The 72,089-nt window shown below is 37.5% G+C and overlaps 1 pseudogene; it reads right to left on the reverse strand.

Annotated features, from left to right (window-relative positions):
* Window positions 1–21,676: 21,676 nt before the first annotated feature.
* Window positions 21,677–22,952, reverse strand: LOC100607475 (annotated as a pseudogene).
* Between the last annotated feature and the right edge of the window lie 49,137 nt (window positions 22,953–72,089).

The raw sequence follows: 72,089 nt of genomic DNA on the forward strand, positions 1-72,089 counted from the left end.
GAATGCCCAGGCAAAAGTGTGCTGCAGAGGTGGGGCCCTCATGGAGAATCTCTGCTAGGGCAGTGCAGAAGGGAAATGTGGGGCTGGTGCCCCCACACAGAGTCCATACTGGGGCACCTCCTAGTGGAGCTGTGAGAAGAGGGCCACCATCCTCCAGATCCCAGAGTGGTAGATCCACCTACCTACAGCTTGCACCATGCTACTGGAAAAGCCACAGATACTCAAAGCCAGCCCATGAAAGCAGCCAGGAGAGGGCTATACCCTGCAAAGCCATAGGGGCAGAGTTGCCCAAGACTATGGGAACCTACCTCTGCATCAGCATGACCTGAATGTGAGACATGGAGTCAAAGGAAATAATTTTGGAGCTTTAAAATTTGACTACCCCACTGGATTTCAGACTTGGATGGGCCCTGTAATCCCTTTGTTTTGGCCAATTTCCCCCATTTGGAATGGCTGTATTTACCCAATACCTGTATCCCCATTGTATCTAGGAAGTAACTAACTTGCTTTTGACTTTACAGGCTCATAGGCAGAAGGGACTTGCCTTGTCTCAGATGAGACTTTGGACTGTGGACTTTTGGGTTAATGCCAAAATGAGTTCAGCCTTTGGGGGACTGTTGGGAAGGCATGATTGGTTTTGAAATGTGAGGACATGAGATTTGGAGGGGCCAGGGGTGAAATGATATGGCTTGGCTCTGTGTCTCCACCGAAATCTCATCTTGAATTGTATTCCCATAATTCCCACATGTTGTGAGAGGGACCCAGTAGGAGATAATTTGAATCACGAGAGTGGTTTCCCCAGTACTGTTCCAGGGTAATGAATAAGTCTCATGAGATTTGATGGTTTTACTGGGGCTTCTGCTTTTGCATCTTCCTCATTTTCTCTTGCCACCACCATGTAAGAAGTGCCTTTCACCTCCCACCATGATTCTGAGGCCTCCCAGCCATATGGAACTGTAAGTCCAATAACACTTCTTCTTTCTCCCAGTCTTGAGTATGTCTTTATCAGCAGCATGAAAATGGACAAATACATTGTCATTTCAAGGTTGCCTTTTTACTTAGTGCCAAAACAGAATTCTAACCAGAATTACCAACATTTCTTTCAGTTCTAAATGATTTCAAGTACTATTCTTTACTGTATTTACTTCTCTCAAAACCATTTCTTCCACTTGCCCTTCAAAAAGACTACTGGGGCTACAGTTAGACAGAATTGATAATTCTGAAATTTTTGATTTCATTTACCCACGTAGTTTTTTCATACACAGTGAACCACATGAAATACAACGACAGATGGTAATGTATCAGTGTTACATTTATACCCTGCTTTAAAGTCAGGGTATAAACCCAAATGCTTAAAATAATTTTTTAACTCTTTCAATTATATCTCATAGACTTCCTAATAAGAGAAACAGCTAGTGTATTCCTGGCCTTTAGACAAGAAACCCCCCTACTCCTCCTCGCCTGACACACACACACACACACACCAAGTTACTGAGATTCTCCGCAGGCTTTAGGAGGAGACTAAATAACCCTTCCAATGGTTGACAGCCCTCTTCACCCAGCATTTCTCCTTTCAAGCCTAAATCCTTGGTGTTTCACTTTTAGCCTTTGGTAGTGGTAGATAAAAAATGCTTATCAATTGTTCTCTGAATAAGAAATTTAAAATACTCATAGATAATCTCATAATCGTTTCTCATCCAGAATAATCCCCAATCTTTGACCTTTCCTCAAAGGTCTTCTTTTCCAAAACTTATATAATCTTGGAGGCTGTCTTCTGAACGTTTTTGATGCTTTTCACACATATTTTTGGTTGTGGATCTCAGAAGTGGGCAGAGTAGTTTGCCTGGTGGGAAATATATTAAGAGCCATTGCTAATGAGGACCAGGATTTATATTGTTGCTGCTTTATATATATCAATATCATGCTTTTTTCTAATGAAAACTGCAACTTTACTAATTCATTGGCAGTTTGCATGGTTCCACTATAGACCATATGTATTTTCCTGCATGTAACTGGGGAATCCCCATGGTGTTTGTGTAGTTTGACTATCTCTGTTTTTGTCACAAGCAAACATGAATGTCCATATCTGTCATGCTGGAACTTGATCCAGCACAATTGTGAGTTATCTTCTACTTATACTAAAACTCTTTATAATTCTTAGTAAGTCCCCCAAATTGCTAAATATCATTACCTTTCCCAGGCCTGTTTTGCAAGCTCTCTCTTTTGTCAGCCAGCTGTGTATATTATGCATCGAGCCCACAGCTAACTCTCACGGAGGCCACTTGTTCATTGATGACCACCCTTTAGGTATAATTTTCAGTTTTGTGTCCTTTTGGATCCCACCCTAGGGTGAGCAATTGGTAAAACTGAAGAGTGGGCTAGTGGCTAGAAGCTAATAAGAGGAGGAGTTAATTAAGGCATTTGGGAGATTAAGTAAAAGATGAAAGCAGAATTTTTAAAATGCTGGATAATAAGAGAACCAGAAATCGTGCCTATAAGGGAGTCAAACCCTAAGGGGACCAGAGGCAGGCACTGCACTCAGTGTCATGAGCTGGGATCCAGGTTTTCAAAGTAAGGACAACAAAAATACATGAAGGTAAATGGAGTGAAGAGCAGCACCCAAGAACCATCTCTCCCACAAGTAGTTTAGACTTACCTTTCTGATCGGATTTGGTAGTGTTCAGGATATGGCAGCCTGGCTTACAAGGCCTGGGAGAATAGATCAATACTGGATGGTACAAATGCATTTCTCAATTGATTGCCTAGCTTGTTATTATAGGATCAAATAAAAAAGAACGTTCAGGTTGAGAATCATTATCATCTCCCATTGCTTCTACCAAACCTAGCACTATCTCACATTTTTTTAAAAAGGTTATTGTCTGGAAAAATAAAAACCCAAAGCCCATTTTATTGTCCTGCAAGTCTATTTCCGGGATTAAAAATTACAGATTATATATTATTAAATATGTCAAGATCATTTTCTAGCTCTTTAAATAGGCATCCTTATCCCTGCTACACACAATACATAAGGGAACATTTAGCCCCGTGTTTCATGTGCCATCCCTTACTATATGCAGCCCCCTAGAATACACAATAAAAAGATAAATGAAAAGTACATTAGAAATGCACCTAGTGGTGGGAATCCAGCCAGTGATGGCTGCAGATGTTTTGTTTGAATCAGTGCCTGTGCTGAGGAGGAAAGTGCCCATTATAGAAAAAATAGTATCGCCAAAGAATTTGGCGAGGAAAGATCATACTCTGACAAATATTTTTATCTCAAATGTGCATGTTGAATATACATGTTTCATAGTATTTTCCTCCAGATTACCTTATTTACTACATAAAGGTTATTGATTGTATTTATGTATCATGTATATTCTTTTGTCTTATTTTATAAATAATTTTTTATTGTTTGGAATAGTAAGCTAAATAGTGTCTAAATTTGAGTTGATATCCCACTGCCTTCAGTTAAAAGATTCTATAGTTTTCCAAATCCCAAAATAACATGCATGGCTTCATCTACCTTTCCAGACTCATCTTCCACCTCACCGTAATACACCATATGCTCCAGCCACACTGCATTTCCCCTCATCCCTGAATAGCCGTGTTCTATGATGCCTCCTGTTCTTACCTATGCTGTTCCCTCTGCCTGGAATATCCCAACTGTTTATTTTCTCTTCCTGGCAAACATTAACTCACCTTCCAGGTACCTTCTCTAAAGAAATTGCTGTGGGAAAGCGTCTCTAATCTGCAAATCTGAGTTAGATACACCCTTGTCAGTGTTCCTTTACCACCACATTCACGTTACTGTGAGTAATTGATCACAAACTTTTTTTTTTTTGCATCCCCCACTAGACTGTAAGTGCCTTAAAAGTCCTCTAGGATCTGTAACAATATCTGGCACATAATGGGTGCTTAACAAATGCTTCATTAATCAATCAGTTGGACAATGCAGTTTACCATCCTAGAATATTAACACAATCCTGGAATCTCCAGGTAAGTAGTTTATGACTGAACTATTCAGAAAGGTTCCAAAGAGCCTGATGAGCTTGAAGAAGAAAATGTAGGAAAAAATTAACGGAGAATAAAGCAAGGCTCAATTTACAGTATAACTCATAGAAAAGCAGATGTTCCTGTTTCCAGGAGAACCCAGAGAGACAAATGGTTGGCCGAGCCTCCCGGCTGCTTGGCCTAAATGATATGGCTACAGGCGATGCCAATTCCACAAATCAAGGTGTACAACCTCTCTTTAACACATCCAGAAGCTACTATGAGGTGTGTACAGCCTCACCTTTAACATTTTCCCCTGACACGTGAATATTAAAGTGGAATACCAGATTATCCATAATTCTAGTGAAATGAACAAAAATGAGGGTCCTCTGTCTTTTACATGCCAACTCTTTCTTCATTAAAACAAAACAAAATGAAGCAAAACCAGAAAATCAGACTTCTTTCAATACTAGTTAAGAAAGTATAATCAGCTCAACTCAACAGCTTTGGTTTAAAGTGGCAGGAGGAAGAGGGAGGTTCTGTGAAGGCGAAAGGTCCCAAGCTATGCTCACATGTTTTCCTTAGCTTCACCTGAGATTCAACAGAAAGGTATTTGTTATTAGCTTTGTTAATAATCTCTCCGGGGATTTGGAGCAGGTCCTAGGTGAGCCACATATTATTACATAACTTTGGTACAACAGTGACTCTGAATATTAAGACAAAGGAGACATGTTTTAGTTCTTTCAGTGTTGTTTTGTATGAGGAATGTAAAATTTAAAAAATGCATTACGTGAAACAGCAGATTTGTCAAAATGCTAAGGTAATATGCAATGGAGAGAAGGAAAATACGTTTACCCAATCTGCCTTCTGGAGATTGCAGAATTCCAGGTTGGGAATAAGAACCTGGGATAGAGACGAACGCTTTGTGAACCCCTGAACACTCCAACTCAGTGTAGTTAAAATGGCTATTGTCCCTAATGATAAAATCAACTGTTTATGATTCTGTTTTATAGCTTCCAGTTCCCTTTCCTCCTCTGTTGAAAAATCTCACATTAATAAACATAAATGAAAAATATTTCTGGTCTAAAATTAAACCCTATAGCTTTGCTGGATCATTAAGCCCCACTCACAGATTCTTTCTTTAGTCCAATCTGAAGTTTTTGTGGTGAGAATGTTAATTTTTTTAACTCCCAGCAACCATTTTAGTTCAATTTCTTTGACAGAGACTCAGAGGGAATGAAACAACTTAGCAGGACTGGCCTTGGCGCTTTTTATGCCCCAAGCAAGCAAACAAGAATAAGATTATAGTGGCCCTGAATGGAATCAGAAATGGGAGAGAGGTTTTCTCCCCCCACAAGAGGCTTCTTGAAGAAAAACAACTTTAACATGCAATCTGTAACATCTGGGAGAAAGACACTCGACACCTGCTAGAAGTTCCTGTGATTTTGCAGTCTGTCCTGAGCATCAACACCTGAAGATATAGCCCTTGAACTTCTGTTTCCTCCTGGACATGAGTAACTGCCTGGTTTTGAATTTGGGAAGCTAGAGGCACCCTAGACTCATTGACAGACACATACGAGATGCCAAGGGCTGCTTTCAATGTCAGCCTGAAGTTTTACATTTTAAGAAGACAAATGAACAGCATTACCTGTTTACTTCAATATTGACAAAGGGAAAGCCTGTGCCCCCACCCCCGCACCTGTTAATACTTGCTCCTTATACTGATGTGACCCATGCAGCTGCTCATTTCAATTAGCCCAGGGCCAGCCTTGGCATTTACCCACAGAAACAATACTGCACAAAGAAGCGCCTCTGCGCAATCCCGCTGGCATTCTTCCAAGTCACATTCAGCTTCAGCACATTTTACCAACCTGTTTCTCTGAGTGCAAGGTCTTGCTGGACATTTAAGTCCCTAAAAACTCAAGGAATCCATTTGTTTCATTTAGTAGTTCTTCTTGTAGAGATGGGTCTCACTCTGTCGTCCAGGCTGGAGTGCAGTGGCACAACCATAGCTCACTGCAGCCTCAAACTCCTAGGCTCAAGGGATCCTTCTGCCTCAGCCTCCTGAGTACTGGTTCTTTTTAATTTTCCTTCTGAAATTTCATTTCTTCTTTGCACCTCTATTTTTTTCTCAACCTTTATTTTTTCTTCTCTCTACCTCTGTATAGGAAAGGGCCTTTGTTTTGGTTTTTACTGTATAGCAACAACAAAAGAACAAAAAGATGAAAGAAAGCAAAACACTGATGTCAACTTTTCCTAGTTTGTCAAATAAAAGTAATCTCAATAAAAAAGGATTGTCTAGCCTGTGTCTCTTTTTTTCAGTGTTAAATTTGTTTTCAAAATTAGGCTCTTTGGTTAGAAGGGATCATAGACCCTCCTACTCCACTCACCATGATCATTACTTTTCTTTTTTTGTCAGGGGTAAGGTGAAGACAATTCCTTTGCTTCTATTCAGTGATGAACACATGTGCTGCAACTTACTTCTTGAATTACTACTAAAAGCACCACTGTTCTCTCCCTCTCTTTCCCAAGCACCATCAGACATTACTTTTTCATATGAGTTATATTGAATGTGCTCTTTCCTGACACGCCTAAGAGATGCTTCAAGACATTCTTTATTCACTTCCCAAGTCTTCACTGTTGCTAGCGCAGGAAATTTATTACCTCATGGACAAAGACCATGCTCTTACTTTTAGTGAAGTTCTAATCTTGCTGGGAAACATGTGATATATGCCCAGTGCTGGAAAATTCCTTCATTCAAATAATGAGGGGTGGGTACCTTCAAAACTACTTGCCTGTTATATTACACATGGACAGTGAAATATCCTGCCCTGGCCTATGATGGAGAGTTACTTTCTTTTGCTTCATGGTAGAAATGAACCAGCTCACTGAGTCTGTCTTGTGTCTATGCAACCATCTGGAACAACTTATCAAGGGGTAGGCAGACATGTTTACCATACCTTCACCACCTCCATAAACTGGCCTCAGTGGGTCACTTCTTTCCCATTTGCCAGCAGATACATCTGCAGACAATCTCGTTTTTCAGCCTGAGTGTTTACAGATTTAGTCAGAGGACAGGTTTTACAAAACTCCTATATCTGTATTTATTTCGCTGTCAAGTTCCCTGTAGTTTTTGTTTGTTCAGGGGCTGAGTTTGTAGCAGGTGTTTGGAACAATTAACAGAAGCAGAGATACCAGCAGTGGGCAAAGGTTGGAAGAATATAAAACAAAAGCATGACATTTTAAAAAAAACAAAGACCCTTAAATACTACACTTCAGAACTGCAGACTAGAACACACCAATAGCATTATGATAAAAACTTAATCTATTATAATTAAACTTTGAATATGTGCCTTGGCCATAAAATATTAGATGAAATATAAAAACATCATTTTTATTAACGTTTTGTATGATTTCTTTTTACTACTAAAATCATATTCAGTAGGATTTTTAAAGCTTGAAAAGTGAGACATAGATCAGATCTGTCTATACAAATGACAGAATCAGTCCATTCTATTTGCTCTGGGTTGTGAAAATTTCCATACAGAGAGAACAACCAGGAATGCTTTGAGTGTTTTTGCTATTTGCAGAAACTTATAATCAGATGGAAGGAGTCTTCTTGATTCTGTGTGGGTGACTAAGATAGTTAATTGGAGCTATGCCAAAGAGTCTTTTTCATATCAAAGCAGTTTGGAGAAAATTATATTTATTTGGATGGTTTCACACTTTGAGTTTTGATTTCATTAAAATCAGCATGAATTTACAATTATAGATTTCTAACTTATTCCATAAGCATAAATGCCAACTCATTTATGTTCTAACAAATAACACAAGCCCAAACAATTTGCCTAGAGAAGAATAACTAGGCCCAACTCTCCCTTTTTCATCATTTCACAAAAGAAGTTTAAACAATTCTTCAAACTAACATTCACTGACCATCTCTTAAGTGGAAGACACCAAGAGGTGATTGGGTTGTATCAGTAAGGAAGATGTGGCCCCTGCCTGAGGAAGTTCCCATTTCATTTGTAAATACAGGTATATTAAAAATTTTAAAAGACAATGAAATAGTTGATAGACTTGTGTGCCAGGTACTCCCAGATGAAGGTGTGGTATTTAATTCTGCTACTAGAGTCATGGACAGCCTTGTTGAAATGTAACATTTTCACTAAATCTTGACGTGTGATTAAAGAGAAGGCACAAAGTAAGTCAATAATTATTTTTGGCACTTAAATTTGCAGACTATCACTGGGTGGATAATGAATATACCAGGGAATTGTAAAGCATACTGGGTAATCTTGGAAATGAAACAAATCATCATAGTTACAATGGTCTGGGTATCCTAGGAAAGAAGAAAGTCATTTCCCAAGAATGAAAGAGTGAGCGAGAGAGAAACAAAATGAAAAACTAAGAAAGGAATTGTTTATATAAGAAGCAGTAAAGGAGAAAAGAGCTACAGAAAAGCCAAGAATGCCCTGAAATTAGTAGTCATATCTAAAATGAATGAGGTTAAGTGGATTAATGAATGGTTTAGGATTCAAATCAACTTAAGCCCCTTCTCCTCTCCCTGAATCATCAAGGCTAAGAGCTCTCACTGACTTTCATCTTCTAACAAAGTAAGTCTAATTATCCACAAGGACCTAGCCAAGTAGTTGATTAGTTCTCAAATTGGCCCATTGTCAGATAAATGTTAAAGTAAAATGGCATTCACCCTGCTAGCGAGGCTCACTGCATCCCCAATCCACATGGGCTCTTCTTGGGTGTTTCATACTGGTATATTTTATGGGAAACTACCGCATTTGTTCAAGCATAGACGTCTTCCCAGGCTAAGTGATGAGTAGATTCACATAATAGGCCTCACTATTATTGTCGACTAGAATGTAGTGCTAGCACTAAACTGTATACCTCCACCATCCGTTTACTTAGTACAGTTTGTATTAGGCTTTGCCACTTATCAAAGACAATATGATTATAAAGTAAAATTCATCATGTGTGACTATGACGCCACCATAAATTGATAATACTCCTGGGAGAACAGACATACATCAGACTGCCTAGATATATGGCATTAAGAAAAATAAAATAATGCTTCATAAATATTGGATATTTCTCTTGCTTGTATAATAATATCCTTAAGAGCACAGGTCTTGTTTTTAACTTATTTGAACCAATGTTTGCTTTTAGATTCATTCTTAATGTCCTTGCACTCTATAAAATAACTCTTTATATATGTTCCCCTCGCTGAATCCTCCCCAGAGTACCATATCTTCAGTTATGTTTAGCCTACTATGATATCTGTGTGTTTCACTATGGAAAGCAGGCACTGAACCGGGCAATGCAGTCAGTGAAAATGTATGGGTCATCCCCACAAAATGAAAAAGGCGGACATTGTTTTGCCTGGCAAAAACAAGCTAAAACGATTTGGAATTAATTATTTTGTTAATTCATCATCTGGCTAGGTCTACACCACCTGCCCATTCAAAAGTAATCGCCTCTTTCAACCCTCTTTCACAGACTCAGTAGCAGAATAGAGGAATTAGAATCAACAGATCTGGATTTAAACGTATTTTCACATATTGCCTGGCTCTGCAAACTTGGATAAATACCTCCTTGAGCCTTATATTCTTTTTTCTATAGGTTGATGATAATAGCACCCTCTCTGACTACCTTGTACAGTGCTTAGAAAAATTAAATAAGGGGACGTATGGACTGATTGTTCTGGGCCAGACAATAAAGGCTACTTCAGTTTCCAGGATTAGCAACCACAACAAAGACTCCATGCAAGGTGTATAAGTAAGATGAAAAATATCTGAAGATAGAATGGGATATGGCTTCCTGATGACTTGTTATTACTATTCCCCATGATGTACACTTGAAGTTTGGTAGTCTTAGCAACCTAATAGAGCAAAAGCACTGACCAAGCCAGAAGATTCCAGAACCTCAGACTCCTTTTATAAGACATAACTTTTATACCATTTTAGGCTAGGAAATTGAGTGATGGGAAACGGTTATGTATGGCCACATTACCCCAATTTAACAACTTGTTTTATAATCTTCTGCCTGCTCCATAATTCCATAACCTACTCATTCCGTGTGTGATTTATTAGCCTTATTCGAAATTTTAATGCAACGTACCTATATCCTATCAGAGTAGCAAAGATTTTTTGAAAATATGATGTTAATGTAAGACATAATGGCTATTAAGTTTATATGATTTGAAATTAATTACAGAATCCTAAATCACCTCTAAATAATTAAAGAGCTCATTGTGAAATTGTGGATTGTCCAGAGCTTTAGAATTTATTCTTTTTCTTTTCTGATGTACTTTTGAAAATATTATTATTTAATACATGCAGAGAAACCAGATATATGATAGTGGAAGAAATTCATGTTGCAGAATGGCTGAAACAAATAACACTAGGCATTTAAGATGGGTCAAAGTGGGTATTTGTATTGATGGGCAATTAACTAAAACATGAAGTGCCACCGTTTGTTTCCCCCATCTCTAACCTAGAGCTAATTGGTGCCACAGCCTAGGAATTCTTCTGCCCAGGATGGATGTAGATGATGATAGATACAGCAGAAATAGTTTATCGTAGATCATGATTCAGCTCTTTTGGTTCCTAAGTTCTTGTCCACAGGAGGAGGGGGAGTTTTGGAGCAACAGTAAAACATGATTTTATAATAATACACCAACTACTGCAGCCCTAACTCTGACCCAGGATTACAGCCATCATGACTCACTTTTTCCAGATTTTGGCATTCAAAACAGGGCTTCTCCCTTCCTGGCTCACTTTTCACAGCCTCTTTAAAACCAATTTTAGGATTTATCTCTTTCAGACTTACATCCCAAGACCTGGTTTTTATTGTAAATACCTTACCTAATTAATGGTGATAGAATGAATTCATACTTGTGACTCAAAATTCCTTTATGGCAAGACCTTGGTAACAAAAATAAAATCATGTTTGTACCTTCTGAACAAAAATATGCTTAGTATCAAAACCTTAACGTGTTTACATGAATTTTATTTTTTTTCCAAAAGAAAAAAATCTTAACAATATTCTGCAGGAAATTTCTCATGCCGTTTGATTTCTTTCAGTGAGATAATAAGATAGTCACAAATGAAAGTTTATATCTCCCCAGCAACATACCGCACTAGGAGTCTGGAAGGTGGAGTAGGAAGAACATTCCAGTGGGGTCAGGAGAGCTTTGTTTTTACCTGAGTTTTGACCACGTAACTTTATGTGGGCCACTTAGCTCTCTGGGACTTAGCTTTATTACTTAAAAAATGGGTTCCATGATTCTTAAGGTCCGTTCTTAATAAATTTTCTCATCCATAAGATAAAGGCAATAACAGTGGCCATCTGTAGGGTTGCAATGGGGATTAGATGATATTCAACACAGAGTGTATTGTAAGGCTGTTAACAGAAGCTCAATAAATTAATGACTTCTACAATAATTATTTCATTAGGGCCATTTATGTCAATCCTGGCCATTTATGTCAAGATTAATATATAATTATAGTATGAATATGCCACATAGTCATAGTCACCTTACCCAGCATAAATATGTAAGCTCTGTATACAATAGATGGGTTTGTACAATAGGTACAAAATATACTGAAAATGAAGACCAAAACATTGGAATTAAAGTACCTTTGAAGTTTAGGTTGAACAAACAAAGTGACCATTACTATTTTATGAATATGCAACAACAGCCAAACAAGTCTAACAGGTTTGGTGTTTCCTCTAATCTTGCTTGTGTGTGTGTGTGTGTGTGTGTGTGTGTGTGTGTCTGACTGGACTTGGACTTGATGAACTGATGTGGTCAGTACTACCAGGGAACTTCTCTTTATAGACATAATTGGTGGATATGGTTGCCTGGCCTCCAGCATCATTAAGCCCAATATTTTCCTTGAACCTCCACAATTTATTCAGATCTCAAGAAAGGTACACATTGGCTCTTTTTTTTCACAAACAGATTTGGAAGTATTTTTTTTTCCTGTTGATTAGTTAACAAAAAGTTCTGAACCAAAGTGTTTTAATGTGATTCATAAAGACATTAACCTACACTAATGTTTATAGATATGAATATTAATCAGTAATTTTTTATTTACATGTATAATTCATATATTCTCCAGTGGCACAGAAAGTTTACTTCCTTATTTTTTAAAATGCTAACTCATTCTCATCTCTGATACCAGCTAATAAAACACAAACACTCTGACAAATTTAGTTGATTGATTCTTTAACAGCAACTTGAAGTCTGAACTGAGGAAATAATTGAAACGTTTACAAGGCAAATGTATACAGATTAACACCATTTTCTTTCCTGGGAAGAAATTGTAACTTAGTAGGACAAGACATAAAATGTGTGGCTGTAAGGGTATGAAACTGATTAACAAAACTATTAAATTAAATTGCATCAAACTAAAAACTGTTTTTCCAAAGTAGTTACTTCGCCGGACAATATGTTAATTCTAACAATGCTGGCATAATGCAATGCATTCTGAGATCTCTTCTCTTGGAGTCGTGTTCATGGTCAGTTTCAATTAAGAAACTTGAACAATATAGAGACTCAGTTGAAAACTAAGTTTCCAGTCTTGATTACTCACCTTCTTTACAACAATGCCTACAGATAATTTTGGGCTTTTTCCAAAAATAAAATGCAACCTCAAAGAATGGATAGTCATTTTTTAGAGATATTGGAATAGCATGTAAAACAGAATCATAAGCCCTTCTTGTAACATACAGTGAAGCATTTTTTTTAAGTACCAGAAAGCATCAGCAGAATGAAGGTAAAAACAACAAGTGAATGGCTGTGAGTGTACATCAGTGATTGCACTGTGGGCAGAAACAGGCATGAAAGCTTCCTGGAAGAGGTAGGAGGAGAGTGAGGCCTTGGGTGACAGATGAATATGTGCATAACATTACAGAGTAAAATAATGTATTTTACCCCTAGAAAAGAACCTGTCTTTAAAACTCCCCAATTTTACTGATGAGAAAACTTGAGAGTCAAAGATATGTGACGACTTTCTCAAAAAAATCCAACTAGTTAGCAGAGCAAGGATCAGATTTACTAAGACTTGGTCCAGGGGTCTTTTTGTGATAGCAGGAATAACATTTCTCTATTCAATCAAACTCATAAGTTGTTTGGTGTATAAAATAGGATGGTTCTAATTTACTGAATTGATAGAACTGACAGATTGTTTTAATGTTAAATTCAAATCTAGAAGTACATTCTGTCAACATCTTTACTTTTATTTTGTTTTCAGGTCTATTTGCAAATATGTCATATGTCTTTCAAACTAAAAAAAAAGCCCTCTTCATATTTTATTAATTTCTAGATAATTATGACTACACTCATTAAAATTTATAGAATGACTAATATTTAATACAATATTGCCACTGTGGGGAATTTTCAGGTGTGTAGATGAGGCGTTGTCTTGAGATACAGCTTGATTACCTTTAAGGGAAACAAAAAGAAAGGTTACATAAGGCCAAGTTTCTCTAGGTAGAAAGCATTTTTCTTCTAGCCATCAGCACACTTACAAAATTCACATCTTACTGTGGAAACAGAGTTGAAATTGTTAAAGCTGCTGTGATTACTATAAAGAGTCCCAAATATTGAACTAGATGGAGTGTATCCCAGGAAAAATAATCTTCTCAGCCTGTGTTATGAAGGGGTTAATTATGAGACCTGAGATAAGGTGTTCGCACATCTAGGCACTTCATCAAGCCATGGAGTCAGGAAACAAGGAAGAATAGATGAAGGTGCTGGGGATAATAATGATGGCAAGTAATGATTTCCCTAGAGGTGAACTGATCTATGGCCACAAGCAAAGAAAAAAAAGCTAGAAAGTACCGTAACATTACCTTGGAGTACTTAACAGACTCAAAAGCAGTAACCCTGTGTCAAAAAAGCCCCATCATCCTGCTCATTTTAGGTAAAAGGGTTATGCCAAAGTACAAGAGGGGAATGCAAAATTCACATATGAAATTAAACAGCTGAAAGGTATGATTTAACAATGCTCAAAACTCAATAAGCCAAAGATAAACAGCAAATTAGACGACTCAATGTCAGGGGGAAAAAACATCTTCCATCGATCCCATCGTCAAAAATTAATCTGCCTGAGAATGCCCTCTGCTCCAATCCCCGAGCTGATGAAGAGTGGAGGAATAGAGTAAAACCTATGTACGAGCGCTTCACCTTCAGGCTAGACCCTGATTACAATCTCCTGTGAGACATTTCAGCATGAAGCGCCTCTCATGTTGGGACTGCAAAATTAAATTGCGATCAATACTTTACAAAAATAATTGGGGAAAAATGTTCAGAAGTCGGAGCTGCACTGTGTGGCCACAAACATATGAAAGTTATTTTTTTTTCTACCTTTCTGGGGGTTATTCTTCAGGATAGATCAGTTCAAAGGTGTCTCTTGACAATAGTGTTCTCGGAATGGTTTTCGCTCACCTTGTTAGGGAATTTTAAAAGCAGAGGAGCATTTACAGCCTACCAAGAGTGTTATCTTATTGCTGTATTTTCACTTTTCTTTCTTTGGAGTGCTAATCTCAGCTCATAAATTCTTCTTGTCTCTTCTCACTTTGATGTTAATTTAAATTTCTTTGCAAGTTAATTCTCATCGTCAAAAGGAAAAGACAAAAAATATGTTATATTACAACGAAATGAGAGAAAACCACACACACACAAAAGCTTTGGTAGATTTTTGAAAACTTTGCCTAAGATTTGATTCTGAATCTCTCAGTACATTTAAATGCTGAACTCTGTAGCTAAATTTAGGGTAAAATGTATTGAATTAAACTCTTTACTGCCTTAAATAATGCTTAGTATTCAGCTTTTCCTGCTTGTCTGCCTCTAAATAAGGTCTTATTTTTGGCAAAGATTTACTTTTTAATCCATAACATGAGGAGGAAGTGGAAAATGTAAATGCCTATGTGAAATTCTTGCTTTTTCAATAAATGGTCATTTTTGGTTTTGTTATGTAGAAAGTTCAAAACATTGTACTTTTATAATTGCATTTTTGGAATGGGCATAGGTCTTTCTGGACTTTTATTTGTGGTATGGCTATTCTGACAAGACAGTCTACTGATTTTCCTCACATGAATCATTTCTTAGAACCTCAGTCACTCATACAGGGAAAAATAAAGCAGCTGCATTAAGTATACACGATCAGAACCATACTGAAGTAGGTGGCCCATAACTAGCTAAAGGGGAGTACCCAAAGAGCGGTAATCAATTGCGTGCTGTCATCCTGGGGCAGGAGGATGTATTGGGTGGTGCACTATAGGGCATCATGCCTGGATGAAGGAATTGGAAGTGTGCTTATTAAGGGCAAAAATGACAACACCCACTGGATTGCAAACACCTGAAAAGAACTGAATACCATTTAAAGTGACCTTCACCAAGGAAATGACAGCCTCCTTAAGAAGATAGGGTAAGGAAGAAGTTTTATTGGGTACCTCAAATGAAACAGGCAACTTATAACTCGTGATTTAATTATGATAAATTTCAAATTCCAAATGGTTTCCTTCTACCACTCTAAATGTTCTTAAATAACCTTTTCACAGTGCTATTTGGATCAGAAGATAGAATGCCAATTTATTTTAAGATTTGCTGGAGGTGAACATAATAGAAATGAGGGAGAAGAGAAGGCAGAGGATAGGGAGGGAGAGGAGAGACAGACATGGACACTTCTCAGGGAAAACCTGTGGCCCAACCTCCCCATTGTTTCCCACACCACGTAACACACACTCACACATCTTCCCCGTTCTTACTCTGGAATGTGCTTCACAGTCATAGCCGCTTCCTAACACTGACTCAGCTCTTCAAGTCTGAGTCCAGACATCTGCTTTTCTTGAAAAATTGCCCTGAGTCTCCCCTAAACTCCATCATTAGGCTCCCTCACCCTGTGCATATAGTTATTATAACATTTATTATACTAAAATTAATCTTTCCTTCCTGATTAGATTGTGATATTTCTGATAGAATAGTCTTTTTTGTACACTCAGATTTTTTGGACATAAATAAACCAGTTTCTTTGTAACATTCTTTCACTAATTTAGTTTTCCAACTTTTAATTTCTTATATGTCACATGGGACTTATCTGTTTGAGGTCTGGTTTCCTTATTTCTAAAGTGAAAGGGTTATACTAAATAAAGGGTCTCTTTTAGGTCTAAAATTTCTGGGTCAAAAATTTCAAGCAATAAAAATGACTATACATTTTGCCAAAAAGCCAATCCAATGCCCACCCCAGCCACAACTGGTTCTAAATGGCATGAAATAGACCTCTTACTTTTATTGTTGTTTATTTATTAAATAGCACTACCTCACTCTTGGCTCTTGCAATGGTTCCTCACCAGAGGCAACATGTATCTGATTGTACCATATGAAATTGCTGTTTGTCCATTAAGACGTATACAGATGTTGATTTCAAGTGGGTCAAACTAATATCTGGCTACTTAAAGAATGATGCCATGGTTTGATCATAAAACTTGAATAAGACCAATATGAGACCCTCTTCAGAACGAAGTACTGAAACAAACCAAAAACCAGGCAGTTAGTAGAATTTGGAAGCTGAACATAAGACTTAAGAGGTATGAAGCAGAGGACGGGTCATAATGAGGAAGGTGGAATTATGAAGACAGTTATAGTCAGCTGAAACTGTAAAAAAAAAAAATGTAGTCTATTTGTTACCAGAAAGCATGAAGTAATAAAAAAGATATACACAATATGTAGAGAGACTAAGCAAGTAGTAAAAGGAGAAGAAAATGTCTGGTTGGAGAGCAGCTGGATAATGTGAAGTTGGAGTCCTCTAGTGCATATACTTGAATGCCAGCTACTACAGTTCCCACTGCTATCTTGGATCCACTGCCAGTTCAGATGGTACTTAACAATGGAATGAGTTTCATACTTTTCTCCTCTCAAGACAGCCATCTTTCTGTAACCCATAACTTGGTGTTCCCGGAAGTAGTCTCTATCACTTGCAGCCAGATAAAACATCAAATACGAAAACACAATACCAACATAGGCTGTGACATCTTCATAAAAATGGTAGTTATAAGTCAGTAAATGTCTATGATATGCCAGGTACTTTATGCATAATATTTACATGCTTCATGGCAGCTCTGGAAAATATTACCAGCTCCGCTTTACAGATGAGAAAACTGGGACTCACATGTTGAAAGGGCTTGTCCATGGGCAAAAGTCTAGTAAGCAATAAAGTGGAATGCAAACCCAGCTCTATTGGTTCCAGAGCCTGAGCTCTTTCCCCTGTGGCACACTGTGTTCTCAATTCCTGAAACACGGAGTGACATTATAATTAGAAAAGTTTACTTTGAATTACATTGTATAAATCATACACAACTTATCTACCCAATTAGAAGCATATGAAAGAATTCCCTATTTAGTTCTGGTTCTGATACTATCAGTATAGCTGATAATGTCCTCAGGCCTCCAAGTAGGAAATACATCTTCTGTAATGCTAAATGTCTATTTGCTTTGGACTAAGGCTCTGGAGAGAAGCACAACCTAAACTACTCAGTTTTCTTCTAAAAATCAGGGTCTTTTTGTGAGCCCCATGGGAATGCCACCATCTGACCAAAACAAAACCAGTAAATGTTCTCTAGTATGGGAAGCTTAAGCTGATCAGATAATGGCCAGAGTAAAAATCTGTTACGTTCATTTAAAGGACACTGATTGAGCTTTCTACATGTTTCAGATAGTCTCCTTGTTGCTAAGAATATAGCAATGGGTGTAATAGGAAAGGTCCTGCTGTCACCCAATAAATATTTTAGTGAGGAAAACTTTTTTTAAAAAAAGAGGGAACAAATAAGTGCAATCATTTTGACTAGTGTTAGCTATAATAAATAAAACTTTTCAAAAATAAATGAAATAGAATGAAGTAGAGATAGGAGAACTATATTAGATAGGATTGTCACAGAAGCCTTCTGTCATTATTTTTAGTTAAGGCCTGAATGCTGAACAGGAATAAGCCACATACATATCAGGAAAAGAAATTTCCAGGCAAAGAGAAGAACAAGTGGAGAGGCTCCAAGGCAGAGACAATCTTGATAAGTTAGCAGCACAGGAAGAGAGGAAGTGTGGCTTGAGTGATGTCACTGAAGAGCAGAGTTGGAGAAGATGAGGTAGCGGTGGATAAGGCCATGTCAGAAGTTGGGATTTTACCCTGAGGGCAAATGTGTAAATATTTTTTAAAAATTAAGCATAAGAATGACCTGAAGGCACATGGATGCGTTGTGGTCACCATGGGAAGACTGTCTGTATTTACTGACATTCTTCCATGTTAAAGACCTCAGTGTGAACACCATCACTTTGGTGAATGTATCACTGCCTAGGGTTTGGTCCTTGGGTTTGAAGAACAACATTTGATTGTTTTATCACATCAAATGAAAATGCATCTCTTTAAGGCTAAACGTACGTTAATCAAGGACTTAGGGATCTATGTATTAATATAACTAGAATGTCCATATACTAATCTCCAATAAGAAATTATCAGAATCCAAAAACCTCAAAGTCCACTTGCTACCACCACGGGCATTTATTACTACTTTGTTAATGAATCTGGAATAGCAGAAGACCATTGGCTAAAACTCTTTTCCCTGTGGACAGTGCTTAGATGAGCACAAGTCAAGTTGGCTTGCAACACTCTGTCATGGCCATTGTTCCTTGATTAGCTTACCTGCTGTCTTGGTTCATTTTGTGCCACTATAACAAAATATTACTGATACCTGCTGTCTCTGTTTTGTGCTGCTGTAGTAAAATAGCACAGACTGGGTAATTTACAAACAATAACATTTTATTTGGCTCATGATTTTGGAGGCTGGCAAGTCCAAGATCAAGGATCCTCATCTAGTAAGGGCCTTCTTGCTGTGTCAGAACATGGCAGGAGGCATCACATGGCAAAAGAAAGAACAAGAGGAAGCCAAAACTTTTATAACAAATTCACTCCTGTGATAATAATATTATTCTATTCATAAGAGAGGCCTTATGACTTAATCACCTTTTAAAGATTCCACGTCTTGACACTATTGCATTGGAAGTTAAGTTTTCAACACATGAACTTGGAGGGACACATTCAAATCATAGCACCTGCCTTCTAAGAGAGTCTTTCATTAGATCTCATAATTCAATTAGATGATTGTGAAGTTTGCTGGCCTGGGAGCCATTCAGCTTCCTTCCAATGACTTTGCATATCTCTTCTCAGGTTACATATTGATTTTTTTTAATGTAACTCCACTTTCATTCATGTCTAGATTCTTGGGGGTTCAGGTCACTGTAGCCACTGAAAACTGTCAGCCTCCGGGATAAGAAAAATGTAGAGCTAAATCAAATAATGTACTAAGTGTTAACATTCCTGACTATCAGAGAATAAGCACGCGCACTAATTGTAAGTTAAGTCGTGTCTGAAAGTATTTGACAGATTGACTTCCTTCCTTCCTCTAGAATCTATTTCTCTCAGACTTTGAGTGTCTCAGTCCTGCCCCAACTATTTTGTATGTGGACTATAGTCAGTAGGCTTGCCATAACCCATCCTAGGCCCGCAAGTACATATTAGCTCAGGGAAGTCATTTCTGATAGATAGTCTTCCTTAAAAAAAGCAATGCCCTCACTCTGATCTTTTATGGCCTAGAAGCTCCTGAGAGGGTCATTGCCTTCTTCATATTGTAGATATATTCTGACATCAAGACTCATGATGTGGGCCTACGGAATTTCAGACTGGGAACCACCTTATAAATTGTACAGCTTATCTCCCCAACTTTCAGATGTAGAATGGAAAGTCTGAAAGACTGAGCAACTTGCCTGATTTTGAGACCTAATTCATGGTGACAGAGAGCTAATATCCAGGTCTTCTGATGCCTAACTGAATTTCCATTCCATAAAATCTTGCCAACATTACCTATTGTCTCAGGTCCTTGCCAGATGACTGCATAATCAACATATTTGACAAAATCAATGTGTTTGAGTTGGGGCTGTGTGGCTAATAATGACTCCATATTACTTTCCTTAGATAACCTACTGGAAAGACTAATTCAGAAAACATGGTGGGTTAAAGTAACAATAACTTGAGGCAGGATGTACAAGACATGTCAGACTCTTGTGTGAAGCGCCCTGACCTACAGGCTCATGCTAAAGAGGTGGCACAATACAGACTTGTAAGCCAGAACTGATTGAGCCAGCATGGGCATACAACCCAAGTCTGGTTAGAAACTAATGCTAAGGCCTGACATTAAAAAATTGAGTAAATAAAATTCTCTTTTTTTGCAGGGCATGGGGCGGGGTGGAGGTGGGGGGCAGTTTACAGTAATTTCATTGTAATGGAGAAACCAGGCTGCAATAAGTCTACATAATTAGAGCAGATGGTCGTTCTTTCCAATGGGTGAAGCCTGAGCCCAGCTGGCAGCACACATAGCCTAGAATATCCTCTTTCCTGGTACTAGCCTGTGCGCCTGACTCATGATGTGAGATGAGCGAATGCACAACCACATTCAACAAAGGGAGGAGGTCCAAATGGGCAGAGACAACATCCCAACTGGAGGAATTTACACAATCATTGAAGAGGATGCTGAGATAAAGTGTGGTTACCTACTCTCCACTATTCTTTGCCAAGAAGGGTGAGGGTATGAGATCAGCAGAAAATTACGTTCTTTATTCTTTTTCTTTTCTTTTTCTTTTTTTTTCTGAGATGGAGTTTTGCTATTGTTGCCCAGACTGGAGTGCAATGGTGCAATGGCATGATCTTGGCTCACTGCACCCTTCACCTCCCCAGTTCAAGCGATTGTCCTGCCTCAGCCTCCCGAGTAGCTGGGATTACAGGCTCCCGCTACTATGCCTGACTGATTTTTAGTACAGACGGGGTTTCACCATGTTGGCCAGGCTGGTCTCAAACTTCTGACCTCAAGTGACCCACCCAAAGTGCTGGGATTACAGTCATAAGCCATTGCTCTCCGCGTCTTTATTTTTAAATAAATCCCGATAGGATGGGGTTGATGGTCAATCACGCAGTAGAATGGGATAAAAATTTACATTGGTTAAAATTCTTTGTGCCTAAGGAAAAGAACAGCAATGACAAAGAAGAAAAGAGAGTCTTCTCTTTTTCTTAAATAAGACAGGAATCTGCATATTTTCCTTGCTGTAGTGGCAGCAGACTCTTTGGTTTTCATAAACATAAATTTCTGCAATATGGTCTGTTGATAAGGTTGCTCCATGATGAGAGGACAGACCTGAGGCCAACTGTTCATGACAGAAGTAGGTCTTCTCTCAAAGCCTCTAATGTGTGCTATTTATCATGAGGACCCCGAACTGTATGACACTTCAGTTAAAGCTTCTAAAATATTCCAATGGCATAATTGACAGGTTTCCTTGTGTGATGACTTTCTTGCACATGTAAACTCTTTGAGAAAAGTTGGATTAAAAGGACAGGGAAGAGTTTGGTTTAGAGCCACAATGTTCCAGAGGCCAGCCACGGAAGCCTCTGCCCTATGTCGCTACATGTTCTTTTCTGAGAAACATTCAGTCACTGAGTGTTACACACTGTGGTTGAAGGAAATGATCCACTCACCACCATCCACCCTCTCTCATCCTCTGTGTGAAGCTCCCAGTAGCAGAGGCTGAAGACAGAAAGGTCGTCTCTGTTTCCTTGCATCAGGTACATTACTTGGTGACCTGGTGAATGGCATGGGCAAGGTAGCCCACATTGCTGGAGGTGACCTCTGCCTCAGAAAAGTGGCCGTCCTTTGTCATGTAGATGGAGGACTCCTTGCTCAGCCTTTCCACCTGTTCAGGCTTTAGCCCTGTGAAACAAAACATGTCAATCTGGGCAGTGATGTGTGGCCAGTCGTGAGTGGAACCCTCCTTCTTGAGGTTAGAGACCAGCTGACTCTGCATGCTAATGATGCGACGGGCCTTGCCTTTCACTTCTTGCAACCACTGTTTTCGCAAATCTGGAGCGTTCAGAATGGTAGAAGCAAATGGGTTCCACTGAGAGGAGGGTTGGAATACATGGGACGGATCAAGATCTTCAACTGTGACTCTACCCTCTTGGCTTCATCTGCATCTTTGCAAACCACGGTGAAGCCTGCTACACCCTCACTGTATAAGCCCATGTTTTGGTGTATCATTGGCAGAGACAATGGCGTATGATTGGCAGAGTGGCGCACAGCCCAGGCATCCTTGTTACCATCACCACTGGCAAAGCCTTGGTAGGCCATGTGGAAGAGCGCAAAGAGATTTTTTTTCTTCACCACTGTTGCTATTTCCTTCCACTGCTTGGGACCAGGGTCCACTCCCGTGGGATTATGGGCACAGGCATGCAGAAGAAGAAGACTTTGCTCTGGTATTTTTGAAATGCCCTCCATAGTGCCCGTGAAGTCAAAACCGCAAGTCTTGGGGTCATAATACCGATAACCTTGTAGCTGCATGCCAATATCCCTGAAGATGGGTGTGTGATTTCCCCAGGTTGGTTTGGGCAGAAAGACATCTTGGCTGAACTTAAGAAATCTTTGCAGAAAACTGGCTCTGATCCTTAGGGCACCAGTTCCAGAAATGGTCTGCACAGTGACAAGCTGTCCACGTTTCAAGACTTCGCTGTTCTCGCCCAAGGCTACTTCTGCAGATGCCTTGCAAAATTCAGCCAGCCCCCTAATGGAGAGGTATTCCTCATCCAAATTTTTGGCTGCAATCTGGGCCTCTGCCTTGTGGACGCTGTAAGGCTTTCCACTGTGGTCCCTGTAGGCACTAACTCCCAGATTCATCTTTTTGCTATTGGTGTCCCTCCTAAAGGCTTAGGTGACTCCCAGGATGGGATCTGATGGTCCCATCTCCACATGGTTCCACCAGGAGCTGGCTCTGGCAGGGGCATCAGAGGCGATCCCGGGTGGAAGGCGGTGGCGATCCCGGAGAGGAAGCAGCTGGAGCGCAGAGGGGCCATGATGGACGGTAGGAGGGCAGTGGGCAGCCGCAGGACTGAGCAGAGGGCAAGCATAAAATTCTCTTTTTTAAGGAATTTACAGTGGGAAATGTAGAGGGAACCAGAGTAAGCAGGGAGAGCTAAAACAGCAAATAAGTTATGGGAGAATTCCATAGAATTCATGAAAAGCTGAAGTTATGAAGAAGCAGAAACTGAGTAAGATGAAGAAATCGAAGCTATTAGTAGGCAGTGGATTAAGTTATATGTATGTTTACATATATGTATATCTGTATATATACACATGAAAGAATGATTTATTTGATAATGATAACTAGAGAAGCAAATATGCAGAATTTTAATCTTTCTTTGTACACTGGGAGGAAAAGTAGTTTAGTTACAAACACTTACTCTGAGGTCCCTAGAGACCGTTGGGGATATATCCAGTTACTAAACTCCATTCCCCTGTGAGTCCTGGCTGTCAGGCCACATGGCTGAACGGCTAGACCTTGATTCTCATAAGATTATCACAAGCATATTATTTTAATGTGTCATTATATACATAACTCAGATGAATTTCTACTCACTGCTTTGAAAACAGCCTAATGAAAAAATAGAGATACTATATCTCAGTGCTATATGCAAATTGCCCTCATTGGCAAGAAATTATTTTATTTACATAATAGACAAGCATTTTGAAAAAGCACACTGGTGATGGGCACGGCTTCTGTTTATCCCAGTCCATATTAAGGGACCTGATTTGAACAGATTTTATGTTTTGTCTGTTATGTCTATATAAAGATTTCATATTTTCAGGTATTTATTTTTAAGGATGAAAAGAAATCATTGGAAAGTGAAAAATAATGTAACATGATCAACATTTGTAATCATTTAAAATTATATTTGAAGTTTTTTTTACGTTGTTTTATTGGTAATAGGCATCACAGTGAGTAAAAAATTCGGTGGGAGTCCACACCATTAGTACCAAATGAGAACATTACTATATTTTCTAACTTGGCAACACGTCAGAATTGCGATTATCTAAAAATTTTGTAATTCAATCAATGGGTGTTTTTATTTTAATTAAATGCCTGTTGTTCTCCAGAGATGAGATTAGCCTATGAAAACAATGTTTATTGGAATTTTTTTTTACTGCTACCAAGTACAAATCTCTTACAAATCTTCCCCGCCATCCATACCCACATCCTTCACCCTGTGTGCTCTCAGTGTATATGTGCGTGCATACCTTGTGGCAGCAGGGGATAAATGCAGCCAGAGGAAAAAAGAACTAGCAATCTAAAAATATAGTTGTTATTTTAGCTGCATGCTGATAAAGTTGTAGATTATTCTCTCTTTTTTTAAAAATAAACTTTGACCTGAAACTCAAGAAAATTCTTGAAATCCAACTAGCTGTAATTGTTTCTAAATAAAAATATAGACTGACATAAACACTGAATGGCTCCTGGGCAATGTATTATTGCAGGTTAAATACATTTTGCCCTGAAGGCTGCAGTTCATAGGGTATAGATAACAAGAGAAATGAAATTGGTGATCTCAGCTAGTCCAGAGTGGATATTAGCATATATCACCAAACTGTCTCCAAATGTGACCCTATTTGCACTATCAGACTCTGTGTCCTCAGGAAATTGTTGCTAGTGAGAGAAGGGGGGAAAAAAGAAAAGAAGAGAGGGGCTGGTACTGGTGGGAAGGGCATATTAATAAGACTGAAAAAGTAGAACATTTTCCTGATCTAATATTCTTTGCATTCTCTCCCTTCTTTAAGAACAAGGAAGAAGAAATAGCATTCCCTTTCTTAGCCTAAAGGGAGCATAAAGAACAATGCCTTCTAGGAATGCTAGGACATTTCCATTTTTCTCTTTGGTGTTTTTAACACTTTGTGACTAGAGAGAAAAAAAATTGCCAATATGACTTTAAGTTTAAGAATCAGCACTCACCAATTATTGCCAAATTTAGATCCTTGAAAGCAAAAAAGAAAAAATTCAGCATAGGTATTGAAGAGGAGGCTAGATGGAGAAAGCTCTAATCCTTCAGGAGCCGAATGAATCTATGTTTCTGTACTATTAAGTACGGTAAAAAAGGCCAAAGTCATGGGCATTAGCCCCACAGGGACCAGTTAGCTAGACTCAAATTCAAGGCCATGGAATATATATATATAACTTTGCTGCTGGCAGTTAATTATATCAATGACTATCAGGAGGAATAAAAAAGTGTCTTCTCAGTGCCTACTTTAACGTTGCCTAACACTTTCAGCTCGGCTGTGATAATTGTCAAAAAAATTTTTAAAATGCAAACAATTTTAAAATTATATTAGCTTTGAATATAAACTTATATCCATGAGATGCTATACAAGCATGGCCTCTGTAAAATACAACGAGGCCTAACTTTTGTAGAACGAATTTTAGTATTTATTTATTCAAAGCTAAGACAAAAGAGTCTAATTTTTGCCTCACAGTTTATACTAGTTTTTCTTATTGCAGCATTCTCCATTACAAAAGAGCTTATAAATAGCATGTTAAATAATCATGAGAGTTTTTTAATTCATAAAAATTGATTTTGCCTTTCCCTTCTAAATTATCCCATAGCCAAATATCAGTCATTAACTTTCTTGACTAAGTCGTCCTTAGAACCAGGAAGAAGCACCCAACACTTACTTTATCTTCAGCTCTAGTGTAATTGTCATTGCTTGCGTGTAGTAAGACATAAAATGATTTTACAGTGTTAGAGAAAAACTACGGTTTCAGGATTAAGCAAAGTTATCATTAACCATCATATGAGAAATTTATACTATTCCCAGGGAAATGTTTATTGTAAGTTTTAAAAATACAAGTTCAAAATGGAAAACCAAGGTTTGCATACTGATAAGGTAATGGGTGGCAATACCAACTGTTGAATCAATGGAAATAAACAAATATGACTCAGTATTACAATGTGTTAAGGCATAGCTTTCTGTTTCATCCATAACTATTTTTGTACAAATTTTAAAACAGTTTGCTAATTAGCAAATGCTGTCTTCATAATAGACTGTCAAAGTTTGTGAGGAAAAGGTATTTCTTTCCTCCTTTCTTTTTCTCTCCTTTCATCTCTTCTTTCTCCCCTTCCCTTCTACGGTTCTCTCTCTTTCCCTTCTTCCTTTCCCTTCTTCCCCACCTCCTCCCTTTAATGTCTAAGTAAGATCATAACTTCTGTCATGCCTGCAGACTAAAGCAGGAAATTCTGGAAGACCAAGGGAGCCACTGCCATCTGACAGAGACTTCCAAACTGCATGACATACAAGTCAGCAAGAAGAAGCCTGGATTATCTGAGCTTCCTTTTAAGGTTTGTGTGAGAAAATAATAACTAAAATTTACTAAGGACTTACTCTATGCCAGCACTGTTTTAACTCTTTTACATAGAATACTCTATTTAATTCTTATAAAATTTCATCTGGTATAGTTGAGGAAATCAAGGATCAAGAGAGCTATATTAGCTTGTCTGAAGTCCAGGCAGATAATAATTAGAGTCAGGATGGATTTCATTATACTGTCTCCTTGTGACCAGGTTTGGGCACAAAGCTCTGAATCACTCCTACCTAAACATATCCAAATTGAGAAATCTAGAGAAAGGCTATATACCTAGAGAAGTGAATTTCATCCTTGTTCCCCTAAAGATTATTTCAGGCACAAGAGACCAACATAGTTGACAAAACTGACTCCAGAAGACTACATGCTCTTGTAAACAGATGTGTAATGACAGCACACTCAGGCATGGACAAATACACTTCAGAATTGGTATGTAAGGTCCACCATCTATCTGGTTTGTCCACTCTGAACTTATGAATCTTGATTACAGTTGACAATTGGGGTCCACCCAGTTTACATATCTATCTCAAACAATACCTAAAGGAGCTCTTCAGTCTTCTAGTTCCCTAGTTGTGCATGACTAAAGCTATAGTGTTTACTAAACTCTTCTTGTAGCTGAATGTCTAAGACTATGCGGTGGTTTCTTTTTAATGCTAAACACTATGAAAATCCAAGATTGATGGTGACATTGTAAGTGTGATAATAGTAGAAGAGATGCGCAAAAACTAGATGAAAAGGAAGAAGAAATATGGTAATCCATTGAAATTCTATTGTTTGTATATTCATAGCACTTCTTTCCTCCCCCACGGAAGGGGGAGGCAGGGTCATAATAATTAACTATGTTATATTTCATTATTAACACTGTCTTAAGGCATTGAAAAAAACTGGCAATATTATGTTTTCTTTATTTTAAACAATTATGCTAAAGGGTTAATCAACATTTCCTGTGAAAAGAACAATGTTTAGCCAAATGCTTTTTAAAAAGCAGACAACAAGAAATAGCTTCAATAATTCATATTAATTCAAGTCCTATGGTTAATGAGGCAAATGGAGTGCTCTCAGAGGGGATAAAAGCACATAGCAGCAGCATCAAGAATCTTCAAACCACTGCTGGCAAAGGATACTGTAAGTTCAAAATACCCCCTAACCACCTACTATTCATACTTTACACTCAGGGTAAACTTAATATAATTCTAATTTTGCAAATGGTAAGCTAAAACAGTGCCTATACAATTAGAACACAGGCAAGCAACTGCTTATACTCTTCTTTGTTTTTATGGTTCTTAACCCTCATGACGCCAAGTTGTCTGAAGTTTTCACTACATTAAGCATACACTCATTTGATCAGGCACAAAAAGAGTGAGACTGTGACCATCTCTTCACAGTCCAGCAATTAAACTGTTGTCAGGCTAAAGATATATCAAAGTTGAAGATCAGATCATGGACTGGATTAACCAAATGGAATGATGAATAGTCAGTCTGAATTGTTTAGAAAGATGATTGATTCATCAGAGATAAACCTGGTAAAGTGTAAGTACATGTTCATTTTACTAACATTTATTAGGCAACAACTATAAACTGTCTGTACCGCACCCGGCACTACAGATAGGATAAAGAATAAGACTTCCCCTGAGAGTTCTAAAATTCTCCTGGGGCTGAGAGAGACCATCGCTATTCAGTTTGATTTCATGTAATAATGCAAGATTCTCTAGGAACACAGTACTCTGAGGAAAGTAATAAGAGTAAAGAAAGGAATTCCGCTTTATAAAGAGGAGTTCTTTTTGAGCTGAGTTCTAATGAATGAGTGGGAAAGAAGGTGGAGTTGCACCTATGTATTCATTGATTCATTCATCCATTCATTCATTTACCAGCACTGTACTGAGTCTCTATTTAGTACCGAGCTCTTCATAGGGTTTTAGGAGTATAATGATAATCAAGGCATGGTTCCTGCCATCAGGTTGCTTATAATCTGGTGGGCACTGAGACCCTAAGTACATAAAGAGATCCCCTCTTCCTCACCTCAGAAAAGAATACACACATGTGCATACACACATATGAAAAAAGCATGCTGAACTCAAGGAAAGGTACATAATTTGATGTGGCTGGAGCAGAGGGCACATGAAAGAATGTGAATATCTAATCCCATCTCCTCTTCTTTCCTGTTGCTCATTCCTTGATATGGTTTGGCTCTGTGTCCCCAGCCAAATCTTGTGTTGAATTGGAATCCCTAATGTTGGGGGAGGGGGCTAATGGGAGGTAATTGAATCATGGGGGCAGATTTCCTCCCTGTTGTTCTCATGATAGTGAGTGAGTTCTCATGAGATCTGGTTGTTTGAAAGTGTAGCACTTCCCCCTTCTCTCTCTCTCTCTCTCTCTCCTGCTCCCATGTAAAGATGTGCTTGCCCTCCCTTCACCTTCTGCCATGATTGTAAGATTCCTGAGGCCGCCCAGCTATGTTTCCTGAACAGCCTGCAGAACTGTGAATCAATTAAACCTCTTTTCTTCATAAATTACCCAGTCTCAGGTAGTTCTTTATAGCGGTGTGAGAACTAATACATTCCTCCTCTTCATTCCCTACTGCTTCCTTCTGGTGTTAATTATTTTATATCTGAGTCAGTGCAACCACATCCAAACTGGCCTTTTTTTCCTCTTCAGCCTCACTAACTTCCAAAAATGCCATATAATTCTTATCTTAAAGCTCTCATTTTAGAATAGACTCCTCAGCAAGACATTCAAAGCCTTTGATGAACTTGGCCCTACTCATGTCACCCATTTGTCCACCCCACCACATACACACTGCCCTTTCTTGTACCTAATATTTTCTCTCTACCAAGCACATTGGCCCAATGTTGTCTTCTTTCTCCAGCCTCCAAGTTTTGTACCTTCTGCTTTCTGTATGTAGAATGTCCTCACCTCTTTCTGTATCTAGGGAATACATCTCCATCTTCGAAGACTCTCTTTTAGGAAGCCTCCCTGCTCTCCCAGGCTGTGTAGACTCTCCCTCCCATGTACTCCCACAAATCCATGTGGTTACAGCAAGCATAGGAAAGTTTATGCTATATTATTTTCACTGTTCTGTTGTCTGTGTCCTTTATTGGGCCTGGAGCCCCTAGAAAATAAGGAATGATTTTTTGTCATTATTGTTTCAGCAGCATCACTATCTTGTTTGTACCCTGTTCGACAAACAGTAGCTGTTCAAAACATATTTGTTTAATTCATTCATTAGTTGTTGATCCTAACGTTTAAAGTATTCTAGATAACATGCTCAAATTGTATTCTCTATACCAGTGTTCAGTCAAGAAAAAGTAGTCTTTTTTCCTTAAAGGATCAAATAGCAAATATTTTAAGCTTGCTCTCTGTTACAACTATTCAACTTTTCCATGGTACACAAAAGCAGCCACAGGTATATGCAGATGAATTGGCATGGCGCAGGGCCAAGAAAATTGTATTTACAAAAATGGATGGCCAGTATGCAGGCTGTAGTGTGAGGACCTCAGCTCTATACCACAGGGCACAATCTCACATCCCACAGGTTAGAGCTGCTCTCTGAATCTGTTTTAATTTTGGTTGTAGAGAGACAATTCTCTATAGGTATCTCAGGTTTCTGCATATCTTACAAGCAGAAGTACTGACTGCCTTTATTTTCCATACCATCTTCACAGAGATGTTTGTGTAGTGAACAGACCTGAAAAATAGTGCCTCCTTCCGGAGTAGATGGCAGGCAAACTTACTGCCCATTATAAAATATTCAGGTCCCAAAACTCAGGGTAATTCTCCTGTACTACAAACCACTGTGTGTGTAGCTCTCTCCTGATCCCCTTCATGTCACTGTTGGAATCAGGTTCAGGGAATGAGGGCACATGTTGACAGAGGCTACTGTTATTACCATGAGTAATAAAGTTCTTTATCTTTCATATCTTCTGCCAACACCCATGAAACTCTAACAGGCTAAATTGTTAGCTTGCAATTAGCATAAAATGTCAGATCCTTCAGCGTTCTTGACAGTTTTATCTTACATCGTACTTTAAATAATTGGAGCTAATCATTGAAAATTAAGAGATTTTACTTAAAAAATTTAAATGCTACCTTCTCTTGAAAAACTAAAGTATTTGGCAACATTGGACATGTATTTTTATATGGCAACAAATGACAAGGACTGAGTGGGAGCTGCCTCTAGGATCCCCCACCTCTGGGCTGTTTCTTGCCCAGTCATTGTTTCACTGATTTATATTCCTTGTCTGGCTTCTAAGGGCATTTGAGTTTCTGACCCTGCTTGAAGCAATAAGGTGTCAACAAATGTATTTAGGCATGGAATTAGGTTAGATCTGTGCTTTAGAAAGATAGCTTCACAGAGTCGTTGACAATATGAGGATGAATTACAGTGAGAGAAATCTAGACTAAAATGTTGGAGTATAAAAAATCATGTGAAGAGGGCCCAACTAATATAACAGCAGGTAAAGTAGATAAATAGGAAATGATTCCATGAAATTGTCGGAACTTGGTGCCGTATTGGTATATCTCGGGAGAAAGAAGGACACTGAATTAGGTAGGGGTTTTTAGTTTGGATGATCTGTTGGATAGTGATGCCAATAGTTGAAAGTAAAATCAGGAGGAACTTGATAAAGTTTTGATGGAGTAAGAGAAGCTTACAGGGAGGTCTAAGAACCTGACAAGCTGAAGGAGCCTAAAGGATATTCAGCTAGACATGCTAATCGCAGTGCTATCTAGCTCTGGAGCGGGTTGTCTATGGATGAACCTCAGGGAGTCCATATAGCTTGAGACACAGAATATAAAACTTTATATGCTTATTGAATAGGCATTTTTTTTATTCTTGTGGAAAGTATTGCTGCCTCTCATTAGACTTTCAAAGGGACCTGTGGTAACTCTGAAGAAAAAATTCTGGAGTTTTAGATGTGAGAGTTATCCACAGAATAGTTGAGATTGCCTTCTGGGCTGTGTCCATAGTGAGAATATAAAGGAAGCAGGCTAAGACAAAGTCGCAAGAAAAATAAATACAAAATAATTTGTTGAGACAGAAACAGAAGTTTCAAGAAAGAATGTTAAGACTTCAGAGAAATCCATACGATGCAGGCCTGAAAAGAAGCCATTAAATTTAGCAACTGGTAACCTACAGCAAGCATGGAAGCCAGGCGTCAGTGGGATTTTTTTGTTTATTTTTAAAAAAGGAAGATTAGAAAATAGAGGCAGCATAAGAAAGCTGTTTTTACGGGTTGTCTGAGGATTGGGTTGAAAGGTTAAGTTTTAAGCAAGTTTGTGGGGATTATTTAGGGGATAAGAGAACTTGAATACATTTGTAATTAAAAGGGAGACAACTAAGGAGAAAGGTAGTTGAAGATGTTCTAACAAGGGCAAAGAATATTAATATATGAGTCCTCCAAGCATCTTTAAATTCCCCTGCCTATTAAGGAAATTCTGACATTTTTACTTCTCCCTACCCCATGCCCCACATTCTAATCTCCCCATTAGCTTTATCAGACATATTCGGGTACTGGGGGTTGGGGAAAAATCAGCTAAGAGATTGGGAGACTTGTATCAGAAAGGGTAGAAGTTTACTGGAATGAGAACATAGAGCAAATTAAAAGGAAAGAGAAAACTAGAAAAGGAAAAAAGTCCCTCATAAAGGCAATTTATATCAGAAAACTGAAAGTTTAGAGGCAGAGAAAAAGGGGTTTCAAAGCATCTAGGCATGGGAGAAAGTGGTAAAGGAAGAAAAATTACAGAAAACGGATATAAAGTGGTACTGTGAATTTTGAACAGGATCTCTTTTCGTGATTTTCAAGAGCTGAAAGTAAAGATATGGGTGACAGTTTACTAACATTGTTTGCTGGACTGTGTTTCTTTGAATATCACACAATATTTAGGCTGGGCCAATTGGGGTTGTAGTGTTTATTTGAGTTACAAAGAAGTCAGACGGTTACAGGTCAGAGCTCTCCAAATCCCAGGGCAGGCAGTAGCAGTGTTTAGACTGACAGTGACACAGGGGAGGCAAGCCCTAAAATTGGGGCTTAGTCCAGGAGGGCTTTTGGTCTCCCCCAGGAAGGAATTCAAGGGTGAGCCGGAAGTGTTAGACCGCACCTTTTATTGAAGCAGCAGCGTAGAGCAGCAGCATACAGCAGCACCGGAGGTACTGTGCCTTGCAGAGCAGGGCTACCCCATAGGCAGTGTGCCCAGAGTGGCAGCTCTGAGGCAGTTATGCAGTCATATTTACACCCACTTTTAATTAAATGCAAATTAAGGAGGAAATTATGCAGAAATATCTAGAAAAAGGGCGGTAACTTCCAGGTCGTTGGGTCATTGTCATGGAAAGGGGCGGTAACTTCCAGGTGTTGCCACGGCAATGATAAACTGACCTGGCATACTGTTGGACATGTCTTATGGAAAGTTGCTGCCACCCTATCCCTATTTCAACTAGCCCTCCTTTTAGTCTGGGGTCCAAGCCCTACCTCCAGAATTAAGTCCTGCCTCCTGTCTAAACAGGATGTACAATTGTGAAGCCAAAAGTAGAGAAGAGATAGAGTGGTGAACAGAAAATATTCATGTCCTTTATCCTTCATCCTAATAACAAAGGCAGTTAAAGGGAAAAAAAGACAACAGAATGACTGTCTTCTTTGTGCTTTGATTAGATTTTTACTGATTACCACCTCTGCCACCTCCTGCCCAAGCCTGGGGTAAAAGAACAAATATTGGAAATAAAACATAAAAGAAAAGAAAAAATAACATTTATGAGTGAAGCAAAGCTAGGAATGAGGGAAAAAGTAAAAAAAACTGCTATTTGACCACCCGTTCTGTCTTATTTTCCTTCCCTTGAAACCATCCATATTTACATTGCCTGTCCAACCCAAACTATTGTGGGGAATAACAATAAGAGAAGAAACAAAAAGCCGGGAGGGCGGGGGAAGATAAACCACATCCCATAAAAACTCCTATTTTAACTTCTTTCCTTTCCTTCTTCATTCTCACTTAACACCATCCACTCAAACCTCACCCTGCATCTTCCACCCTCGGAGATTCTATTTGACTTGTCATTCATATTCTACTCCTAATGTCATACTGCTCTACCTCAAAATCCTAGAGCTAACACCAGTGGTTTGAAGCTGAGGAAATTCCATTGTCCTCCAGCCATCATGTAGGAACAGCTCCAGAATCTATGCCTAGGATTGAAAGTGGCAAGACGTGCTTCTGATACCCTGAATTTGAAGTACTAAGTTTCTGTTCCCGTAGTCACATGGTTTATGCCTTAAATTCTTTCCAAGTTCTAAACAAGCAATTTATATATGTTTAGACAAGACAATGCTTAGTGTAACATATGTGGGAGGGGGAGGTGCAAGGGAGGAGGGTGCTGTTTCTATTTTGAAGGATCCAGTTTGTTTTCTAACCATTTAGTAAATCATTTTCTTTGTTTGACTTCAGTGTTTTCTGATATGTACTTAAATTCAGCATTAGCAAAGTGCCACTGTAAACTGGTTTATTTTTCTCTTTGTAATTTATCAGCCACTGTTTTTAGTTGCATGAGGCTTCAGGGGCTATGTTCAAGTACCTATTTTTCATTATATTTTAATTTATATGAATACTATGCAAAATTGAAAGATATTGTCTCAATAAATGGTAAATGGTAAACAAAAAACTTGTGGGTTAAAACTTCATCAAAAAAAATCTTTGAGGTGAATTTAAGCAAAGAGTATAATCCCACACAATTGCACCTATTTATTAGGGACTTGGGGAGTTAACTTCAAACTGGATTAAGAGCCATAAATTTGTAGTTTGGATCCAGGTCAGCCTAAATGTCTGAAAAATTTGCTAACTTAATGGAATGACTCTATAGAAATTGATCAGTTTATTTTTTGTCCTGGCAGAAATCTCTTCATAATCAAACAGAAAAGTTAAGACGCCAAATTCACAAAATATTTGCCATCATTTGTCTTTGTGTTTCTAATTATTTTTGTACCTTGGAATTAATTTGTCTTCGACAATCATACAAAACAAACAGCAGAACATGGTTTTTATTTGTTTGGATTTGAGCTGTAGACATTGCTTCTCAGTAATATTAAATAAGTTATTTAATTCACTTCTGTTTAAATATTGATAAAGTTTATTATTTGTACTCCAGATTTTTCCACAACCTAGAATAATTTAGATAATTAATAGAATTTTTGATACATTTTAGAATAATTTAAATTAATATTTAATTCACAGTTCTGTTTGATATCATATAAAGTAATGATAAATATGAGTATTTGGGCAACCAGTAATTCTTTAATAGCATTTTCTTATGGAGATAAAAATGTTTAAATATTTATTAATTTAGTACTATTAGAACTGCATAGTTATTAGGCATTTCCAAATTTGGAAGAATTTTCATTACTCAGTAACTGGGTAATGAAGAAAGAAAACTAAATGCCCTCCTCTAGTCCTTATAGGGGACACATCAAATGAAATTTCCTAATAATCTGGAGATGTTTCATAATTGAGTACTTAGCAGTCATTCCAGAAATAGCAAATATAAGCCTTCATTATTGACTAGGGTTTTCGGAGTACATCCACTTCTGTCTCTACACCAAATAGGTTTTCATTACTCAAGTAGCATATGGCAGTAAATGAACCAAAAGAAGAACATGTTGCATTATTTTTCTACATTAAGTGCTGACATTATCTTTGCCACACTGTGTGTGCGGTTTTATGTAATGAGAATCTGTTCAGAGACAATTGTGAGGTATATATTCTGTTCTAGCTTATACCTTTTTGAAGGAGCCCATTTTCAAAGTAGCATACAATTTGTGAATTATGCCCAATTTAATTATCATGCAGTGCTTTAGAAACCTACTCCTAAACGGCTGCTATTAACATAAACAAGTCAATTTACATGTCACAAGGAAGTTCAGGTTAAAAGAAAATGCATAATGTATATCTGTGTATTTGTGATTTACTCTAAGTACTCTTTCTTTCTTTCTTTCTTTCTTTCTTCTTTCTTTCTTTCTTTCTTTCTTTCTTTCTTTCTTTCTTCTTTCTTCTTTCTTCTTTCTTTCTTTCTTCTTTCTTCTTTCTTTCTTTCTTTTTTTCCTTCTTTCTGTCTTTCTTTCTTTTTTTTCGAGACACACTCCCTGTCGCCAGGCTGGCAGTGGCCGCCATCTCGGCTCACTGCAACGTCTGCCTCCCAGGTTCAAGCAATTCTCCTGCCTCAGGCTACCAAGTAGCTGGGACTACAGGTGCACGCCACCATACCCAGCTAGGTTTTTTGTATTTTTAGTAGAGATAGGGTTTCACCATGTTGGCCAGGATGGTCTCGATCTCTTGACCTTGTGATCCGCCCACCTTGGTCTCCCAAAGTGCTGGGATTACAGGTGTGAGCCACCACGCCCGACCTCTAAGTACATTTTCATTGAATAAAAAGAACGATAAATAGATGCACTGATTTTTCTCCCTATAAATTTTGCCCTTATGATAGTAATATTTAATAGATAATGATGACTTTCACAATCAGTCACATATATTTATTGAGCACCTACTATGTGTAAACATCATCCTGGGCAAAGGCCTTCTAAGTCTCTGCTTTGGCAAAAATGACTCTAAGTTAATTTTGCCCTAAATCTTTGAAGTAACAACTGTAGAGGTTTAGGGGAGTAAGCACCACCATCAAAGGGCAGGACAGTCTGGCACACAAAATAAGTATCTTTTCCATTTTGAAATGAAACTTTACAAAATGAAATAAAACTTTAAATGTAATGTAATCTAAATATCTAAAAATAAATTCTAATTAAAGGAGTTGAAACTGCTTGAAATGTGTCCCTGAATGGATCAAGCTAGCAAGAAGGCAGGCAAGAATGGCGCTATGAAGTTGGAGGAGAAGAAAACAAATGAACTGAAACACGATTTTAGAATCATTTACCCATTTCTCCTTCAACCTTTTAAAGTTAGGATATTTCACCAAGCTCAGGGAAAAAATTGCGAAAGAGAACTGTAAGTATATTTTTTACAGTGGTAAATAAGCATCACCAAAAAAATTAAATGAAATTTGATGAGCGACTCAATTTCAGCATAAAAGATGTATGATTATTCAGTTGTAATGTCTTTTTCCTGGGATTACATGACAGTAAAGTTTATACTTTCAGGGAGTTTAAATTTAGTTGTATGGAAGGAGAACATGTGAAACATAAAGAAACATTTCCAAATAAGGCTGTAGCATGATCTCCTTTTATGGAGGTCTCCTGGGAGCAGCGCTTGGTTTTGGCTGTCTACAAAGCAGCCCCATAAATTAAAACATGAAACATTCATTCAAGCTAAAATTAGGGGCTCCTTGTCTGATTCCAAATTACTTCAGTGGTTATATTTTCTAGTTTTGTTATTAATACACGGACCTGTCTCTTACTCTATCAAAAAGTACAGGAATGGTTTCACTTGGTGGCTTTAAAAATCTGAGAACCTTCATATGCAAAAAATTGAAGCTGATTATGACATAAACTTGTAATTAGCACTTAAAGAAAAATATAAAAGACAGGATTTACACTGGATGGAAAACCACCTGTCAACATTAGTGGGGACATGACATCTTATTCATTCATTCATTCAATTACTCATTCTTTCAACAGCTACTTATTGTGCCTTTGCTAAGGGTCAGATATATAGTCAGGAACAAACTCCTTCAAGGGATCTAGCTTAAATTCTATGGCAATATGATGTAGAGCAAAAGAAAGATTTTTCTCTGCCTTCAGAGAGTACAGAATCTGATCATTACAATAATAGCAAGAAGGAGGAAGAAGAATGTGAGGCAAAGAAAGAAATGGGAAGGATTAATTAATCTTTGGATAGCAAGGTTGGGAATAGCTGTTGTTATAATAAGAACCTCTGTTTTTCCAGTTTATTTGTTGTCTGTCAGGTATCTCAGCCAAATATTTTATATTTTCCAACTATCGTAGTTACACTTTGCTTCATTTTGGGCACATTTTTAAATGGCATAATCTTTAATTATTTTCTTTAAACAAAGGCACCTGCTAGAAGATTAAGCGGAAAGTACAGTCTTAAGATAGAAGAAAAGTAAACACTCGATTTGGAAAAAAGAAAACTTCTCTGGCAACAGTATAATCTTTAAAAAATAATTAATTGTTCACAAATATCTAAAGTTTAAACGTACTTATAAAACTATCCCCTGGAATTCTAGCTTCCTTGAAATTCTAAGACCGTCCTTTAAAATGATCAGAAATGACTCACCAAACACTTTTTTTCATCTCCTTGTACCTTTAACATTTATTATTAAACATCCCTTTTAAACTTGACCGATCTGTTTTAAAAACATGCACTACTAAACTAAGGGCCGGAGTGGAAGGCATTTCTCTGGTAGCCTTAAGAAGAATGCAGTGCTATCGTGTTCATGGTTTAATCTGCCAGGATTCCATAGCCAAGAAAAGATGGGTGTCAGATCTCTACACATAATCTTCAGAACATCCGGAACTGAGAAACGGAGCTTGAGCAAATGAAAACAAGATAAAACTAAAGCAAGCCTGCCTTTAACTTTATAAGAAAGTGAATCAAATGGTGTAGAGAGAGAAAAAAAAACCCTTATGGGTTTCAGAATTTGGACTGAGACATGACAACTCTGTTCCTTGTCTCTTTGTTCGGTGCAGATATTGGTAATGGCACCCATTGAAATGAGAAGAAGGAATGAAGGCATGCCAGAGAAACTTTTTTCCCCCCAAATCTGATTGAAACACTAACAGGAGTCATAGTTCTACAAAAAACAGGGAAACGAATGGGGACAAAACACCCACAGATGCAACTGAAGCTCCCCACACAGTGCTGCTAAAATGTTCTAGATCTGATACCTCAAAAGTTATCTAAAAGGAAGAGAGAGACTGCCTGAAAAATTAAATATTCTTCATAGAGAAAATGATAAGGAAAGGAATACCTGTCACTTCATCCTACTTGATTAAATTGCAAATAGCTATTCGAAGTGAATAATTTTATGCGTTTACACACCTAGTTAAACATGTAAATTTTGCATCGGCATAATGAAAACAAATGCAAATGCTGTTATTGTACCTATGTTAAAGAAAATACTTAAATGGGAGAGATTACATGTCAAAACTGGAGGCTCCCCTAAAATTCCTCAATTACTAACAGTAACTCAATTACTTTTCATGAAGTATCTGTCCTAAAAGACTCCCTTTAAATACAAATTTTAAGAGGATATTTAGAAATATTATTGAGACATATTGCAACTCTGATCGTTTTTCTAAAGGCCCTTTGTATCTTACTATAACCCAAGTCATTCTTTATATCACCTGAGTCTCCTTCTTAAGTCAAAGATGTTTCTATATTCTAAAGTTGCTACTTCAATGCTCGTCAATAGTATAACACCCAATTTGAAACAGAGATGGGCAGTTTTTAGAGATTTTGGCTTGTTTCTTTTTCTCTTAGTTGGTGCATGAGCTACCCTACTTAATCTACTTAATTACTTACTTACTTCTAGGCTTTTCTAACATATTTGATCATGGAAAGTGGGTCTTCTGTTAGAGCATAAAATGGCATGTTTGTTCTTCAAAGGCTCAGCCTATTTCTTCAAAAGAATGAGATGATTAGCCTCACATGCTCTGCCCTTCCACAGGGGTTACACCGCCCTGGCATAAACTTCACCTGAGAAGAGATGCACCACCTCCTTTTTCCTGGGAGGACTAGCACTCTATATCAGGCTTAGCTGGATAAATCCATGTAGGAACATGGCCTGGACTGAGTTTTGGAGGAGTTGAGGAAGAAGAACCAGGAATAGCAATGTTTTCAACTTTTTGTTTCTCGGTATCACAATGGTAATAATGTTCTTCTGTCTGTGCTGCTATAAAAAATACAGCATCCTGGGTAACTGAGTAAGCACATGTTTACTGGCAGATGATGGGTTCCAGAGAGAGATATTAGGAAGCGCTCCCATTTGGGACAGGTTTCAGAATAACCGTTACGGCTCTTTCAGCTCAGCCAAAAGTCTTTTCTTATCCCATAATTTTGGATTTTGAAAAATGTCTTAAATATAAGTGAAATAATGATAACTCAAAAGTACACTCAAAGTAGTGTTTCCTTTTATTTGAAACTACATTGGAATCCTTCACAATGATATGTTATGATGGCAGATGAAAAAATTCACCCATTTTATGGGACATATCATAGTGCTTCTAACTTTTACTTATGTGATGACTTTGCTTTAAGGAATGTGACATTTGCAGATGTATACTATTTTCCAATTTCCAAAACTAGCCCCTTGGAGATATTCCATAAAATGTGATTATAAAGATTATCATCTAGATTAGAATTGGTAGAAATGCAGATTCCTGAGCCCCACTCTGGAATTTCTGGGGGACAGATGTCCAAAGAATGTGCTATTTTAACACATTACCAAGGGAATTCTTAACAAAAGCACACGATGTTTGAGAATCATGGTTTTAGAGATGGCTAAATTACAGTAAAAATGGCTACAACCAGAACGATTAACAGGTGAAAAATGGTTATAGGTAAAGAAGCAGAGAAAATTGGCTAAATTTTCTCAAGAAAGTATTTGGCCCACAATCTAGTTAAAAATCCCTTTTCTATAAGTTCAGAAAACAATCAGAAAAACTTTGATTGCACTGAGACATAAAATATGCAATGAAATTTACAGAAATTGAAATATCTGTTTACACATAACTGAAGAGATTCTTTTCTTACCAAACTCTGCTTTCTCTTTTCACTTCACCATGATGCAGTGTGAGAATGTGCAGTCTTCATTCCACTCTTCTCTCTAGATTTCAGATTGTTGCTTTAATGAGCTTTTTGCTCCTTTTCCATTTGCTGCTGTTGCTTCCCTAGCTTGTTTTTGCTTGATTAACACTACCTCGTTTCCATGATTAAAAAGAACTATTATTTGTTCCATGAGTCTTCCGTTTCTCTTGATGCCTATCAATTTCTGTTTCTTATTTTTGGTTAAAGAAAGGAAAAGCCTGTGAACAGTGGGATCTGATTTCAAGACTAGCCCTCAAGAAGAAATTTCCTAAAATGCCGAACATTTGATTCTGACAGCAAAGGATGCAGATTCAGTGGTTCTCATCTTTTCCCTTCTGGCATAGGATTAAATATTTCTTTCTCTTCTAAGAAGACAAAGCTTATTCTTAGATAACAGCATCTAAGTTATTCCCTTTCTATAATCTATAATGTCTTCCTCTTTTAGCAGTGCCAATTAATAGCTGCTAACCTTTAGAAATCTTTGTGGTTTGTCAGTGCTTTTTCAATTATGCAAATTTTGTAAAAGGTCTTATAGGACTTCTTGTTTGTGTCTCTTTTAACCTCCTATACATTTTCTTTTCTTTTTATTTTTTATTCCTATTACCGGCATTCAGCATTCTCATTTCCTTTCTCCTACCAAAGCAACCATTCCAATGCATTTGACATACATTAGTTTGGTCTTAGGCGTTCCTGAAAATACTTGCTTTAGAACAGAAAACCAAATACCGCATGTTCTCACTTATAAGTGGCAGCTAAACGTTAGGTATTCATAGACATAAAGATGACAATAGACATGGGGAACTACCAGAAGGGAGAGGGAGAGAAAGAGTCCAAGGTTGAAAAACTAACTACTGGATACTATGCTCACTTTGCGGGTGACAGGATTAGTTGTACCCCAAACCTCAGCATCATGCAACATACAAAGATTGAGGTAATAAAGTACCCCTGAATCCAAAATAAAAGTTTAAATCATTTCAAAAAGTTAAAATGTGTGTTGCTGTTTTGTGTGCATACATTTTAAATGACACTGTGTTATAGTTTACTGTTCTTAGATCTTTGCACTCAGCGTTATATTTTAAAGATTCACACATGTTTCTGGATATTCACCTATCTGGCTCCATCATTACTGAATGCTGCAGAGTGCAGCAGAGTACAGTATGTAATACATGCTGCCAACCACACTAGATCTGTCCACTCCCCTGGAGATAGACACTTCGATTGCCTCCAATTCTCTGCTGCCAGAAAGGACACTAACATTAGCATCGTTTAACAAATCCCCTTACACACCTCTCTGAGAATTTCTCCATGTTACGTGCCTAGGAGCAGAATTGCTGGGCTGTAAGTGAGTATATATTTGATTTGGCTAAGTACAACAGACAGCTTTCCAGAAGGGCAGCACCAATCCACATGCACCTGCAGCACAAGAGGCTTGTTACACATCCATATCCCTGCAACATTATATTTTATCCAGTTTTCTAATTTCATATTTTTGTCATATAAATACATAAACAGTTTATAAAGGAAAGGGGAATATAATTAATCAACAGCTCTTACTGATTGTGACAAATGCTTTACCTTGAAGTAGATGGTGAAATTTCAAAGCAAATGATACATCAATTCAGTATTCAGGGAGCATGCATTATAATGGATAAGAGAGACAGAAGACAGTATATTCTAAAAGCTGTTGATAGCAGAATGAATACAGTTTTGGAGAAGCACAAAGGCAGATCATATAGTCCAGACTAGAGAATCAGGGGAAGTGTTTTGCAAAAAAAAAAAAAAAAAAAAAAGTGACCCTGAGGGATGAAAGGGTAAATACACTTACTAGACCCTTGACTGAAAAATGGTCATTTTCCGGTTGGAAAAATTATCCTCTTAGACTGAAAATGCATTGTTGGTAATCATGCTTATAGACCTACATATACCATGAGCATCAAAGTTCCAAATCACCTTGCATTTTATTTTATTGGTAATCATTTCTCTGAATTTTATTCTTCAGTGTTTATTTTAGATGCAGAGGGGACATGTGCAGGTTTGTTTCCTGGGTATATTGTGCGATACTGGTGTTTGGGGTAGGAATGATCCCGTTATTTGAGTACTGAGCATAGAATTCAATAGTTCATTTTTCAACCCTCTTCACCTGCCTCCCCTTCTATTTGTCCCCAGTTTCTACTGTTGCCATCTTTGTGTCCTTGAGGACCCAATGTTTAGCTCCCAATTATAAGTGAGAAAACACAGCATTTGGTTTTCTCTTCCTGCATTAATTCGCTTTAAGATAATGGCTTCCAGTTGCATCCACGTTGCCGCATTTCAAAACAGTGAAGGTTTGTTATCCTGGACATTGTAGGACATGGTGTTAGGAATATTGGTGTTAATTATCTTCATTTTTTATTAAAGAAACAAAGCCTCGCAGAAAGTATGTTGCCTAACTCCATACAGCTGGTACATATTTGGTGCGACAAGAATTTTAACAAATGTTTGTTTGACCTCAAAGTTTATGCCTGTTTGTTGCTGTTACACTGGTTTTAAAAAGGCAATAAACATATATGCAGTTAAAATTGATGTAACAATTTTCCATGAATTCTGTTTCAGTGGCTTAGGAGACTATCAATAAGGACCAAGAACAATCTGGCTTTCGGTTTTGATGATGATTTTCATGTTTACCCTAATTTCAGAAATAGTTTTCTTTAAAATACTGATATATACCCATGGAATTTTTAAGCCTACTTGGGTCTTGGAAAAGAAGCCTCTCTGCAAAATACTAAAACATACTTCCAACAGGAATATACTAACACATACCTCCAACAGGAATATACTAACACATACCTCCAACAGGAATATACTAACACATACCTCCAACAGGAATATACTAACACATACCTCCAACAGGAATATACTGACACATACCTCCAACAGGAATATACTGACACATACCTCCAACAGGAATATACTGACACATACCTCCAACAGGAATATACTGACACATACCTCCAACAGGAATATACTAACACATACTTCCAACAGGAATATACTAACACGTACTTCCAACAGGAATATACTAACACATACTTCCAACAGGAATATACTAACACATACTTCCAACAGGAAACTTGCTCCCATTAATAGCCATAGAGTTCCCATCCATGCAAGGCCTCTGAACTGTGGAGACAATCATAGCTTGCAAAAGGCAACTTTATATCATGTAACCTCTAATTATAACTAAATGTTAATTAAACATTTTGTCAATTTTGTCAATATCCTTGCAAAGAATTTTAGAGATGAACATATTTCTGTTTGTTAGTCCAGGTCTTACAATTAATAAGTAATTACGGGTAATCATACTCGAACTTATGAAATACACAAAGTGTACAAAAAGACACTATTTTTGTAATTAAGGCAATAATTTTTCAGCTCTTAGATATGTTTCAAAGCATAAATCCTCTGAAAAGAAGGTATCATGAGAATTAAATATGCCAAATCATCAACATGCATCACAAAGATGTCTAAATATTTAAAAATAACACTAAAGGAAACCCAGTGCGTTCCATGTGGTATATTCTGCATACATAAGCAGGTGAAGGACAGTGGTTTTTGTTTTATTTAATTTTTTTGATCAAGGATGCAATACTTCTTAGAAGCATACATTTTATATTTTAATTGTTAATCAGGGAACATACTGCTATTATGCCATTAGCTCACAAGAGATTGCTGACTATATTTTTACCTTGATGACACAGTATCCAGCATTAAGCCAGTTGAAAAAAGGCACCCTCTTATGTTAAAGTAAATTGGAATGATTTGGATCAAAGGCAGAGATATTTAGATTGAGGGACTAAATCTCCCCCTTGAGACAATCTATAAAGGTTCTCTTCTAAACATAGATATTGAAATTAAAATTAAGCAGTTCTTTTAAATAGAATGTGTTCAAGCTGACACAAAGTTGCAGAGAAGATTCCTATCCATATCTCCACAATTTTAAAATTCTAATAATTTGAAGTCCTAGATGGAACAGATTCTTCAATGTTTACCTCCCAGGGGCCTGTGACTCCACTTGAGGCTAGGTTGGCATGGGGCTAAACGAAGAGCAGATACTCCAGGAGTCTCCTGAGAGAGTCTCCTTATTCAAAACTAAGTCTCTGATATGGTCAAGTAGGAACACTTTTTAACCAAAATACTTCTCTGATTACTATTAGCACTGTTATGAAAGTTCTTATTTGTCACCTACTATATCAGGACTTGGCCAATTGAAGATGGCTAGAAACTTGATTCGCAATAACTTAAACCGGTGTTTTTCAACCATTAATGCATCAGAATTACTTGGAGAGTCTGTTATACTTCTTTCCTATTCCCAGAGGTTCTGATTTATAAAGTATGGGACAGGGCCCTGCAATGAGCATTTCTAACCAGTTCTCAGCTCATGTTAATGCTGCTGCTACAGAGATGACACTTTGAGAAACATGGACTTGAACAAGCAAGTGAAAAACAAACAAAAAAAGGCTTATGCAATTTTGAAGTCCAAACGTCCAGAAATCCTACTTCTGCTCCAGTATGGCTGGCAAAAAGGTAGAAGCTTAAGTACTGTAATGAGGACTCTGTCTTCCCAGTTATAAAGCAGATTTACTCTCCATTCCATTAAGATGGTCACTGGCACAACCATAATCATGTTTTTCAGGGTTAGCAAGTTCATCTCAAAGGGACAATCTTACCCTATTCTCTGCAAAGAAAATCCTGAGGAGAGCTCTGATTGGCCTTAGCCTACTCACATGTGCATTCCTCGGGGGAGAAAATTACTGTGCCTAGGGTAATGGCATATTTCGATTGTGCAGACCTAGGCCATATCCATGCTCATGGGCCCAGAAGGTGTCCCTTCAATAGACCTGGTCATTTCAATTCTCTCTTTCAGAGTAGCTTGTGTCTTATGAAATTCCTTGGTCTTTCATGTAAATATACATTAGCAAGGAAGCCCCTGGGCCAAGTTATGTCTGAAAAATCCACATCCCGATTGGGAATGTAGTTCAGACTCCAACCTTGGGACCTAGTTGGCATATAAACATAAAGTTCAAATTACCTTAATGATCTTTTTAAAAAAATCTTTAGTGATATTCTAGCTATGACAGTAGCTGATTTTGAACAGATAGCAGTCTCTGACAGTATTATTATCACTCCAGAAAAGATTAAAACAATATGAAAATTGGTGAGTGCAAATGAACATGGACTTGCAGTTCAGCAGTTTGACTAATTTCTCTCCTAAGCATAAGGTAAACTTGTTCACATTCAGAGACCCTTTAGATGCCATGATTTAATGTGACTAAAAGATGTACAGATGGCGCTACACTGCCTCTGCTGGGAAGAGAGGTCAGACGGCAATTGGCTGTAACACAAACCGCGCTAATGTGTAGCTACAAGCTGCCACATTGGGGTCCATCTTTCTGAGAGCCTGTTAGGTGAAGTAATCAAGCACTGTGACAGTGCTCCCCAGACACAGGAAAACATGGTGACTTTAATGCTACCCTAAAGTGCTGTCAGCCATTCACAGAATGACTATTTTTCAGGTGCAAGATTTTAATACATTATCACCTATTTTATTTGCTTAGTAAGAAACCAAATATCAAAAATGTTAGGTGAGAAATCTAATTTGAATCTACCATCCCACATATCATTCCATTTTTTTTCATATGAGCATTGAAGGATGACACTTAAAATCACACTGGCATACGTATTTATACTTTTCATACATACCTTTATCAAGTGTAGTCCATATAACTATATACTTTAAATAATGAGAATAAGAGAATTGAACCAATCTAGCAATATAGAAAGCCATCAGTGTAGATAAAGGGTAGTTGGTGCTACCTTGATATTCTAAAATCAAACTTTGCTTCATAGACTAATGTGGCCTTACAGAAAATGACTACTAAAACACCGGCTTTCAAAATATTAGAAACGCGAAAAAGGTTATCATCAAAAGGAAAAAGTTACTGATCACTTATTTCATGAAAGAATCTGCACTAAATACAAGTGTGCAAGAAAAAAAGAGAAACATTCATTGGAAAGAATATAGATAAACATAATTCTTTCTATAAGAAATGTTCACATCACCTTGAACTTGATGACATGGTGTATGTTGTAGTACGCTCATCCTATAGTTGCATTTGAAACACTAAATGTACAGTACTTACATTTATTCAGTTTAAAATCAGTGCCTTTTCAAGCTAACAGGCAAAAGAGAACATACTCTCCTATCCTCTCATTATTTAAGAAAGGAAAATGGACAATGAAATGGTGAAACAAGGTCCAGATAACATGAATGATTTGCTGAGAATCATAAAAGAAACTGGCAGCAGAAGCAGAATACAGGTCTTGTCTTCCAAACCAATTCTTGTTCCACTATACCATTCTTTTTCTATGTCTCAGCCATTAGGCTGTGGCCTAACATAGAACAAATTAATCATCACGCTTAGAGTTATATAATTCCTGCAGAGATCATTTATTTCCAGCTCCCAGTCAATAAGCTGTGAAGTATTTTCAGCTCCATTTTACACATAAGGTAATTGGGATCAGGGTGATATGTCAAATATTAAATACCTAGTTGGTTTTGAAAGGATGACCATACATCAGATCTACTTAATGTTAGATGATTTTTCTTTCTGCTGCCTTTCAAAATAATTATACCCCTAGCTGAGCTTGAACCATAAACATAGAAGCTAAAAGCAAAACATAGAAATAGTTATATAGAGAGAATTTGATTAAATCTTATATTACAGAGGATGTTCCCCAATGCACAGGTCAGAGAGTAAGATTCTCTGCATGGCTTGGTTTCTTGAGCCGAGAAGCAATAAATGGACACATCTCCTATTGTGCTAATTCTACCCATTTGAGTAATTCAGATCTTGAAAGTACTTAATAAATCATGTCATTTTATGTTTCAAGGTCTTTAAAAAATTGAAGTTTAGTCCATTAAAGTATTGGGTCTCATGTGTCCTGGGATGGATGGAGGGATTTTGATGGAGGAGTTAATTAACAATGCTCAGGTGTCATACAGCTTGATTTTCAACCCTGAATCTACCCCACTCTTTACATGACCTTCCTAAGCTTTGCTTTCTTTATATGGAAGATAGGATAGTTATACCAGCTTCATAGGTTTGTATAAAGATCAAATGATATCATTATATGCAAAATGCTTACTATTCTGCCAAGCGTATAGTACTTGGCATACAGTACAGGATACAATACTTGTATTCTGTCAAACATATAGTAATTGCTAAGTTAGTTAGTATAGCAGTCAGCATTTGCTGAGTTATGCTTTGTAAAAAACAATCTGCAAATATTCGTAGCTTAGAAATACAAATGTTTATTTCTTGTTCATATTACATGTCAGCTATAGAACAGCTTCGTCTTAGCTCTGTTGCATTTCTTCCTCATTCTGGGATCTAGGTTGAAAGAGCAGCCCATATATGAAACATGCTGTTCTTATGGTAGAAGGAAAGGAGCAATGGCCACAACCAATGGATCTTACATTTTGTTTGGTTTTATTTTTTGAGACAGGGTCTCTCTCTGTTGCCCACCCAGGCTGGAGTGCAGGGGCATTATCCTAGTTCACTGCAGCCTCAACCTCCTGGGCTCAAGTGATCCTCTCATCTCAGCCTCCTGAGTAGCTAGGACTACAGGCACATGCTATCATGCCCAACTATTTTTTTTTTTTTTTTTTTGTAGAGATAGGGTCTCACTACATTGCCCGGGCTGGTCTTGAACTCTTAAGCGCAAGCGATTTTCCCACTTAGGCCTCCCAAAGTGCTGGGATTATAGACATAAGCCACCATGCCCAGCCTAAAGTTTTTGTGTAGACATAGTATATGTTACTCCCATTCACATTTTTTTGACCAAAGTAACTCACATAGCCAAGTCGGAAAGTATGTTCTTCCCTCAGGGAGACAATGGAATTGCGAGATGACAGGTGAGAATGTAGAAGTCTCTTTCATGGAGGTAGAAAATAATTGGGCACAACAATTCAATTCTACCATAGTTGGTGATTCTTTAACAAGAGAGGAAAGAAGAGACATAAAGAGCACTTTACAAAGAGTTTGAAAAAGTGTCTCTGCCTGCTCTACCTCTACTAACTATATGATGTTCAATAAGACATTTAATCTCTAAATGTTAGACTCCTCATCTATAACAACATTGTTGTAAGCATTAAATGATGCAGAGCAATTCAAATAAATCCTTGTAATGAATAATGGAAATAAGGAGAAAAAATTTCTGCCCCTGAAGAACTTGCCATTGTAGAAATCCAAAACAGTGATGAATACTTTGGAAGGCTGACCAGCTGTTGCCCTGGATTGTAAACAAGGGAACACAGGCAACCCAGATATCCCATTATGAGCTCTGCATACTATCAATCATGAGGGCTCCCTCTGAGAGTATGAAGGCAATATTAACGCTCTATACCACTAAGAATATCTCAAAAATCAAGTGCAACTTGCTGAACTTCAGCAAAAACAAACATGAACTAGAGATCTTAAAACAGAAATCATAAACCCTAGTACCATCTTAAGATGAAAGGAAAAAGTGAATTGGAAACTGTCATTTATTTATAATGGCCCAAAATTGTTTCCTCATCATTTATTATTTAATCAATGACTCATTTATTTGTTCAATAATTATTTACCTATTTATTTATTTATTTTGAGATGGTGATCTCACTCTGTCACCCAGGCTGGAGTGCAGTGACACGATCATAGCTCACTGCAGCCTCAAACTCCTGGGCTCACAGGATCCTCCCACCTCAGCCTTCTGAGTAGCTAGGACTACAGGCATGTGCCACCACTCACAGACAATTTTTTAAAACAGTTTTGTAGAGATGGGGGTCTCACTATGTTGCCCAGGCTGATCTCAAACTCCTGGCCTCAAACAACTCTGCTGCCTCAGCCTCTGAAGCAGCTGGGACTACAGTTGTGTACCATTATGCCTGGTCCACCTGTTTTGTGTCCATTTAAGTGGCAGAGAAATAGTGATGAAAAAAATACACACTCTTGACATTATGGCCATTAGTATCTAATCACAGAGACCAATATTAATCATATAATTTTATTTTATGTTGAAATTGCATATTAATAATATGTACATTAAAATGATATGTATTAATTACATTAATCATTTGTAATTTCAAAATAAAAATGTGCTATAGAATATAACTCTAGGGGAGTATATGAGGGGAGCATATGAAAAAGAAACCTGGCAGACTATGGAGGGAAGTAAACAAGAAAGACTTCTCAAAATAGGGGATTTTGATCTGAGATTTGAAAACTGCCTTAGTTCTGTGGACTAAGGCAACGGGGAAGAAGAAAAGCATCTTGGACAGAGAGAACATCAAGATATGAAGACTTTGGGGCACAAGAGAGTATGACACTGAGGAACTGGAAGATCACTGTATCTAGTGCAGAGAGGGGAGAGAGATGAGGGAGGGTGGAACTGAGGCCCCATTCCGAAGGGTCTTACATGTTCTAAATATCTATCACTACTGAAGTAGTGTGAAGCTATTAACTAAATTTAAACAGGGCTTGAAGTAAGCAAATTTTATTTTTTCATCAAAGCAATGTATTGGTTAGAAATTAAATTGTTCAGAAAGATTTATAAAGAAAAGCAATATTCTCCTGATTCAACTTCACATTCTCTTAGACGCTCTCTCCAGAGGAAACCATGTTTTAACATTTAATATCTAATTCTTCTAATGGTTACTGCAATATCTCTAAATAACTTGATCAATCCTTTATTTCTTAATCCATTAGCAGTAAAATATATATTTCAACTTCCTTATACTACAGATGGTTATGTAATTCAAAATTTTCACCATTCTTCAGCCTATTCACCAGCCAATTTTTAAATTATTGTTTAAATGCTTTTATCGTTCCTTTTGTAACTGTAAATAATATACTTAAGCCCACAAGCCTGGGCAACATAGTGAGACCCCATCTCTGCAAAACAAAAGAACTTTAAAAAATTATCCAGGTGTGGTTGTGCACACCTGTAGTCCCAGTTACCAGGAGGCTAAGGTGGGAGGATCTCTTGAGCCCAGGAGTTTGAGGCTGCAGTGAGCTATGATCATGCCACTGCACTCCAGCCTGGGCAACAGAGCAAGATTCTGTCTCTTAAAAAAAAAGTCTCTATCACTTGATCTAGAAGATACAGATATTATTTCTCTGGTAGTGTTCCTACTATTAACATACTAAGATGATATTACTGCCGTTACACTTTTCTTCCTCTTGCCTCCATTTTATCTCCCTCCATATTTCTTTACCACTTAAACATCTATGTGCACCAGTAATATTGGCCATTCTGGACTGTATCATTCTTATACAGTTTTGATATCAAAATATGCTAATCTGTTAAAAAAGTTAGTTGGAGAGTCTTCTTTTTCTCTTCTCTGGAAGAATTTATGTAAGATTTAGAAAATTATTTGTTCCCAGAATATTTTGTAGAATTCAACTATAAAGGTTTCTAGGTTTGTTGTTTTTGTTTGTTTGTTTGTTTTGCAACAACTAATGTGATTTCTTTTACTGAAAATCTCTGGGGTTTACTCTCCCAATGGAAGGGAACGTCTAGAGAGGACACACAACTGTTATTCTGGAAAAGCTTTTTTTGAGAGACAACAGAGGCAGGAGCAGTACGCGGCCTGAAGTTCCACCATCGCCTAATGAATTCTAGAGCAGCACACAGGATCTTGCAAGGCTGAGCATCAGATTCCTATAGGAGAAATTCTGGCCATTGAGCTGCAGTTTTTTTAACCTGCATGATTAGGTTCTTCTCTGGTGAAATCAGGGATGGCATATGGCATGCTCTTAAATAGTCATGGCCTGGAAGAGCACTCTGATGTGATCAAGAACTATACTGCAAGTCCTGCGATTACAGCAGTACAATCAAGTAGAACCCTGTACCCACTGTTTTTTGACCACCTTAGCTTTTAAGAATTAGGGAGCACCAGTCCTTTTCCTGCTGAAGTCCCAAAACTTGTAATTCAGCTACATGACATGATTGGCTAGTGGCTTGATCTACTCTGTGAGCCCTCTTCCAGGACTGGTCATATTAAGCACTAGGCTCTGGCCGGTTTTCCTGGAATTCTTCATGAGTCCAACTCCTTTTCCAGGAAAGCCAGCCTGTAGGAATTCAGTCTTGGACAAATTGACACTTATCTCTTGGATTTTCTATTTCTTCTTAAGTCATTTTCTTTTTCTAAATAGCATTCTGTAATAAATGTATTTATTTCATCTAGTTTATCAAATATATTGAGATAAAATGGCTCTTACTATCCAAATTACATTTTAAATCTTACTTAGAAAAATAAATTTGCAAATTATTTTATACATTTTTCAAAGAAGCATTTTTAACTTTATTTTTCTATTATTGTTCTTTGTTTTTATATTCATCAATGTTAGTTATCTAACAGTCATCAATTTTCAATTAATAGCTGAGTATTCTTCTAGATGCTTCAGGCAAAAAGTTTAAAACTCCCTTATCTGATGAAACTTACGTTCTAATGTAAAGAGACATACAAATAATTGTGTAAGAGTATATTCTGTGTTAAATGTGATCTCTCCAATGGAAAAATTCTGTCAAGGTAGAGTAGTTATGAAGTGTGGGAATAGGGATGTAATTTTGTATCAGAGGGTGAGGAAAGGCCTCAGCGAGGTCCCATTTGGGCAAAGGCCTGAGTAAGAGCAGGGAACAAGCCATGTGGGTTTCAGGAGGGAAAGCATTAGAAGCAGATACATCAGATCTGGCAAGGTAAGAGCAGTGCCTGGCGTGTTCGAAGGTCATGGAAGCCCCTTGTGTGGTTGGAATGGAGCAAGCAAAAGAGAAAATTAAACAAGAAGGGGACTTTTGCTTTTACCTTGTTATTTCTTTTTTTCTACTTTCTTTGAATTTATTTTGATGTTGCTTTTAATACTTTCTTGAATTGAATGCTTAGTACAAAAATTTTTAGGTTTTCCTCTTGACTAATGTAAGTACTTGGGACTACAGGTCTCCCTCAAAACATGTAGCTTTGTTCCATGACATGCATTTTGTGTTTTATCTTTATCATTTGGTTCTAATAATATTCTAATATCCATTTAAATTTTGTCTTTTGTCCATAAATTGTTTGCCTAGAGATACATGGGTAGGTAAATTAATTATTGGAGTTCCAGAAGGAAACAATAGTGAGAATGGTAAAAGATAATATTTGAGTACATAACGTCTGCGGATTTTATGGTTATTTTGAAAGACAATAATCCTCAAATTCGGTAAAGTAATGAATCCAAAATGGATTAAAACATAGTTCGCATCCCAATATGGTCAAATCCTTCATATTTTTATGAATTATTACTGAGCCATGTGTAACAGGTGAATACTTGAATAAAGTGACTAACTCAAGCAGAGAAACTGAATTTTAAATTGTATGTAATTTTAATTAAATGTAAATATCCACAGCTGGTGGCTATTACGCTGAACGTTACACTTCTAAAGTGAGCCTACAAGAGAACCTAGGACTAAGCCTTGAGACAATGAGCATTTGATGGCCAAGTAGAAGATGATGAACCTGCAAAAGACTAAGAAGCTGTCCAAGAGGTAGAGAACAATATCCATAGAATGTGCGTTCACAGAATCCAAGAGCAGATAGGGTTTTAAGAGGGGGAAGGTGGTCAACAGAGTAAATTGCAGTTGAGGGAATACAATAATGTTTGCAAACAACTATGGGATTGAGTTCTGAATAGTATATTGTTAACTGTAGCAAGAACGATTTTGGTGTAGTAATGGGCAAGGCCAGGTTAGAGTGGATTGAAAAGTAAGTGAGAGATGAATAAATGAATATAGTGGGCATATTGATCAGGGTTTACGTGCAATCTACGTTTACTCATCTAAGTGCAAGAGAATTAAAAAATTTATAAGATGCAAAATATCTTATAACATCACTGGGAAGTGATATGGTTTGGATTTATGTCCCTGATCAAATCTCATGTCACATTGTAATCCCCAGTGTTGGAGGACAGGCCTGGTGGGAGGTGACTGAATCTTGGCGATGGTTTCCCCCTTGCTGTTCTCGTGACGCTTCTCATGACACTAAGTTCTCATGAGATCTGGTTGTTTAAAAATGTGTAGCAACTACCTCTTTCCTCTCTTCCTCCCGCTCCAGCCGTATAAGACATGACTGCTTCCCCCTCACCTTCCGCCGTGGTTATAAGTTTCCTGAGACCTCCCTAGTTGTGCTTCCTGTATAGCCTGTGGAACTGTGAGCCAGTTAAGCCTGTTTTCTTTATAAATTACCCATTTACCCAGTTTCAGGTATTTATTTAGAGCAGTGTGAGAATGGACTAAAATAGAAAGTAAAAAAATAAACAAACAAACAAACAAAACAGATTCTTTATCGTGCCTCTGGGAAAATTTCCAAAGCCCTCCAAGCAAAACTGTATTCCAATGAATCTTCTGTTCCCGGGGCAATCAGAACTTCACCAATCATGTTAGCAAATCCTAGCTATAGATTCTGGCTCCTGAACCATGTTATTTCTGCTACAATTCACACCAACAAAACGGCTGCCTCTTGCTCTACCTCTTCCTCCAGCTCAGTTCCAAATTTCAGACTCTGAAGAGTGCTCATGATCATTGCAAACTAAATCCCATCCAGAGGACTAGCTGCAAGGGAGTCTGGCAAGGGTTATTTTTGCTTGGAGGATATTTTTAATTGCAGATATGTGGGCATACGTAGTTATCTTTCTGTTATTGGTCTCTAATTTGGTCCCACTGTAGTCAGAGAGTATGTGCAATATGATACTACTTTTTTGAAATATGTTTATATTTGTTTTATGCCTAGAATATGGCCTGCTTTTGTAAATATTTTGTGTGTTCTCAAGAAGGTCCTGTGCATATCATATGTAGTCTAATTTGGGGGTACAAGTTTCTAGAAATGTCCGTTGGATCCAGCAGGAAAATTATAGTACCCAAATCTTTCACATTCTTACTAATTTTTATGAGAGAAGTGTATTAAAATCTCCCATTATGATAATGAAATTGACAACATATACTTCTTAGTCATCCATTTTTGCTTTGTATGTCTTAAGGTCATGTTATTGGTGCATATTTGTTTAAAATGGTTCTATATTACTGGTGAACTGAAACTGGTAAAGGCAAACCTTGTATCAATAAGGTTGATTTTTAGAGTCTCTAATAATATCTTTTGCCTTCATTTCTATTTTGTTTGATATTAATATGTCTATGTCAACTTTCTTTTGGTTAGAATATGGTTGTTAACATATTTGAAATCATTTCTAATGTCTTATTTTACACTCTATATGCCTTGCTTGTTTTGCCATTGGATTAAACAAGGGTTATTACATTTGATTCCAAGTATTTTCATACCATTGGTTGGAAGTCGCATGTTTTATTAATATATATGTTTTTCGAGTTAACATTATGATTTTATCATACATATTTAACTTAACATCTAAAGTTAATAATCGGGAAGAAAATTATTAAGAGGCACATCAGGATCTATTTATTCCCCTTTTGAGGAGTAAGGGTTCATCCCCAAGAAACAATAAGGCAACTTGAAAAAATCTCTTAATAAATATTATATTGACACACTAATGGTTTGCTAGCAGAATGCAGTAGTACTTATCTGTAGAATGAATGATTTTAGCAGGCTGTGCCTGCTTATGGTAAACAAACCTGGAATCTAGGGGCATATAGGGCATTTAAATGTTAAATAAGCTATGTAGCTATCTACATAAAATAAAGCTGTTTTTATGACAGAATGGATCCCTTCCAAAAGTAACATTCTTGCCTACATTACTCTTACTTGGAGACCTCATGAATTATTTGAGCCAGAGCACATGCCATGAAGTTGCAATAAAGGAGCTGCACTGGTGGTTCAAGACCTTGAAACTACTCTGCCTAGGACTCCTGATTGCTGTATCCTTGAAACGATTAGTCAAGCTTGACACCGGGTAAGGTCTCTGATTTAGGTGTATCTGACATGACAGTTTAATCCTTTGCATATCTCGCCATTATCTTTTCCCTTCTCCAGAACATACCTATCTCTAGAACAATCAACTTCCTTGCATTTTTACATGTTCTCACTCTTTTTTTTTTTTTTCTTCCAGACAGAGTCTTTCTCTGTAACCCAGGCTGGAGTGCAGTGGCGTGATCTTGGCTCACTGCAGCCTCTTCCTCCTGGGTTCAAGCAATTCTCCTGCCTTGGACTCTCGAGTAGCTAGGATTACAGGCGTCTGCCACTGCGCCTGGCTGACTTTTGTCAAGACGGGGTTTCACCCTCTTGGCCAGGTTGATCTCGAACTCCTGTCCTCGTGATCCACCCGTCTTGGCCTCCTAAAGTGCTAAGATTACAGGCATGAGCCACTGCACCCGGCCCTTGCTCTTTTTTTATACTTCAGATCAAACATTCCTTTTCTTTTTCTCACAGAAAAAATCTATTTTAAATGTATTCACATATTTCTGAGTATCTTTACTCATAAGCCTCTCTTGACCTTCCATCTGAGATAATTTTCCTCCTGCCAGAAGTTCAGAGTTTGGAGGTCCACTGGTGGTAATTTGCTTTTGTTTTCATGAAACTATCTTTATTTTCCTTCAGCGTTTTAAGTAAAATTTAGCTAGAATACAATTCTATGTTGACTATTATATTTTCAGCACCTTAATGTTATTATTTTAAATGCCTTAGCTTACATTGTCAATCTGCTTATTATTCCTTTCTGTGTAAAATGTCTTTTCTCTCTAGTCATTTTTAAGCTCTCTTTTACTGTGGTGTTCTGCAATTTTACTATCATATAAATTTAAAAATGTTTTCCTGTTAGGAATTCATTATGCATTCAGAATATGAAGCTTGAGGACTTCCTTCAATTCTGAAAAATTCTCAGTATTTCACCTTGAATATTACCCCCTCATACCTCCCTGTATTCTTTTCTATCTGAAACTATGATTAAATTATTATAGCCCATCTCACTCCAGCCATTGTCTTTTATAACCGTTATATTTTCAATCTCTTTGTGCTGTATTTTGTATGTTCTTTAGATCTACCTTCTAGATAACTAATTATTTCTTCAGCCATGTCCCATCTACTCCTTGACTCATCCACTGTTTCTAATTTCAATTACTGTGGTGTTAATTATTATAAATTTTCTTTGAATATTTTCTAAATATACTGGTTCATCTTATTATTTTTTATTTCTTACACATCTTTTTCTTTTTAGAACACCTAAAGACCATTGAGGATCCTAGACATATCTTCAATTTTGTTTTCTCTTTCAACATTTTAAATATTTGACAATTCCAACAGAGAAATTCTTGGGGTTTTTCTTTTCCATTTTAAAATATTTAGTTTGAGTCATGCATTGCTCCTCTAAATCTGATTTGAGAGAATGCTTTCCAGAAATTATGTTTTTGCTTCCCCTGAGCATCTATCAGCATTACCTACCCAGATCTACTTTAATTGGCTTGGGATTTCCTGGACTATGTAGATACTGAAGATTGGAAACATCAACACATTTAAGGACAGAGATGTTTTTATTAATTCTGGGTAAGTGAGGGCTTTTTTTGTTTATTTGTTTTGGTGAGGTCTTTCTCTCTCTCTCTTTTTTTTTTTTTTTTCAGGATAGGGCATGGTTGTTTTTTTTCCTTTGTTCTACTTGAAGCCTAGGCTAGAGATCAGCAAACTATGATCCTAGGACTATATCTTGCCCACAGCCTATTTTTGTATAGCCTGTGAGTTATTTTTTTAAAAAATGTTTTTAAACATTTTCAAAGTGTTGTTAAATTTTTTTTTTTTTTTTTTTGTCAGAGACAGGCTCTGGCTATGTTGCCCAGAATGGTCTCAAACTGGCCTCAAATGATCCTCCTGCCTGGGCCTCCCAAAGCACTGGGATTACAGGTGGGAGCTACCAGGCCTAGCCAAAGGATGGTTTAATCAAACAAACAAACAAAATACGTGGGAGAAACCATGTGTGGCCCTCAAAGCCTAAAATATTTTCTACCTGATCCCTTACAGAAAACATTTGCCAATCCCTGGCTTTTGTTTCTTAGCTAGCAGATAGGTCAGGGACATTTCATCAGGTTTAGATTACCTGACAAATATTTTACCTATTTCTTCAGTTGACTTGTTAGCCCTTTCATTATTGACTTTTAAGAGTTCTTTATGCATTCTGTATGCAATTCCTTCATCAGATATGTGTTTTGCAAATATTTTATCTCTGGCTTGTATTCTGATTTTCTCAACTGTGTCTTTTAAAAAGCAAATTTTTGGCCAAACGCAGTGGCTCATGCCTGTAATCCCAGCACTTTGGGAGGCTGAGGTGGGCAGATCACGAGGTCAAGAGATCAAGACCATCCTGGCCAACATGGTGAAACCCTGTCTCTACTAAAAATACAAAAATTAGCTGGGCGTGGTGGTGCATGCCTATAGTCCCAGCTACTCAGGAGGCTGAGGCAGGAGAATTGCTTGAACCCAGGAGGTGGAGGTTCCAGTGAGCTAAGATCACGCCACTACATTCCAGCCTCGGTGATAGGGTGAGACTCCATCTCAAAAAAAAAAAAAAGCAAATTTTTATTTTATTTTAATGAAATCCAATTTATCAATTTTTTCTTTTAAGGTTTGTGCTTTTTGTGTATTATCCAAAGGATCATTGCCTAACCCAATGTTATAAAGATTTATTCTTATGTTTCCTTCTAGAAGTGTTATGGTTTTAACTCATATTTACTTTATGATACATTTCTTGACTCTTGACGTTTACATATAATTGTGGAGGCTTACAGGTGTTTTAAAATGTTAGGTGGTGGGGCATATGTGGGCAATCTCTGTACCCTCCACTCTGTTTTGCTGTGAAACTAGAACTACTCTAAAAGATACAGGTGCAGTGGCTCAGGCCTATAACCCCAGCACTTTGGGAGGCCAAGGCAGGAGCACTGCTTGAGGCCTGGTGTTTGAGACCAGCCCAGGCAACACAGTGAGACCTGCATCTCTACAAAAAATTTTAAAAATTAATCATGCACGATGGCATGCACCTGTAGTCCCAGCCCCTCAGGAGGCTGAGGTGGGAGGATGGCTTGAGCCCAGGAGGTTGAGGCTGCAGTGAGCCATGAGTGTGTCACCTTACTCCAGCATGGGCCACAGAGCAAGACCCTGTCTCAAAAAAAGAAAAAAAAGAGGCCACGCGCAGTGGCTCATGCCTGTAATCCCAGCACTTTGGGAGGCCGAGATGGGCGGATCATGAGGTCAGGAGATGGACATCATCCTGGCTAACGCAGTGAAACCCTGTCTCTCCTAAAAATACAAAAAACTAGCCGGGCGTGGTGGTGGGTGCTTGTAGTCCCAGCTACTCGGGAGGCTGAGGCAAGAGAATGGCATGAACCCAGGAGGCGGAGCTTGCAGTGAGCCCAGACCGCGCCACTGCACTCCAGCCTCGGCAACAGAGCGAGACTCCATCAAAAAAAAAAAAAAAAATTACAGTCTATCAAAAATACGTGATAGATATATAGATATACACACACACAAACAATGGAATACTATCAAACATAAAATGGGATGAAGCACAGAAACATATTTTAATATGTATAGTAGATACATACTCCTATACTGTACTGTAGATGAACCTCAAAAACATGCTAAGTGAGAGAAACCAGACACATCACATACTGTATGATTTCATTTATATGAAATACCCAGAACGGGTAAATTCATAAAGACAGAATGCAGGTTGGTGCTTGCCAGGGTCTAGGGGAAGGGGCAATGGGGAGAAACTGTTTAGTGATATGTTTTATTTCGGAACAACGGAAATATTCTGAAACTAGATAGAGGCAGTGTACAACATTGTGGATGTACTAAATGCCATTGAATTGTTCAATTTCACATGATTTTATGTTATGTGAATTTCATGTCAATAAATTGAAAAAAACATTTAAGAAACTCAAGGATGAAATCCTTATAAGTTTAATTATTTCATTTTTTTGAGAGGTAAGGACAAAATAAGTGTCATGTGGTCCAATCTATACATTTTTAAATATTGTAATTTATTATCTATTTTATGTTTATAATGTCCTCCCACTTTCTGAAATTAAAAAAAAAATTTTTCAACAAAATTTTCTTCTAGTAATTTTGTGGTTTAATCAGTCTGAGATATATTTGACATAGAATATTTAATAACAAAAAATATTATAGTAGCATCAAGACTTCACAGTGAAAGAATCACACAGGTTTGGAAAAGTGGCAATGCAAAGTACAACTACAAAGTCATGAGTTAAGAATGGAGAGAGATTCAAAATTTTCTGTATTACAAAAATAAGAATAATTTATTTTAACTTCATTTTATGTTTGGTTTTCAAGAGAATGAGAGGAGAGGGAGGCTCTAAAAACACAGAGAAAGGGCCGGGCGTGGTGACTCACGCCTGTAATCCCAACACTTTGGGAAGCCGAGGCAGGCGGATCATGAGGTCAAGAGATCAAGACCATCTCGGCCAACACGGTGAAACCCCGTCTCTACTAAAAACACAAAAATTAGCTGGGCGTGGCCGGGCACGGTGGCTCAAGCCTGTAATCCCAGCACTTTGGGAGGCCAAGGCGGGCGGATCACAAGGTCAGGAAATCGAGACCATCCTGGCTAACACGGTGAAACCTCGTCTCTACTAAAAATACAAAAAATTAGCTGGGTGTGGTGGTGGGCGCCTGTAGTCCCAGCTCCTCGGGAGGCTGAGGCAGGAGAATGGCGTGAACCTGGGAGGCAGAGCTTGCAGTGAGCCGAGATCGCGCCACTGCACTCCAGCCTGGGCGACAGAGCAAGACTCCCTCTCAAAAAAAAAAAAAAAAAAAAAATTAGCTGGGCATGGTGGCGTGCGCCTGTAGTCCCAGCTACTCGGAAGGCTGAGGCAGAAGAATCGCTTGAACTCAAGAGGCAGAGGTTGCAGTGAGCCAAGATCGCGCCACTGCACTCCAGCCTGGCGACAGAGCAAGACTCCGCCTCAAAAATAAATAAATAAATAAATAAATAATAACTAACACAGAGAAACGCTAAAGCCTGATTTTCAAAAATACTTACAGATGGACATTTTTAAAGGACCGAGATGTTTAATATGCAATTTTGATGTTTACAATGGTGCACTGTGAACCCTTTCCATTTCCCCAAACTATCATTAAACTCAGCTAATACTAAAAAGTTCTTTGTGAGACATTTATCTGTTAAAAACAGGTAAACAGGATGGCTTCCACCTCTGAGACAATATGACAGAACAGGGAAAGAATGAACAAAATAGCAAAATGATGCATGATCTAACCTACTGTAGAAGGAGCTGAAATCTCAAGACTTAAAATAAGGAATCAAGTTAATCTTCCTTAGATTTAAGAGGCAGTATGACCTCAACTGATAGCTGAGCATTAGTTACTTGTGGGATGAAAATGAAGTTTCCATCTACCTATTCTACAAATATCATTGTTCAAATACAGTTGAGTAGTATACAAGTAAGATAGTAATTTTATTTTTAAAAATACCCTAAACTATATGCTTGAAAGAAACTGATTCGTATTAATCCATTTTGAAACTACTAAAATTGAAGTTAGGGAAGATTCTATTTGTATTACATAGAAAAGAATAACAAACTCAGGACTAAGAACTATCACATGCATTTAACATGCTTCATTTTACATGAAATTTTATAAGTACACACGTCATTTTTTAGGTTATAAATAAAAGAGATTCTACTTTTAAGATATGGGTATTCAAAGAAAATGGCTGATAATCTACTTAGCTGAGGACAATAAATTTTATCTTACACTCAGAAAAAAATCAGGAAGACATTTTTACTGATTTTACCAAAACAGCAGGATGAACTTCAAACTAATCTTTCTATTTTAGCAAAACCACACATAAAAGTGTGTGAATATAAGATCTTAAAATACTTCCTTGGATCTGAATAGTATCTTTCTTCCAACAGCTCAAAGCAATTTGCTTTAGGTTCTTATTCAGTCTAGAAACCATTCTGTGAAATTGTGAATTACAGGATAGACAAATATATATTCTCATCCTCATTTCTATGAGTAGGAGAATTAAAAGATGACAGATTAAGACTGATTGGCTCAAGATTGTAAAATTAAACCCAGATCTCCTGACTTCAGGGCCAAATCTCTTTCCATGGACTTTATTTACACTATCTGCAATGCAGAAATCCTCTTCTTTCTCACCTTATTTCAGTCAATTACCTTGACCCCTGTCAGTACAGGTGGGTGCCATGCTATCTTTCAAAGACTGGACCCTTTTTTAGTTACATATTTCCATCAATCTGGAATGCTCTTTATCCCTGTGATCTATTCAAATCCTTCCTTCATGTCTGACCTTATAAAAAATTATTATCTAAAGCAGTTCAAGTTTTGTTGGCTTACCAACAAAATGATTATATTTAACCAATATGTCTAACCAACTATGACCATGACTCTGGTGTAGCAACAATATCAGCACATTTTAAAAGAAAATTCTAGATTTTGTCCTCTTTGAGGGCAGGGAACATGTCTTGGTCATCTTTGTTTATCCAGCACCTACAAAGGGCCTGAAATAGTAGACAGTGAAGATGAATGCTTGCTGAGAGAAGGTTGCCGTATATTACTATATTGATATATTATTCTTGCTCAATATTCATGGGAATAAGTGGCATATAGACCAAGAATTATGATTATATACTTGTAGTAATGTAAGTTTAAGTAACAGAGCACAATGTTGATTTAGTTGGTGGTAAATAAAGCTGGCAACTACCTCACAGCCACTGCTGTCTCCTTATTTTTGCTGCTTAGTGTTTGATGTCAGCTAGCTTATGATGTTAAAGCTGTGAGGAGTCTTATTTGCACTCTCACTACATCCACCATTCTTAGTCTTTAGCTGCATTCCCTATGGTTATTCTCCTTTCCACTTTTTGTATTGTCCTTCAGCAGTTGCTTACCTATTACCAAGTCCTCATTGGGTCTAGAACAGGAATATGAGAGTAGGGGCTTGTGGTGGTAGGTAGGAAAATGGAACTGAGGAATCGAATCTACTTCCTCTTTCTAGTCAAGATGATGTATTTTTTTTCTTTTCAGACTCTAACTCTTTCCTGAACTGTCAGCCAGAAGGTAGTGTTTGCTAGTTAAGCATGGGTTTTCTATTTCACTGTATCATTTTCTTTGTGGCTCTCTAGGTACCTAACAATGAATCAGGCACATAGTAGATGCTCAGTAAATAATCATTAATTCATCAGCCACCTGGGAAGGGAGTGCAACAGGGACACTTCTAAAATACCGGAAGTAAGATCCAAGGTGACTGATGTCACAAAGAGCCACTAATCATTCCAGAATTGCTACTTCCAACAGTCTCCTTAACCAACATGAGCCCAGCCAACCATATTTCTATGCAGCTCAATTGCTATCTACTCCACTCCTCTCTTAAGGATATAAGAAATGCATTTTAGTTGAAATAACAGAACTATAAACCTGCTACTTCCCTAGCTTCTTGGCTAACTGGAATAAGGGAAACAGAAATGGTATTGCCGTTAACAAAGAAACTGTGTAAGAGATCTTGAGATCATCAAAAGCAATGGGAATCATTAATATATTAATAATTAAGAATCAAGTTTAAAAAGTATGTTTTAAAAGATGACAGATTCCCAATAGCATAGAGACTCCAGCACTTGCATTTTTAAAATTGTGTTCATCAGATTTAATATATAAGGCAGAGCTTTCAAACTGAGAACTAATTGATTCTCTTACTCTTTCTTTTCACTGTTCATTAAAAAAAAATAAGTACAGTACTTTCTCACCCATTTTTATTAACATTATTTAACATTCATTAAACAACTCATGTATATGCTGGGCCTTGTTAGGGATATAGAATTGGTTCTGTGTTTTACATGGTCTTGCAAAGGCACCTTCTGAAACATGATTTGCTGCTGTAATCCACACATGATTGTACCCTTTGTTTCACCTTAAGCCAAAAGCAGCTCAAGCTAAATGCCAAGCTTCCCTGAGTTACAAATTTAGACTCTCCCTGAGATGCCTGCTCACATGGTGCATTAGCCTACTGCACCGGTTGATTAGCAGTGCTCTCTCTGAGTGGTATATTGACTCCCATGTGCACTTATCATTTATCATACTTATGTTCATTTTATTCTTATCCCAATAATGACAGCTTTCATGTAAAATGAAAGGAGAAAATAAGATTAATACCTACTTAGTACACCTTTAACACCATGCACAAACACACTAGCTTCTGAATCAAATACAGATCTTCTCTGAATTTGGATTTTATTATCAATATTATTGTTATTGCTGTCGTTCAAAAATGACCTCAAGATAACCATTTGTCATTTCTTCCGGAATGGTCAAGACATAAAAGTGGCAGTAGGGGAAGGACAGAGGGAGAAAGGGGATCAAAAAGGTTCTACGAATTTGTGTGTTCAGTTGGGAGTAGAGCAATGCAGTGGAAAATCAGCCCAGCCACCTGGCCTAAGACAATGCCCATTTTCAGCCTTCATCCTTTGAGAATACATTGGAGATATGTGTTCGGCTTTGGGGTAGAGTAATTTTGAAAGTCTGCTTTGGTATTGATAGCCAAGAGTCTTGGCAAATTTGAATGAAATCCAACAAGGACAAAGGTTTCCTAATATGTTGTTCTAATTTTTTAGAAGTATCAAAATTAATAATGTACCTTATTCCCCAATGAAATGTAAAATTAAAATTTTTCCTTGTAATGCTTCATCTGAAGCTGCAAACACACTTTTACATGTTCTGTCAATTTCATGACATTTTTACCTTCTTGCTATTGGGTATGGAATGTTTAAATAGAAATACAAAACAAAACACAATGTTAAGCAGCTACAACAAGTACAGTGAGAAGGATAAGTGGATGCTTACTGGTATTACACAAGGAATGTCATCATGTCTACATTCACAGTTAGTAATGGGAGCTGTTCCAACTGAAACTCAAAGGTTGTAGAACAAATTGTTCACTCTGTTCCAGTGTAGCACAGAACACCCTGGTTAGACACACAACTTCTATAGGGACACAAGCAATGTCTCTATAGAAATAAGATGACAAAGAGTGTTACTTGAAATTAACTTGAGGCCTTTCCATTCTCAGTGATTAGACTTTTTTAAATTTTTATTTATTTATTTATTTATTTATTTTGAGACAGAGTCTTGCTCTGTCACCCAGTCTGGAGTGCAGTGGTACAGTCATGGCTCACTGCAACTTCAACCTCCCAGGCCCACGCAATCTTCCTGCCTCAGCCTCCCAGGTAGCTGGGATTACAGGCGTGCGCCACTGTGCACAGATAATTTTTGAAAATTTTTGTGGAATCGAGGTCTCTCAGTGTTACTCAGGTTGGTCTTGAGTTTCTGGGCTTAAACAATTCTCCTGCAACGGCCTCCCAGCCTGCTGGGATTACAGGTGTGAGCTGTCGCACATGGCCAGTGATTAGACTGATTTGCAAATAGCATTGCAAGTCATTATACAAGGAAATGACCATTCAAAACACAAACAGCGCAGTCAAGAATGGTGTGGGAGACAGAGGAATACCAGCACCACCAGAAAATTAAGAAACCAACCAAAAATAAATAGAAAGATTATTTCTAGTTCCTTAGAGAGGAGAACTAAAAAACAAAAAACAAAAATGGCTATTAGAAGCCTAGTGTATTTCTTTGACAATTGTATATGGTTATGCTTAATTTAATTCATAGTAAACCATGTATAATTCTCATTCCAGAGTGGGTGGTGAGATATTTCAACACTCTCTGTGTTTGTGTTTCTAATACTCTTCATTTAGAGCTGAATTACTTAATCTCAGCACTATTGATATTTGGGCAAGACAATTCTTTGTTGGTGCATTGGTCCTGTGCATTGTAGGATGTTTAACAGCATCTCAGGCCACTATCTCCTATATGACTGTACCAACCCCACAGTGTTGACGACAGAAATGTCTCCAGACTTTGCCAAATATCCTGGGGATGGGGGGAATGTGGAGCCAAAAATTGCTTCCATTGAGAACTATGGAGATAGAGGGATATCTTAACCTGTCTCATGCTAAAGGGAAGATTCTGACCAACAGATTTAAAAGTTATCAAGTAGCATTATGGATGAAATCTTGCCAAGCTTTATTTTTGATAGGTATGCTACATCCAAAAGGTAGGGATTGATTTTAGCTGGAAGAAGTGTTTATTCTGAGAAAGTTCTTTTTGCCTTCATGGAAAGGCTAGCCTACAAAATGCAAGAAGCTAAGAAACCGATGCAAGGATTTCCAGATGCCTTTAGAGCTTGGCTCAAAGTTCAAATTCTTTCTCTTATTTTAGGAAGGGATGAGGATTTTTTTCCCTGCCTCTCCTTTTGCTGCCAGTTCAGTACAACGCCAATTGAAATAAATCATTTTCAACTGCTTACCTATTTAAAGAGCACTTTTAAAACTCATTCACTACCTAAGTATCCCAATTTGAATATTTTTAGTCATCCATGACCATGTATGATTGTATTATTGCTCAATATACATAAAAACAAATACTGAAAAGATATCTCTGAAGATACTAACAATTGTAGAAAGAGAGTTTATTAAATCCGCAGACAACACATTATCACTCTGGAGGCTGGGAATGTCATGTGATACTATCTCCAGCCACTAATACCATTTTTCAGCTCAAAACTGAAAACATTTTGCTGAACTTTCAAAATGATTTGGCATTAATAGTCACACCAACGGAGGACTTTAAAAAAAAAAAAACCCAGAAGTAAGGCGCTACTCAACTGAGTAACCAGGAGGGCAGGCGTTTCCCCAAGTTATTTAAAACTCTTGATTTTTGTAGTAAATATGTTTACAAACATATTATTCCAAAAAATGATCACACCAGTAGTGGTACTTGTAATTTGACAGTAATTTACAAAGATTTGTTTTTTTTCTAGTTGTGAAGGAGACAAGGAAAAAGTTGTTTTATAAGTACTTTTTATGGGGTAGGTAAGAAGTTGGCTGAAAGATTACACAAATTTTATGCACTTATAATTCCTTGAGGGATTAAAATAGTAGTCATATAGAAGAATGGGTATAATTTATGTGATCATGGAGGACAGTTTATATTTGCCTAGGGACAGCTAAGGAAGGAACTAGCAGAGGACAAAGTGAAGGCAAATAATGAACAGGGGGCACCAAACAGTTCAAAATGCCTGGAGCACTGGGGAGATGTGTGAGTATGTGGAGCGGACAATGTGTGCATGCATCGGTGTCTGTGTGTGTGTGTGTATGTGTGTGTATGTGAGCCCTACACTTGGTAAGTATTCTGTTCATTGTACCCACCTATAACTTCAGAGACAGATCATGAAATGAATTTGTCGCTGTGATATTTTTTCCACAACATTGGTGAGTTGTCAAGGAAGATAAAAATGTGTAGGCCTGCATTCTGGCCAACCTATTAATCACCCAGCATAGAATTATTATTCTACTATCAATAGTAAATTTAGTAGAAAGCTAGATCATGTTAGATTGTCTTCTGGACCTGCAAGCTGAACTTTTGTAGTAAATATGTTTTTTTCTGGGCTTTGAAGTACAAGCAAAAATTAAAGGGTTTCATTTTGTTTTGTTGTGCTATACAGCCTAAATTTCCCCATATCTTTCTCATATTTAAAAATTAAGGCATTAAAAACCTGAGTGCTAGTCCCATAAGAGTATTTCCTCTATAGAAATACCATAGATCATTAAGCATAATTCAGTAAAATAATTTTGGCAGAACTGGTTAGTGTATTGATTGATAAAATTATTAATAATATAAACAGGTGGGGGTGATTCAATTCTAATATACCATAGTGTAAGAATACCAGCAGAGAAAATAATTATTCCCCTACAAAATGGGTTGTGCCCACGTTGCATATTTTTGCCATTCTCCATTGTCTTCAATGTTGGCCACTGCCAGAGGCAAGTGTGAGACAAGACAGACAAATGGTCTGATCTAGAATGGCAAATTCTATGTTTCCTTAATACAGTCTCCTGGAATGACAGCAGTTATGTATTTTTAAGTCCTCTCTTCCATTACGGCGATAAATGGTTATTTAAATACAGTCAGGTTCAAATTACACTAGTGGAAAATGCAGCAGGGAAAAGTATCAAAGACAAAGAACTTTTAAATAAATCTCATCTCTCCTCCCGCCATATGAAGTAATTTCTATGCCAGATGGCAGATGTTTATACTGGTACTTAAAAGAAGTAAAAATTAAATCGATCTCAAAAACTTAATTGTTTTTAGTTTTAAAATACCCTCAAATAAAGGGAGGTTGGTAGAGATTTTGTTTTAAATGATCTCAAAAACTATAGAACTTAATGTGCAATTTAATTTGGAAAAATAGTTAACTCTTAAGTAATTTATCTTTTATTTCAGTTCATTATTGATTTTTTCATATTATTTTTAAGGTAATTTTAAAAAATGTCACAAGTCATGTTTTTCTGGAAGCAATTGCTAAAAATCTTCAAAAGGCTATATTTAAATGTATAATGATTCAATTAGCTCTTCAAAATTGGGCAATAGATTCGGTACTTAGAAATTCTTCATCATATCTATACTGGTACAAGACATAAAAGTTACTCATCCATGATTATTCTCCTGTTATGATGGGGATCAACACAACACAAATAACAGAAAGCCTTCTTCCCCAAACCAGTGATTGCTGCGTGGGTAGCTCCTGTTTATCCAGACCAAACTGATCAACTTACGCGTAAGAAAGCTCTTCTTCAAAGGCTCAGTGTGGTGGAGAAATGTTTCATTATTATGACGTTTGAATTTATTGTTCAAAAAAGAAAACTCAACTTAATTGGAACCCAGAGATTTTTCTTTTGTTTTCTATAAATATATAAACCCTGATAAAAAATAAACCTGCTTTCTTGATCTAAATTGCAGGATAAAATATTCAGCAGATATTCTGGAAGTCCCAACTGAAACATCACTATTAGCTCAAATAACTCTAGCAATGACTGGATTTTTTTTTTTATGTAGAAAATTCCCCAAATATTTATTTTTTTACTACCAACAGTATAGCAATTACCAATTTGGAGAAAATAATATTTAGATAAGTAAACTATTGTGAAACATTCTAACTGTTAGTCATAGACACTAGAATACGTGCAATATTTTTGAACTTCTATATTCTGAACAATCAATTCAACAACACTCAATGAATACTTAGGATGAGTTCACTGTTTTGCCGTGTATACAAACATGATTTCTGTGCAAACAGAAATATGAAACAATCTCTTTTCTCAATTTACTTACATTTTTGTGTGTGTGTTAAGGCATAGAGGTATTTAGAAAAAAAATGCTTTGATTATTCAAGGCTAAGTTGCACTTCATTTTTAGTTCTTTACAAAACCTTAAAAAATTGCTGTTAGATTTTTATTTGAGACAATTACAAATTACATAGGCAACAAAAGGCAGCTTACTCTGATAATCTGTGCAATTCTGACTTCATTTTACAGTGGCTTCTCTTACAGTGAAGACCACAGCCTTAGTGAATTCTGCCCATACTTAGCTTGAGAGCAGGCATCCTTAACAGATGCGTTCTCTCATCTTCAATAGCCACAAATGCCTTTAAGTCAGACCTGACTGCTTCTCAGATTATCACAGTCCTAGTAGAAGACAACCAGTGGATCCATGGAATTCTAGAATGGCATCTATAGGATAGAACATTATGGCCGGGCCTGGTGGCTCACGCCTGTAATCCCAACACTTTGGGAGGCCGAGGCAGGCAGATCATCTGAAGTCAGGAGTTCGAGACCAGTCTGATCAACACGGTGAAACCTTGTCTCTACTGAAAATACAAAAAAAAATTAGCTGGGCATGGTGGTACATGCCTGTAATGCCAACTACTTGGGAGGCTGAGGCAGGAGAATCGCTTGAACCCTGGAGACAGAGGTTGCAGTGAGAGCCAAGATTGTGCCACTGCACTCCAGCCTGGGCAACAGAGTGAGGCTCTGTCTCAAGAAAATAAAAAGGAATAGAGCATTATGCATGTTATGTCAGTTATAGTGCTAGCCCAGCAGTGGTAACAAAGATATCACAGAATGCAATCTCACCCAAATAAAATGGAACTCTATTTTCTCACATTTAGCAGTGCAGGAATAGGTGGGAGGTTCAAACACGTAAATAATTTTGCTCCATCTAAATTCCTTCTACCTTGTCTGTCTACCATCCCCTAGGAGTTTCTCATCTACTGTGGGTGAAGCTGGATCATCACTACTCCTGAAAGGGTGAAAGAAGCAGAGGACAGCAGTGTCATAAGAAATAACTGGACACAGGCCAGATTATCTAGCTGCTAGCGACGCTGAGAAATGTAGTCCCTAGCTAGACAGCCATGTGCCCTAATACCAGAGGGTGGAGATGGAGCTTCTATTCCATAGGAAGGGGTGAATAAATACTAGGGGACAATTAGCAGTCTTGCCTTAAGCATTTAATAAATGGTTTGATTAATCTATCCTAAAACAAATATTTTCTGAGTGCCTACTTTGTATATAGCACTCCAACAGGCCCCACAGGGTTTTAAAATATATATCCATTTTACCTACAAGCAACATTCCATATTTTGATGAAATAAGATATATACACTCAAGACCTCCGATGATGATATTAATAATAATGTTGATCATAATGTACTATATCTGGTGTTAAATGAGTGATGTGGAAGATGTGTGAGATGAGTACTCAGTGTCATTTCTTGATAGGAAGATTGGAGGAGACAGCAGCCATTCTTTTGCTCATTCTTCTTTTGCACTTTTCATCCAATAACGATGAGACCTGACACAAATGAAGTCATTTCAGCCTTCAAGCCATAAAAAGCATAATTTCTATGTTTGAAACATTGTATAGATACTTGTGAATCTGCATATGTATATACAGATACGTAATTGAAAAACAGCATGCTTATTTGTATTCATTTTGACCTAGATATGATGCCGATACTCACCTTTTGGTTAAATAGCATTCGTTCTTATTGTTAGAGAGGTTGAATCAATCAACTGCATTCTCTAATGATGGAAGCAGATGGAAATAGAATGAGCTTCTGAATCTTCCTCAAGGGCATTGTAGAGGATGCTGCACCCTTAACTGAAAATTGTTCAGTTTTGCAATAGAGTTGGCCAATGTAGACATAGTCTTATATTTTCCCTAATTTTGAATTAACACGCTAGAAACCAGCAGCTGACAATGAGCCTGAACAGTTGGTTTCACACCTGAGGCCTCTTTTAAAAGACCGTTCTCATCACAGTCAAACAACAGGAGGATATATTAGAGGGGGAAATGAGTGCATTTTCTCTAAGACTACTTAAGTAGGAGTTTCTCTTGAGCTAATCAAGATTCAATTCTATTTCGGAAACTAACGTCTGAAGCAGACACTCTGTTTGGGAATTATTAATATGTAAAAGCAGAAGGTTCCAGAGCACTGGAAATGGTGTTTTTGACTGGTGGATGCTCCGTAAAAAGTGCTTGTTGAAAATAATTAAGTAAAGTCATATTTTAAACGCAATATCAAATGTTCAAGGTGAATGATTATGGTTTATAAAAGTATTAATGAGATCTATGAACTTTTTAAAAGTGGAATAAGCAACACATTTGACTAGGAAAACAAACCTGAAACTCTCACTATTATGTCTGTGGGCTCTTAGAGTTCTTAGCTTTCTAGGGGGGAACACTGCAATCTGTCTAGTTTTACTTTATTCAGAATAAGCTCTGTATAATGTGAGTCATAGTTCCATTTTAAAAGGAAAAATATTTGAATATACATGTTCAACTTACATATTGAATGTGATGGTTTATGTAACCTAATTCAAATAGATCAGCTGGCCTAAACCAGAAAATGCTAACATGGCATGGAATAGCATATTTTTGCCTGGAAATTTCAATAAGCACTCACAAGTTGTCCGAATTGTACTCTGATTTTTGTATAATAAATTGTTACACGTATAAGTAGTAGACCAGAAAGCACCAGCTTTTCTTTCATGCAATGCATCTTTCACACAGCCTTAAAGGTGTTATTACATTGACCTTCTAGTGAAAATCACACTACATGAGGTTTGTGATTGCTGAAAGCTCTTAGATTTGTGTTTCATATCACGTGACAGCTCAATTTTTTTTTTTTAAAATAAAAGAACACTCTCTGTGCTGCTTTCTGTCTTTTTACTTTAATAGCAAACATAGGCATCCACCAAAGCCATCTGCCACCTGCTATGAAGTCTCGGGGTCAGACTGCCTTTTACAAGTTACATAAAACCGGGATTATCAGTGGAAGGAAGGGAGTGATAGTTATCAGTGCAACAAAATTGTGGAAAATGTGAAATCTTTAGGGAAAAAAAGAGAGGAAATTTCAAAGTGTTCAAAGTTTGAGGCCATGCTTTTTAGTGTCTGACACAAAAGAGAAAGCGCGTTAAAAGAAAGAAAAATAGAGAGTTAATTATTTAACCCTTGCCTTACTTTTGCTATTGGTTTCTATCCAGAGGAAAGATATATCTCACTGGGATTCTTGTAGATTTCTGTAGTTTCTCATTTTGTCCCATGCTGATATAAACAATACCCTTTACCTTACCTATCCAAGACCATCCTTCCTTTATTCAAGTGGCTCATGTTTAATGACCCCAAAAAATCAGTCTTTTTTTCTTCGGTGTAGTGTCAACACTTTCATTAAATCAAGGTTTTAAATCTAAGACCAGATGACAAAAGGAAGCTGTGTTAGCATCTTTGTCATGGCCACATTTCAGTAATGACATATTATGTTAAAGTGTCCTATCAAGCTTCAATTGTATACAGTGGAATCCTTCATTTTTCATCAGAATTAGTAGCCTTGACCTCGCCAGCTATTTAAAAATTTCAGAATCCTGTGAGAGGGGTGGTGGGGTGAAGATGCTGAACCTTTCACAAATCACAAATCCATTTCTTCTCTTTCTAGGGCACAAAGTTACACTATGCTTGCCAGCCTCCTTCGAGGTTCAGTACAGCCATGGGACTAGCTGCCAATGAATGTGAGCAGAAATCAGAAATGATGTGTCT

This window comes from Nomascus leucogenys, chromosome 23, assembly GCF_006542625.1.
Source record: "Nomascus leucogenys isolate Asia chromosome 23, Asia_NLE_v1, whole genome shotgun sequence".
Taxonomy (NCBI): Eukaryota; Metazoa; Chordata; class Mammalia; order Primates; family Hylobatidae; genus Nomascus; species Nomascus leucogenys.